The 71,628-nt window shown below is 46.2% G+C and overlaps 3 protein-coding genes across 3 annotated transcripts; 1 reads left to right on the top strand and 2 right to left on the bottom strand.

Moving 5' to 3' along the window:
* Positions 1 to 32,826: 32,826 nt before the first annotated feature.
* Positions 32,827 to 49,773, bottom strand: RNF187 (ring finger protein 187). Its single transcript, XM_069540524.1, has 5 exons — positions 49,674 to 49,773; positions 35,606 to 36,306; positions 34,152 to 34,244; positions 33,744 to 33,965; positions 32,827 to 33,153 (listed from the first exon to the last, which is right to left on the bottom strand). Exons 1-5 carry the CDS (start codon positions 49,771 to 49,773, stop codon positions 33,151 to 33,153), a joined length of 1,119 nt encoding a protein of 372 aa, XP_069396625.1. The 3' UTR covers positions 32,827 to 33,150.
* Positions 49,774 to 66,513: 16,740 nt separating this feature from the next.
* H2BC26 (H2B clustered histone 26) lies at positions 66,514 to 66,944 on the bottom strand. Its single transcript, XM_060006743.2, has one exon. The coding sequence runs from the start codon at positions 66,934 to 66,936 to the stop codon at positions 66,556 to 66,558; it is 381 nt and encodes a 126-aa protein (XP_059862726.1). The 5' UTR covers positions 66,937 to 66,944; the 3' UTR covers positions 66,514 to 66,555.
* A 272-nt stretch (positions 66,945 to 67,216) lies between these two features.
* H2AC25 (H2A clustered histone 25) lies at positions 67,217 to 68,348 on the top strand. The gene has a single exon (XM_060006742.1). The coding sequence runs from the start codon at positions 67,250 to 67,252 to the stop codon at positions 67,640 to 67,642; it is 393 nt and encodes a 130-aa protein (XP_059862725.1). The 5' UTR covers positions 67,217 to 67,249; the 3' UTR covers positions 67,643 to 68,348.
* Positions 68,349 to 71,628: the final 3,280 nt, after the last annotated feature.

Below are 71,628 nucleotides of genomic sequence, written 5' to 3'. Positions count from 1 at the left end.
AGCAGCTATATTTGTAATAGCCTAACACTTGGAAACCACCCAAATGTCTGTCCACAGGTGAATGGATAAACAAATCTTGGTATCCACAATAGCAGTAAAAGGCAGTAAACTTCTGATAAACACTGCAACATGGATGAATCTTGGAACAATCATCTGAGTAAAAGAAAGCCAACTAAAACTTGTATGCACAGAAGGATTTTATTTATAAAGAAATTTAGAAAGTGCAAACTAATCAATATGGGGGGAAAAGGCAGATCAGTTTTTCCTTAGGGAGGCCTGGAGATTGGGGGCGGGGGTGACATTGTGGTTTCTAATAAATATATATTCAGTCTTCATCCTCATTCCTTACACAGAGCTCCTGAAATCCTTGCAATTGTCGTAATGAGGGCCATAAAGGTGTATTTTGTTGCTCACAACAAGTACCTGCCAACCCCACACTTGAGTTTATGTTAATGAGGTGACTTTTGGAAAACCCCTTAAGGATGGGGGCTGGTTGCCAGAGGAACCAACCCATGATTAGACAGTTGGAACTCTCAGTCCCACCGCCTGATTTCCAGAGAGAGACTGGAGGGTGAATCAATCACCAAAGGCCTGTGACTTAATCAACCATACTTATGTAATAAAGCCTCCATAAAAACCCAAAAGTACTGGGTTTGAAGAGCTTCCAGGTCAGTGAAAGTGTGGAGATTTGAGGAGAGTGGCAGGCGTAGAGAGGGCATGGGAGCTCCATGCCTCTTCCCACAAACCATGCCCTATGCATCTCTTCCATCTGGCTGTTCCTGAGTTACATCCTTTAACAATAAACTAGTAATCTACTAAGTAAAATGTTTCTCTGAGTTCTGTGAGCCACTCTAGCAAATTAATCAAACCCAAGGAGGGAGTCATGGGAACCTCTGATCTACAGCCCACTGGTGAGAAGCACAGGTGACAATCTAGACTTGCAATTGGCACCTGAAGTTAGGGGGCAGTCTTTTAAGACTGAGCCCTTAACCTGTGAGGCTACCTCCAAGTAGATAGTGTAGGAATTGAGTTAATTGCTTGGTGGTTTTGGAAAACACACACATCGTAGGGGGTCTAAAGGGAGGGATAATGAAGGGGCAAGAAGAAACTTGAGAATGGTAAATACCTTCAGTATCTTAATTGTGGTGACAGTTTCACAGGTATATATGTATGTTGTCAGAAAGTGTATTTCAAATGTGCAGTTTACTGTAGTCAGTCACACCTCAATAAAATGGTGACAACAGTAGTGAAAGCCCACATAACATATGAAAGGAGGTGAGTATGTGTACTGAGGCTCGGTGGAGGAGCCAGCTCACTGGAAGCGGGGAATAGAGAAAGCTTCAAATCAGACCTGGGATTCTCCAGCTTCTTGCTCTTGAGCTTGGGCAACTCAGGCAGTCTCCTTATGCCTCCATTTCTCCATGCATGAAGCATGCATGAAAATGAAGACTCACATCTTCTGGGTCAGCTGTGAGCATGAGGCAGACAGAGCAGGAAAGATGCTGGTTATCAGGCCTCTGACAAATGTTTGAAACAATTAATAGTGGAGGGATGGTGATGGCAAACACAAAACCTGCCTTTGACAGTTTTGTATATTATACTCACATGTTCAACCCACCTACTCTGCTCTCAGGTAAGAACTATTATGACTGCTGTGTCAGTCAGTTCAGGCTGCATAACAAATACCACAGACTGGGCAGTTTAAACAACAGACATATATTCTCTCACAGTCCTGGAGACTAGAAGTCTAAAGTCAAGGTGTAGGCAGGGCTGGCGTCTCCTGAGGCCTCTCTCCTTGGCCTGTAGATGATCATCTCCTCTCTATGTCTTCATATGGTCAAACTTGTGTGTGTCTGTGTCCTAATCTCCTCTTCTTATAAGGACATCAGTCATATAAGATTAAGGCCCACCCCAATGACCTTATTTCAACTTAATCACCTCTTAAAGACCCTGTCTCCAAATAGAGGCACACTCTGAGGTCCTGGGGGTTGGAACTCCGACATATGAATTTGAGGGGTCACAATTTAGTCAATAACAACAGCCATGTTGTAGACAAGCAAACTCATGTCCAGACCTGTTGTAACTTGCAGGAGGCTTTGCAGAAAGTGACCAACAGGCTAGAATTTGACTTTTGGGCAGATGCTGATAGGGTGCTTGAGATGACCATGGCAGGGGCCATTCCTGGCCCCAGGTGGATAGCTGGGCATTCTCCCCCTCCTGGTAGTGTAGGGATTTGAGTCAAAAAGGGGAGAATGGCCGACCTCCCCCAATGGAAGGAGTCAGGGAGGGGGTTTGGGTGGGTAAGCAGAGGCCAAAAGAAGTAAGTCCAGCTGGGCACTCCCCAGCAAATCAGGTGCCAGGGTGAAGGGTCCCACTTAAGCACCCAGACACTTCTCCAGGTTTGCACCTCCTCCTTTTCACCCCTGGGAACCCAGTTACCTGCATCTGGCATGGGACCCCCCCAGGTGGGTCCTGCTGATAAAAAGAAACAATTGCAGCCAGTGGAGAGGCAGGGGTTGTGGTACACTTCCTTGAATTCAGCAACAACTGAGATCTACAGCATCCATCGCCACTCAGGCAGAATGTGGATGAAGACAGGGACAGGCCTTTGTAAATATATACATCACTTCTTTATCCATCCACCCACTGCCAGACACTTATGTGGTCTCCATGTCTTGGCTATTGTAAATAAGGCTGTTATGAACATGGGGATACAAATCTCTCTCCAACATAGTGTTTTCATTTCCTTAGAATATATTCTTAGAAGTGGAATTTCTGGATGACATGGCAGTTCTATTTTTAATATTTTGAGGAACCTCTATACTGGTTTCCATACTAGCTGCACTAATTTATAACCCCACCAACAGTACACATGGGTTCCCTTTTCTTCACACCCTCACTAGCATTTGTTATCTCTTGTCTTTCTATGGTAGTTATTCTAACAGGTGTGAGAGGATTCCTCATTGTGGTTTTGATTTGTATTTCTCTGATGATTAGCAATGCTGTATATCTTTTCATATACCTGTAGGCCATTTTTATGTCTTTGGAAAAACGTCTACTCAGTTCCTTCACCCACTTTTTTTTTTTTTTTTTTTCAGTACGTGGTCCTCTCACTGTTGTGGCCTCTCCCGTTGCGGAGCACAGGTTCTGGACGCGCAGGTTCAGTGGCCATGGCTCACGGGCCCAGCCGCTCCACGGCATGTGGGATCCTCCCGGACCGGGGCACGAACCGGCGTCCCCTGCATCGGCAGGCGGACTCTCAACCACTGCGCTACCAGGGAAGCCCGCTATTGAGCTGTTTCATCAGCCTTTAAAAAGAAGGAAATCCTGCCATTTGTGACAATATGGATGGACCTGGAGGACATTATGCTAAGTGAAATAAGCCAAACACGGAAGGACAAATACTCCATGATCCTTCTTATATGAGGCATATAAAAGAGTCAAACATATATCAGTAAACAATATAATGATGGCTATGAGGTGATGGGGGACAGGGAAATGGGGAGTTGCTCTTCAATAGCTATAAAGTTTCAGTTACACAAGATGAGTAATTCCAGAAATCTGCTGTCCAACATAGTGCCTGCCATTAACAGTACAAACAATATACTTAACTGTGCACCTTAAAATCTATTAAGAGTGTAGAGCTCATGTTATTTGTTCTTACCACAATTTTAAACACACACACACAACAAAGGGACAGAAGGAAACTTTTGGTTGTGATGGACATGTCTATTACCTTGACTGTGGGGATGGCTTCAGGGATGTAGGCATATGTCCAAACTCACCAAATTGTATACATTAATTATGTGCTGTTTTTGTATATCAATTTTACCTCAGTAAAGCTAAGGGGTGGAATGTATTTGACCACAGGATCCTTTCTTCATGTAATACCTAATAAATATCTCCAGAACCTGGTTTTCTGAGAATCTTCCCATGGGAAACGTGGCCTCATCCAACAAAGAGGCATTTTAGTTTCTTGAACAGTGAAATGAAGGACAGTGCTTGAAGTACATACATCTTGGCAGAATTACTAAAATCTAGTGCAGTCAGCTGAAAATGGAGAGTCAGATTTGGTGGTGATGTCCATGACCGGAAAAAAAGGAAGGATGAGGAGGTCTACTGGGGACATTTTGATTATGAAGGTCAATGGAACAGCCTCTAAGGTCAACTGCCTTACTAACGAACTGTGTGATGCTGGACAAGTGACGGAACCTCTCTGAGCCTTAGCAGCCTCATCCATAAAAAGGGAAGAAAAATTAGAAATTACTTATTGGGAAGTTGTAGAATCCAATAAGATAAGCTGAGTAAAACTGTGCATGAAACATAATAAGAATTCAATCACTATAAATTATTATGACTTTATGATTACCCAAGGGGGGACATCCCCAACTATTGGGTATATAAATCTGATACTCAGGGGAAATGTGAGTTAAAATTGTGCAAATCATAAGGATGTGGCTTCTCTTTTCTCATGCCCTGTGTGTCTATCCATGACCATCATATGGCAACGGTGTCCCCCTCATTCCAAATTCCAGTATGGCTCCCATCCCCATGAAATAACCCAACATATATGCCTGGGCAGGGAACTCTATTTCTTTGAGGCCCATGACATTCTGTTTTTCTGCTTTCCATTTTCAGCTCCTTATTACTCTCAACTGCTGGCCTTCTCCACATCCTTTTCATGCATTATCTATTTTGCCACCTGGTTTACACTTTTCTTAACCTATGGATTCTTCTATGCAATTTCATTCTATCCATTGTTTACTTTGTTCAATCATTTCTTCATCATCTGATATGTTTTTACTTTTGGAGTACATGATAGGTTCCTTCACCAAGCCCAACATGCCTCAAATCAATTGCATCATTTTGTATCTTCTATTTGGGGTCATCACCATCAACCCAGTCACTCAAGCTAAAAAGGTTGAAGTCACTCTTGCCACATTTCTGTCCTTCATTCATTTACAACATCAAGTAAACAACCAACCACACTCACTTTATCTCCAAAGTATATGGGTATATATAAATATTAAATGCACAACTATAAAGCAATACAGACACATGCAAACATACTGTTTAAATGTATAAATTACATATTCAAATTCTCCTTCCTCTGTCACTACCCCAGTTCAAGTCCTATCTTTTCTCAACTGAACTTCTTAAAGTCTCCCTGATCACCTCCCTGACCCTGGCTTTATCCCCTTCAAATCCACCTTCCACAGAATCTAAAACACAAATCTGAGACATAACTTCCTCACTGACATAACTCAATCACATCTCATTGACCACAAAGGAGTTAAGGTCCCTGGCCCTGGCCCTAAGAACCTTCCTTGCAGCCCTGGGCACATCCCCAGCCACTTCCTTCATCACAATTCAGGGCTGCAGGGCTCTCAATTCCATGGATAAATGAACTTGAGGAGAAAAAAAGTAAACTTTTCAAGTTCACTAACCTGTAATAACATCTAGCATTTCTTTGGTTACGGTTGTCAGCAACAAACTGCAATAAGGTTAGCAATACCTGTGACTTTGTCACCCACAGAAACCATAGACATTTTCATACATGATTTAAAATATAGTTCCTACTGGTATCTAAAAATATCATTCACACATATTTCTGCTGCAAATCATGGTGATAGGCCTGAAATTCACTGCACATGACAGTCTTTCTGTCTTTGGGGGCACATGCAACACAGCAGGCCAGCCATGGGCAGAGCTGTGCCCACCAGATGTGAAGTTCCATGTTCTCAATTGCATGGCAAGTCTATGCTTTCTGATGTCCCCTTTCTACAAAGTTCTTTGTCCACATATTTGAAAACAGAGTTTTGTAAATACTTGGAAACACCTCAGGACTCTGAAAAGTTATTTCTGTCTTGATGGCATCAACATTGCGCCATGAACCTGCCATGCTTTTCCTTATCACACAGTACTGATGATGTTGATGGAGTCAGAGATGAACTCTTCGATCTCAGGACTGAATTCTTACTGCTACTGGTTCAACATTTGTAACCATCAAATCAAAATATGAACATGATGGATAGCCAACATGACATGAGCATGGATTGTCAAAATGACCTTCCCACACACAGCTTAATGTTCTTCTTCAAACTAAGCAGCAACTGTTTTCACAATCTTTTAAAATATGAATTTTAAATTGCCTACATATTAAATGTATCACCTTGCTGTTTAATGAGTTAACCAAAAGCCCATAAATTATCATATTACAAAAGCTTTGAGAATGTATTGCTGGTGAGAATGTATCCCACCAGCAATACCAGCAATCTCACTGGTTTCTCTTAAAATATCATGTATTTTATTTTAGGCACTTAAATGCCTTTAAGCACTTTAGGCACTTTTTTGGAAAGGGGTCTATGGGCTTCATCTCAATGCCAAAGGGTCCATCAGGCAGATGGATGGGAGCCCGCACGACTCCACCTGGTAGCCATAATCTCCCACCTTTGCTCACCTGGTTCTCTCTAGAACGGGGACTTTCTATTGCAGAGAGGGTTCCTGGACCCTCTTCCCCACCTGGAACAGAGCACTACTTCTCTGTCCCCATGATATCCTGTCACATACCCCGTGCTGCTGCACATAAAACAATGTGTTCTAATAATCACTTTGTCAACCTTGTCCTTTATTTTGGGACAGCCTTGGGGGCTGGGACAACCTGTTCTTTCTTCTTCATCTTTGAACATTCAACACCCAGACCAAGCCTGTCATATTGTAGGTGCTGGGTGTTTGAGGACAAAAGGGTGCTCTGTTCCAACAGAGATACAGAGCAAAGAACACCACAGCTTCCTGGAAGTGTATGAAGTACTAACAGTAACAGAAGGACACCCAAGTCTGATTGGGGCAGTGAAGGAAGGCCTGACTGAGTCAGAGATTTTGAGCTAAAACTGGGGGAATTGTCTTAGTCCATTCAGGCTGCTGTAATAAAAAACTACGGCCTGCATATAGCTTATAAACAACAGACATTCATTTTTCATTTCTCACAGTTCTGGAGGCTGGAAGTTCAGCATGGTTGGGTTCTGGTGAGGACTCTCATCTGAGATGCAGATAGTTGACTTTTCACTGTGTCTTCACATGGTGGAAGCTACAAGGGATCTCTCTGGAGCCTTTTTTATAATGGCACTAATCCCATTCATAAGGACTCTGCCCTCATGATCTAGTCATCTCTCAAAGATCCCGCTCCTAACATCATCACCTTGTGGGTTAAGGTTTGAACATATGTGTTTTGGGGAGACACAAACATTCAGACCACAGCAGGGATGGTTAGTAATATATCATTCTGACAAGCAAAGTTGGGCCATCCATGTAAAAAAGGCAGCATGTGAATCAGGTGTGGGGCCATGAAAGGGAGGCACGCACATCCCAAATGTGGCCAGAGATCAAACCAGTTGGACAGCCTCAGAGACAGGCTGTAAAGAAAGGACAGGGGACACTGTATGCCAAAGGAAACAACTTCATTCCATAAGACTTGCATTTTTGAAAATCCCTTCTCGGCTGTGTGGATTAATTGGATGAGGGCTAAATCAAGGACAGGAAATTCAAAAGGATATTACATTAACGCAGCAGGATCAAAAGCTCCCCAAATGAGATGGGGAACTTTGGGAGATGGCACTCGGATACAGATCCAGCCACAAGTCCTCCCACTGCCTGAGTATCCACCCAGAGGGATGCTGAGCCAAGAGAGAGTGAAGGGGCAGTTGCCACACATTGAACAGCTGTGCTTTAGGAAACTGTATCTTTTTTTTGTTTTTATTTTTAGCTGTGTTGGGTCTACGTTGCTGTGCGCGGACTTTCTCTAGTTGCCGCGAGCAGGGGCTACTCTTCGTGGCAGTGCACAGGCTTCTCATTGTCGTGGCTTTTCTTGTTGCGGAGCACGGGCTCTAGGTGCACAGGCTTCAGTAGCTGTGGCATGCGGGCTCAGTAGTTGTGGTGCACAGGCTTAGTTGCTCCGCGGCATGTGGGATCTTCCCAGGCCAGGGATCGAACCCGTGTCCCCTGCATTGGCAGGCGGATTCTTAACCATTGCACCACCAGGGAAACCAGAAACTGTATCTTTATAGCATGTGTGATGGTTAATTTTAGTTGTTAACTTGTCTGGGCCATGGTGCTCAGATATTTGGTCCAATATCATTTTGGATGTTTCTGTGAAGGTGCTTTTAGATGAGATTAACAATCGAATCAATAGACTTTGAGTAAAGCAGATTACTCTCCCCAGTGCAAGTGGGACTTGTCCAATCAGTTGAAGTCCTGAATAGAATATAAAGGCTGACTTTCTCCAAGCAAGGGAGAATTCTCCAGCAGACTGTCTTCAGAATCCATGCACAGTGTCAGCTCTTCCTGATTCTACAACACAAGGCCTTTGGACTCAAACTGCAACTCTTTCCTGAGTCTCCAACTGGCAAGCCTTCTTCTTCAGACTTTGGACTCACCAAGCTTCCATAATCTCACGAACAACTTCCTTAAAATAAATCTCATATAGATGTAGATGTAGGTGTAGGTGTAGAAGTCTACAACTACACATGTCCTATTGGTTCTATTTCTCTGGAGAAACCTCATGTGGCACACATTCTCCAAAGAGAAAGAAGCAACACTTCCACTCACTCATTCTATAAAATGAACACAGAAGAAGACAACTGATTAGACACAGTAAATGACATAGGACATAGCCAAGAATGAGCAAGGGCTCTGTGTGGTGACAACTATTAATAACCCCTGCTCTGTGGATGATGACCTGCAGAACTAAGACGACTTCTCCATTTTCACAGCTCTTTATCTTCTGTAAAGAGTTTTGTAGACGGTGAAACAGGAGTATCAAAATAAGGCTTGCTCCCCATGGGCATGGATCCCTAGCTGGGGGTCCTGGGGCATGATGGTAACATGCTTGGCAGGGTTGGTGCACAGGCCAGTGTCAGAGGAGGCCCTCAGGTCAGACCCACAGACCCCTGTCACGTGCCTGAGGGATCAAGAATCTTTCTCTAGGTCAGACCCGTAAGCAGGAAGATGGGAGACCCAGCTTGGATCAGTGGTCCGTGCAAGCAAGTGATCTGTGTGAGGCCGACCTGAGGGGATCTTCTGACACTGGCCTGAGTGCCAAGTATATGACCTGTATGTCTGACCTCGTGAAAAGTTCTTGTTTTGAATCTCTACAGTCAGGGATAGCCCAACCTGAGTTGTCTCTTTTGAGGAAACCAAACTTTAGTCAGGATCCTCTGAGGCCTGTTCTCAACTAGACCATGTCCCTGGCCTTCCAGTCCATTTTTAGCAAGAATTCAGCTAACCCAGTTTATCAATAATCCCCCTACCTTTGATCCCTAACCAAGGTCCTCTTAGTAATTTTCCATTGTCTACCTCACCCCACCCACCTGTTGGCTGTAAACCCCCACTTATATTCAGTGCCAGGTTCAATCCCTCTCACCTACTACAATAGTCTTAAATTAAGTTTTCCTTGCCTGTTTAACTAATTCAGTGCAAGTTTTCTTTTACCTTTTTACAACACATCTAAAATTGTCTTTCAGCTCCCTATCTGGGATACAAACATCCCAAGAAGATGAGACTTTTCTTTACCAGCACACGCATGATTGCCAATGCTAGATGCATCTTCATAGTTAAAACTGACACATTTTCTCATGTTTAACTGACACTGGTTAGGACTGTCACTATTGCTTTTGACCCAAAGGAGGAAAACAAACCCAGATGGTCTGACTGGGAGAAAGGCAGACAAACATTGTAATTGGCACTCGGATACAGATCCAGCCACAAGTCGTCCCATTGCCTGAGTATTCACCCAGTGCAGACTAGGAAGATTGCCTGAAGCCAGACTGCACGGGAGTCGCTTATAAGTTTTGTGGCTTGGGATAAATCTTTAATCTCTTACGTGCTTTAGATTCCTTATCTGTAAGAGTTATAATCAGCAATCGTGTGTTCTGTAGAGTTGTTGAGAGGGTGAAATGAGCTCATCTAAGTGACAAGGTTGAAAGAGCACCCGATACTTTGAATTGCCAATGTGCAATTCTTCTCTTGGTGGAATGGGTGAGTATCTGGGACCTAAGACAGACAGGGAAGACCTTTCTAACTTGTGGAACCACCTAATGATGAAAGGGCTGATTTGTGAGGACGTGAGCTCCTTGCCCCAGGCAGCATTCTACCAAGAAGATTTCTTGTCAACTTCTTCAGGAGGCTGTGGAAGGAAGATCAAAACGGAGTATCACTAAGACAGCTCTCTAAAATAGAGCCAGGAATCCACTGAGGAAGTATGACTTATGCACATCTCAACCTGGATAGAATCTGATCTTTTGACCACTTATTGTCCTAACAAAGGCGTCCAGAACATCTACCAGAAACTCAAGACACTCCTCAGACCTTTACCCTAAAATAACTCATGATTCCTTAGGGACAAATACATCCTGACTTTTGCTCTTGTCAAGCAACTTTAACCATCTGTGGCTTTTGTCCTTATAAGCCCCTGACTTTCTCTTCCCCAGAACAGTCTTTTGGTTTTACCAAATCTGTGTCTCCCAAATTGCAATTCTCAAGACCCTAAATAAGCCTTTTTTTTCTTCTTCTTCTTCAACAAGATAGAAGATGTTTATGGTGTCTTTCTATGTCTCAGCCACTTTTGTGGAAGTCAATCATTGCAGGCAAGCTTTGAACGAGGTAATGACATTTGGCTCTCCCTTTCTTAAAAACGAAGAGCTCGCCACAGCTGAAAAAAAAAAAGACAAAAAAAAAAAAAACGTGTTGGCCTTCATTGGGCCAGGTGCGCCTATAAAGAAGCCAGGATGTGTCACTTGCTGACCTCGTCCCCAAAATTCATCCTCTGGCTGAGCTTTAGAAATTAATCAGTTAATAAAATATGTCTAACTGAAAGAAGAGTATTACTTTATTTTTAAACTGAAATGTAACGTTAAAATATGAAACTGACTTACGTCATTTTCCTTTCTAACTGTCCGTAACGTTAACCGGGCCACAGTTTCGTTTTTCTAAATCCGGGTATAAATTGTGAATCTAAGAGCAAAAAACATCCTGTGGCATCCTTTCCTCCCGAAAGGACGCCAAATCTAAAGGACGGCATTTGGCGAGGAAATCGGACCTTGAGTTTGTGGTTTTCAATCTGGTCCGATGGCTGCTTATAAAGTAAGGTGATAAGTACGTGGCTTTTAGTATTTCCGCGTTTGGCGTATAGGAGTGTGTAAGTGTTGATCTTGTGGGTTGGTGGTATCTCAGAGGAAACCTGGGTGTTCCTAAGTGGTCGCGCGGTTCGCCACTCTCCAGCGAACATGGTCGGACGTCAGCCCTTGAGTATGAACTGTGGTGGCCGCGTGGCCGACGCGGAGGTTGTGTCCACGTTTGGTCAGTGGGAGCACGTTTTCCTGGCTGCCTGGCCGGCTGCACTGGCCGGAGCGTCTCCCCTAGGGCTTATCCATAGCAGAGCCACCACTGGTCAAACTTCAAGGGGAGAGGAGGAACCCCACGTTGAAGCACCCTGGGTGTGCTTAACGTGATAAGAGTTGCAGCAAAATGTTTTTTGTTTAAAGACAGCACGTTAGGGTTTGGAGATTTACGCATGTTTAGTGGCTTATGTTCTGGGAGTTAATTCATTCTCAGTTGAGTAGGTCGCCTTCAGTTCACAACACAAAATAACGTAACTGAACCTAGACTGCGGTTCGTGCTGGCTAATTTGTATTTTCGGTCAAGTCGGGACTACTTTTGCATCTAGGCTTTGTCTGGTAGGGACTAGCGTCCCCTGTGATCCGCACGCGTCGTCTAAGGGGCTTCTGACCCGACGGCGGGCTGCCAGTGTGAATGCGCAGGCCAGGGGAGGGCCGCCGTGGTGAATCCAAACTTGGCTGGATCAATCTAGGATTTTTATAATCTTAATGAGATTTATGAAATTGGAAGTGGGGTTTGAAAATGATATTTATCCACCAAAGGCAGAAGCAGCCTATTCAATCTGTCGATCCGGAAGCTGGGAAATCGAGACTGGGGGTCTTGGGCTGGCTGACTTCACCGTGACAGTCGCTGAAAACTGGAAGCGCCGCCCCAGCTACTGTTCACTGTGGGTGAAGCCAGTGAAAAACAAAACAGTCAGAAGCAGAAGACACAGCCAAGGGCTGTGTTTAGAGCTATTTTTACATTTCACATTAGGAATTTTGCACACAAAATGTCGTCTGGGATAGGTTTTATATATAAGCAGGGGAATTTGGCTTTTTAAAGGTCATATTGAAATCCAGCCTCCTGAAAGGTCTGGTGAAGATTTTGGCGCTGTGTCAATATGTAGTGTCTATGTGAGGGAGGGGATCTGAGGGTGCAAGACTCAGGCAGGGTATGCATATGGTTGGGCATGCATGCAGCAGCTCTATTCTGTGAGAAAGAAAATAGTAAAAGAACCAGTGAGTAACTTACCGTATCAACACTATGACACATTTTGCATTCCAATAACTAGGTGTCTTGGTTTGAATCCGGGAAGTCAAATCACTTGGGCTGACAAATCATTGATGTGCTAGCGAAGAAAAGTCACTAATAGTCAGAACTTATTGTGGACACTGGGGCAATTGTCCCCCAGATACAGGCCGAAAAGAACTCCGGGTGTGGGCTAACCCTGACTCCGTTCAAAATAAACATCTTTGTCTAGGTCAGATGTGTAGGTTCTGCAGAGAGGAAGATGTGAGACCCAGCAGTCAAGGCATGGGATTTATTGGCCCATCAAAGCAAATGCTGTCATTTCTCCTCTAGCTGCCAGCAAGCAGAAGGGGCGGAGAAGCCACCTGCAGGCCAATCTGTGAGCTGGGGGATGGCTGGGCTTGGCTCTGTCTGTATCCAACCATAACCAAGCATGGGAAAGAAAAAGGAGTTACTGTGACATTTCCCTCTGCTGATGCATCTATGCCATCTCTCTGGCCTGGGGTGGTTTCCCTGGTTACAATGAACCCTTCCTAGGAAATCTGGGGGACAGCGACAGTGCGGGGGGGGCATGGTGGTTGTTTTATACTAAGTTTTCTTAACAAACATAGTTGAGGGTACCACCATGCTCCAGGTTAGAAGCCAGGAAGAAATCGTAGGGAAAACAGTAATGCATAACCTTGATGACACTTCAAATGTGAGTTGTGCCGACATTTCTTGGCCACCAGGAATGAAGGTGACCGGAGGGTTTGTGTTACTAGCAAGAGATTCACAGCTGGAGTAGGACTCCCCTGGTGCCTGGAGGGTGGATTCGAGTGGGTTAATATAATTTATGAAGCAAACACTAGGAAATGTGCCCATGCTGTTCTTGACTCCAGGAACATCCTTGCCTTTCCCTTTTATCAACACACAGCTCTTTTTATTCCCCTATGAAATTTTTCCTGACATTTCTAGACATGAGGCAGGAGCCTCTTCTGAACACTGGGAGTTCCACGCTCCACTGGGGACCATGCAACGGAGGAGTAATTGCTTTTAAACTCTTCCTTCTGCTGAGTGACCATTCACACCCTACCCTCCCATTGGACTGTGAGATTAGCGCAACACAAATTGTCATTTATACATCTGTGTTTCTCACCCACCACGCTGAACACCCTGACAGGCAAAGAACAGGAAGTCCCTGCAGTTGTTTGGAGGGAGCCCGGACAGGTACGACCAGAGAGCACTTGGACCTTTCCTGGCCCGTCTCACTCTATGCCCTGTACAGGAATCCAACAAGCCGCCAAGGGTCATGTCAGCACTTCTCTGCTTTTAAAGACTGACAAGTCAATTCATTGAGCAATGCAGGGTATTCCTGGCCATTTAGTTAGTTGGAGTCCTAGTTTGCATGGTTATTCCTTTCTCTAGGCAGGAAATAAAAAACCCTTCTCCAGTTACTTAGAGCAGAGCCCTGGAACAAGTATCTTAATTGATAAAGTTTCTAGCTTCCTACCATTTCTTGATCTCTCAAACACATAGTAGAATACACACCAATTTCTCTACTTTATTGTTCTTGGCATAATCATAATGCAAATTGTACACCCACAGGACAAGAGTTGTAACGTTTTCCTGTGACTGGGTGGCACTGCTAATTTGCTAATGTTAAATTAGCAAAATCAACCGTTAGTCCATGGAAAAGAGACTGTTATGCAAGCAGGGCAAAAAGAAAAGTTGAAATGTGTGTGGAAGTGTAGAGAGGGCATGAAATGGAGGGGTGATAGAGTTGGCAAGCAATGTTCACAAAAGTGGCCCGCTGAAAAAAGAAAGAGGACGCAGCAAATCAGATGAAGACGGCAGTTTTGTTGTCTAAGGCAAGATAAAAATAGCTTGTTCTTATCAATTACTAGGAGGAAATATGGAGCAAGATATTCTGAGAAGCCGGGAATGCTGGCTCTCAACCAAGAAAGTAATTAAATGTAAAAATAAACGTGTGTGTGTGTTAATGATCAGATTGCCTCTGAGGCTGTCAACCCACCCTCTGCTGGTTTTCAGCCCAGTATGCCTTGGGAGAATGCAGGCTGTCTGCAGGCAGGAGCAGCTGACCAGGCAGGAGCCCCTGACAGACAGGAGCAGCTAAGCCAACAGGTGCAAGTTTGGCTTCCAAGCTGCTGCCTCTGATTCCTCTCAAGCTTCAAACCAAGTTACAAAGGACAGTTTGCTCATTTCACAGTTTTGGGAGAATTTTGTTTTCCTTGACACTAAGTATTAACCATGAACTTCTTGACAGTGTGCCAGAAAGTGAGCTATTATTTGGTGTGAATCCCATGTATGCAGGTAGCCTGTCTTTCTCAGCCAGGAAACTAACGAATTTCATGGTTTTCCCTTGTCATATTTCAACCAATTTCATGGTTTTCCCTTGTCATATTTCAACCAATTTCATGGTTTTCCCTTGTCATATTTCAACCAATTTCATGGTTTTCCCTTGTCATATTTCGGCCTTTCACTCTGTCTCCAGTCCCTCCTATAAACAGAAGGTGTGGGGGTTCCAACCTCTAGTGTTCTAGCTGTTGGATGTTTAGCTGCCTCAAGGGAGCCTGGTCTAAATCCTCAACATGCAAAATCATACTCGGATTGTTGCAAAGCAGCTTCACATACAACCCAGTAAAGTTGGTAATATTATCCCCACTTTTACCAAGACCTAGAAATTTGGAGGAGAGGGGAAGGGGGTGGGTGGACCATGGTCAGAGAGAACCCAATCTTGAAGGCCTGTGTTCCAGGCCCTGTGTGTGACCAGAGAAATGAAGCCTGGGTCTCCTACCAAGAACAGCTCTCCTCCACACATATACAGTAGCTCCCTATTTCATCACGGCAGCTAAGAGTTCATCAAATATGAGTACCAAGCTGACCTTGAGTATGTGACTTCAAGGCCCTCCAACCTTCTGGGTCTTCACTTCCTCATCTATAAACTAAGTGGATTTTGTGAATATCACCTTAGGCTGTGACATTTCATTTATTCATTTAAGCCTCTTTGATGTGGCAGGCACCAGGGACAGAGCAGCAAACAAAACATGCCAAAAAATAATAATTTTTTTAAAAGCCCTGCTCTTATCCTCTAGATGCGAACTTCAATAATTGAATTAAGTTTGTTCATAAGTAAACTATCAGGTGGTGTTAAGTGCTGTGAAAATGCACAGAAGGGAAGGAGATGGAAAACAAGGAAGGCAGGAGTTTCAGTGGGAAGGTCATGGAAGGCCATACTGATGGCACCTGGGCACACATCTGAAGGAAGTGACCCCAAAGTCTGCCAGAAGGATCTAGAGCAGAAGAGAACTTGGGATTCCATAGGATCTAAGGCTGGTCCAATAGGAGCTGCTCCTGGTCCCCTGACAAAGCCTCACTTGTCCCCACTGCCTTGTCATCTAATCAGCCTAATTAACCCTTGTTGAATCTTACAGGCTGGCCTGACATTCTTGCTGTCCCTGGCAAATCAGGCAGGCTTCGTGGATGAAGGAACCAAATACCCCAGTGTAAACATAAGTCTCAGACTGGGAGGTCCCCTCACCAGGGCTGTCCCCTCTGCCCGGGCAGGGATGTGCAGTGGAGCCAGGCCTCCAAGGAGGCTGCATATGTGTCTCCCCACCTTCCCTCATCCCCCAACCCTTAGTCTTTCTGTACTTCTTTGCAGGTGTGTAGCACCCACCTCTCAGCTCCCTGGCCACCACTGAATCCCTGGTCCAGGGAATGGGAGGTCTGAAGGTGTAAGTTCATAAGTAAAATATCATAAGTAAAATAAAAGGGTTGAGGGCAGACAGGGCCAGCCGTGCCAGGACAGGGGCAGTCCCAATCCCTGCTTGAAAGCTCATGCCCAGGATGATGGCAAGGTGAGTATGGTGGGTTGTGGGCTCAGGGTCTCAGAGGCCAGGGCCAGGGGTAGGGGGCTGACCTCGCCCTGGGGATCAGGTCCACAGTGGCCAGTGGGCGGAGGGTTCAAGGGGTGGTGTCCTGTGTAGCGAGGGCTGGGTGCAGATGGGTTCCTGTTGAGATCACTGGGGTGAGGTGGGGTAAGGCTCGGGATGAAGGGATGGGGGTCAGTGGCTGGGATGGAAGGTGTCTGGACTGTAGTGAAGACCAGGTAGGCCTTGCGTCTCATGGTGCATGTCAACAGCCAAGGATGATCCTATCAGGCCCTTGTAGAGTAGGGGAAGCAGAGAGCCACCTCCAGGACAAAGGTATTCAGAACTCTTTGCGGACCTCAGGGCTTCTCCATGGAAGCTTGACCAATCACCACTACAATTTCAGCTCAGGATCTGGCCCTCCCTCCCTGGCTAGGCATAACAGGGTCTGGTAGACCTGAGGGCATGAGATGGGAGCCTGGAAGAGGCTCCTGCACCTCTCTCCTTTGGCCAGCCCCCTCCAGGAATGCTCGAAGGACTGGTAGCCAAATGGTAGAGCCCGCATTCAGTCCGGTGTCTGGACTTCTGCTCCAGAATAAGTCTGTCGTGTGGCATCTCTCAGATTCTAAGTCTTGCTGTTTTCTTTTTTTTTAATTGATTGATTAATTGCTTTTAACTTTTTTGTTTCACTTTAACGAGGAAACAATGGAGGCTTTGACAAAGAGTCCTTGAGTCTAGCTTCTTGTCTCCTCACCTTTTCCCAGCTTTCTGAATCCTGAGGCCTTTCAACCTGCTGACATTTCACTCCTTGTGACGGTTAATTTTATCTGTCAATTTGCCATGGTGCCCAGATATTTGGTCAAACACCGGTTTAGATTTGCTATGAAGGTATTTTTTTAATGATATGATTGACATTTAAATCAGTAGACTTTGAGTAAAGCAGATGACTCTCCATAATGTGGGTGGGCCTCATCCAATCAGTTGAAGGCCTTAAGAACAAAGACTAAGGTTCCCCAGGGAAGAGAGAATGCTGCCTCCAGATGGCCTTTGGACTTGGATTCTTCCCTGGGTCTCCAGGCTACTGGTCTACCCTGTAGATTTCAGACTTAACATCCCCACAATCAAACAAGTCATTTCCTTAAAATAACTCTATCTCTCTCTCTCTCTCTACACACACACACACACACACACACACACACACTCACTTGGTCATTTTTTTCTTTTCCAGTCAGGTCCACATCACTCAGCCATCAGAGCAGGGTTTTAAGTCCATTGGGATTTGGAAATTAAAAATCAGTTTACAGCCAAAATATATGTCCAAATGCTTGATTGAGAAATGTATAATCAAAGTGTTAGTCCTCTGTCTCTAGGGGCCCTGGGCAACGTTCCCCCTCCACTCCTGTGGTCTCATGTGACCTATGACAGCCTGGTTAATATTGGTCCCCAGCCCTTGCTTCTGTGTCTGCCCATTGCTCTAATCCTAAACTCCACGAGGCCTGGAGAACCCTTGGCATAGTGACATGCAATAGTCACACAAATAAAATTAAAATGTCTCCCCATCCTAGTCTTGTAGTGCCAGCCTGTGCGTCTTTCACTACAGCCATTAACTTTCAGCCTGGTACAACACTCCAGGATTTTTATGCCAAGTTCATGGGCTTGTCCTGGAGATCCACAAGCAGACTAGACTTTCCCTCAATGGCATTGTTTCTGGGACCTTCCCTCTTCCTTTCTTCCCTGCTGTAAAATAATAAGAAATACATATATTGGGCTTCCCTGGTGGTGCAGCGGTTAAGAATCTGCCTGCCAATGCAGGGGACACGGGTTCGATCCCTGGACCGGGAAGATCCCACATGCCGTGGAGCAACTAAGCCCATGAGCCACAACTACTGAGCCTGCACTCTAGAGCCCACGCACTGCAACTACTGAACCCACTCGCCGCAACTACTGAAGCCCATGCGCCTAGAGCCCATGCTCCACAACAAGAGAAGCCACCACAGTGGGAAGCCCGCGCATCGCAACAAAGAGTAGCCCCCACTCGCCGCAATTAGAGAAAGCCCGCGTGCAACAAAGAAGACCCAATGCAGCCAAAAATAAATAAATAAAATAAATAAATAAATTTATATTAAAAAAAGAAATACGTATATTGATCTTTGCTCCACATTCCTGACCCCTGTAAATAGAGGTGCTAGGAGAATTTTTAGTTCTAACATTTAGTCTTTGACCCAAATTCCTGACACAGAACTCCTAAATCCCTTGGAATTTCCTGGGTGATAGGAGTATCTTTTGTTCTAATGAGGCTACTCTGGGTGGGCTCCTGGATGGGGGCTGGTCACCGAAAGACAAAATCATCATTAGAAACTTGGCACTTTCAGTCTCATGCCCCATTCTCCAGAGAGGGGAGAGGGGCTGAAAATGGAGTTAATGATCTATCATGCCTACATGACAAAGCCGCCATTAAAATCCCAATAGTAGAGGTTGTCAAGCTTCTGGATTGGTGAACACATCCAAGTACCCGGAGGGTGGTACATCCCAACTCTATGGGGATAGAAGCTCCTGCTCTTGGGACCCTTCTGGACCTTGCCCCATGTACCTCTTCATCTGTGTCCTTTATCACATCCTTTATTATATAATAAAAAAGTAAATATAAGTGTTTCCTGAGTTCTATAAGCTGTTCTAGCAAACGTTTGAATGGGAACCTCTGATTTACAGCCAAGACAGACAGACTTGTGGGTAATGAAGGGGCCCTGTTATTTGTGAGTGGCATCTAAAGTGGGAGCAATCTTGTGAGACAATGCGCTTCGTTTGTGTGGTCTGCACCAACTCCAGTTAGTGTCAGAATTGAATTAAATTTTAGGACACCCCTCTGGTGTCACAGAGAATCGCTTGGTGTGGGGAAAACCCTCACATAACTGGTGTCAGACGTGTTGAGTGTGGTAGTCATGGAGAATAAAGAGAGATACACAGGGAATGTTTTTCCCCACTCACCCACCATTCTTTTGCACTCACTTTCTGGAGCTCTGAATCAGTCCTGTGCATCAGAATGCCTAGGGAATGGTTCACCATTTCATGAGCGCTGTGCTCAGGTGATTTGCAATGTCATTGTGCACTTTCCTCTCATTTCATCCTGCTCTGCTTGATGAGTAGCAGTTAGTGAAACCCCCTCTGATCAATTTAGAAATATATACAATATATACATAGATAAATATATATTATAGATGGAATGTTTGTGTGTCCCCAAAAATCTTATGTTGAAATCCTAACCCCCAGTGTGATGGTGTTTGTAGAAGGGACCTTTGGGAGGTGCTAGGTCATGGGGTGGAGCCCTCATGAATGGGATTAGTGCTCTTATTAAAGAGCACCTCACCGAGCTCTGTCACCCCTCCACCACATGAGAACACAGCAAATAGATGGCCATCAATGGAAGTGGCCGCTCTCTAGAACCCAAATCTGCCAGTAAGTTGACACTGGACTCCCAGCCTCCAGAACTGTGAGAAGTAAATGTCTTTTATAAGCTGCATAGTCTATGGTATTTTTGTTATAGCAGTCCAGGTGGACTAAGACAATACATAAATATATATATTTATATATATTTCTCATTTTATATATATGTAGATCAGTATCTCAATTTACTTATATAAATATTTTATAATATTCTCAATATGTATTTTATATGTAAATTATCTCTACATAAATTCTACATATATATAAATTATCTCTCTATATATAAATTCTATGCATATATACATATATAAATTCTCTCTATATATAAATTTTTCCTCTCTCTCTCTAGATATGTATATAAATTCTCTCTATGCACATGTATAAATAAATTCCCTGTATATATATTTAAAAATTCCCTCTCTATATAAATGTTATATATATAATTTCTATATATATGTAAAAATTCTATATATATAAATTCTCTCTATATATATATGTAAATTCTCTATATACATATGTAAATTATATATATATAAATTCTTTCTCTTTATATATATACATATATGTGTGTGTATATATATATATATATATATATATATATATATATATATATATAAAATCTAGTGGGAATTTCAAGAGAAATCTGCCTTGTTCATGGTTAAGTTGAACAGGCTGATGTTCTCGCATCCAAACACACAAGGGGCTCTCTGCTGATGCCCTGAGCTGCACCTGCCCTATTTGTTGCAGGCAGATTAGGCTGGTTTGCTCCACAGAAGGCAGGACACCTAAGGCCAGTTGCCAGCAAGTCCTTAAAGATGGTGAGGGCCTTGAGTGAGCAGCTGCCTAAGGGATTCCTGTGCCCATGGACAGCAGATGTGAGGAACTGTTTCCCAAGCAGACACTGATCTCCTTCCTGTGAGCCAGAAGGAAGCAAATCTCTTGTCACAGAACTCCAAAGCAGGTTTCCATTACTTTATAGGCAGATGGAATCTAGGGTTTCCCAAATGACCTAACAAGCAGATCTAATGGTTTCACGTCAGATATAATGAAAACACCACCTGAGGACACTCAGTGCCTGAGACCAAGTGAAACCTGGATCTCTCCTGATTAGGATGAAACCAGAATGGGGAAAATACCACCACCTGGAGTATGTAGGTGGAACACTGAGCCCTTTGCAGCACACATTCTAAACTCTCAACAACTTTGCATGTAAGCATCAGGGTCTCACTTGTACAGATAAAGAACCCAAGAGAGCCAGGCTTCACGACAGTCTAGCTCTAGAGTCAGAACGCTCGACCTCAAATCTACTTACTTCAGCCCTGAGCACCCACCCACCACTGGCCATGCTGCTCTATGTGATCCCAAAATGCATCCTGGTACTGCTGCAAATGCATAAGTAGTACGAGATGGAGCTCCCAATACCACAGGTGAGATGTTTTCAGGCAACACTTTCCTCATGCAAAACTTATGGCAATTTTTTCCGTTCCATGCATTCTCAATGAGGGCAATATCCCTCCCATGGGGGCAAAAATTGATTCTTGGGGCTGAAATCAGATACACAGTGGTTTGTGGCCCTCCAAAGGCCCAGCGCATAAACAGATACCCAGTGTATCTGTGGTGTGAAAATTTCATGGAGATGGGGACAGTTAGAAAAAACATAATGTCTAAAAAGTCTTAGGAGGGCGAAGATGAAATAAAGACTGAGAAGCACCACCTTATCCTATTACTTCTTTCCCCTGTGAGTCTAAGCTGGAATGCAATGTTTCTCAGAGTGGATTCCAGGGACCTAGGAGCATGCATGAGGCGATTCAGAACCTGGGTCCCACCATAGACCTACAAGATCAGTTCCATGGGAGGGGGCAGGAATCTTCATTTTTAATAAACGCTTATATCAGTCAGCTTGGGCTGCAAAACACATATTAAAGATTGGATGGGTTAAACAACAGGCATTTATTATTTCACAGTCCTGGAGGCTGGAAGTTTGAGATCAAGGTGTGGGAGGGCAGGTTTCTCCTGAGGCCTCTTTCCTTGGCTTGTAGACGGCCATCTTCTCCCTGTGTCCTCAAATAGTTGTCCCTCTGTGTGTGTCTGTGTCTTAGTCTCCTCTTATTATAAGAACAGGAGTCATATTAGATTAGGGCCCACCCATATTACCTCATTTCACCTTAATCACCCTTTAAAGGCCCCATATCCAAATATAGTCATATTCTGAGGTCCTAGGGATTGGGGCTTCAACATGTGGATTTGGGGGGACACAGTCAGCCCATAACAGTTCTCAGACTGCTTCTCATGCCCCTGAAAGTTTAAAATCTGCTCTGAGGGGTGGGGAGAAAGATGCTGCCACCATCTGCCAGGATGAGCATGTGGGGTCACCTGTTCACTCAACAATGTTTATTGACACCCCCCAAAATGTGGAATACAGAGGAATGAATGAATTATGAAAATGAAACCTGGACTGGGGACACCCTCAATGAACCTATGATTTCAAGAACGAGGGCAATCCCAGTAACGTGAGGTGTGTCTCAGAGCCAGGGCTGGAGGTCCCTTTGTCCAGAAAGCTCCCTCAGGGAGGGCACAGCCCTGGTATCTCTGATGGCTGCAGTATTTATGGTGGGGACTGCTATTCATGGTTAATCAGCTTCCTCTATCCAGCCATGGTCCCCACGGTATTGACTAAGGGTATAGTGTCATAAGGCTTGATTTGGGGACAGTGTGCATACAAAGTCAGAGAAGCCAGGGAAGGGCATTTCCGATGGAAGGAACAGAAGAAACAAACATGCAGGACCAGAGTAGCTATGTGTGTCGGCGTTGCCTTGGTCTCCTCATCTGTGAAATGGGGGTGTTAGGTACATATGCCCTCCACAAAAGATGGCCAAGAGGATTGGTGCTAATATACCCTGTTTAGTGGGTTGAATGGTGACTCCCCAAAATGACACATCCATGAGTCTGGGAAGATGACTTTATTTAGAATAAGGGTCTTTGCAGATATAATTAGATGAGGATCTTGAGATGAGATGACCCTGGATTAGGGTGGGCCTCGAATCCAATGACAAGTGTCCTTATAAGAAAAGAGAGGAGACACGTGGAGATGGCCACATGATGACAGAAGCAGAGTTTGGGGTGACTGGGCCACAGCCTGGGAATACTGGGGCCATCAGAAGCTGGAAGAGTCAGGAAGGATCCTCCCCTGCAATCTCTGAGGGAGCACCGTCTCTCTACCTGACATGCCCCCTCCCAATCTCCTTCCTGTCCTGTTGAGCCGCATGTTGCTTCTGGCACATAAGCCAGTAAAACCAACCACAGAATGAGATGAGACTGAGTGTTCTGGACCTCCCGAAGTGTCCCTCCTTGCCCACTCCCCTCATGCAGAATTTCCCAGATATAGGTGACAGCTCATTCGTGGCTTCTCAAATCCATCTAGTGGATAGTGATCAACAGTTTTCTAAACAGAATAGAATAGAAAACAAGATGTTTCAAACACAGAAATGAGATGATGCTACAGGAACTTTTCATGCATGGACTGGACTATAGTAGCTTCTTCCATTTGGGACAGTTCTACAGGGTTGCCCAGCCCCAGAGCTCAGAGGAGATGTGGTGATGCTTCCAGCCTGATCTCCATCCCCACCATGCTGGGCCCACAGTGTCCCTGGGGGAACCACATGCATGGACTTCAGAATCAGCTTCCCAGGGGAAACCCAAGACATGGGTCAAGGAGAAGAATCTTGAAAAGCCAGTTTTGTGGCAAAGTACACTGTGCCACCTTTATTTTACTGAGATAAAATATACATAACATTTACCATTTTAACCATTTTAAGTATACAGCTCAGCGGCATTAAGTACATTTACGGTGTTGTACAACCATCACTCCATCCATCTCCAGAACATTTTCATCTTCCCAAACTGAAACTCTACACCCATTTAAAAATGACTCCCATCCATCCCTGAGCCCCTGCATCTCTCTGTGTCTATGACTTTGACTGCTCTAGGGACCTCATTCATACACGCGGAATCACACAGTATTTGTCCTTTTGTGACTGGCTTATTCAACTCAACATACTGTTCTCAAGGTTCACCTCTAGCATGTGTCAAAATTTCCTTCCTTTCAAAGACGAATGACATTCCACTGTGTGAGAAAGCCTGGGACCCCTCTTAATCCAAACCAAGTCTACTAAGTAATGGCCAGATGCTGTGGGAGACCACTGCTGGTCCCTTAGGTCAGCAAGGGGAACAGGTCTGTCCACGAATGAACTTCACTGCATGCAAAGTTCAGGTACCTCCAAGGGCCGAGTGCTTCTAAAGGATAAACCAAGTGCAAGGCAGGGAACGACCTGGGGACTCTCAATGCCTATCAGCCTGTAGGTCTTTAGGGAGGGGAGGTAGGAGTTCCAGACTGAGGGGAGGCAGGAGAAGTGTGTGCAGCGGACACTCGCAGAGCAGGGAGGACAGCAAGAACCTGGAGCTGGGGATCCCTGAGCAACTGTGGGGAGAGTGAGGGTGTGGTGGAGAAAGTGCTGGGAGGGGGACCCAGAAAGGCCTTTGAAGGTTCTCCTGAAGCATCAGGAGACTGTGGAAGGGCTGGTGGGGAGTGGGATGCTCCATTGGCCCTATGGAGAAAGGAGCATGAGAGCGACGCAGGAGCCTATTCTAGGGGTCCAACGAGAAGGGATGCAGGCCCCAACTGTGTCTATAGGAGGGCAGACTCATAATAGAATTGATGCAGCAGAATTGTTTATGGTTTTTTTTCCTAAAAGAGCACACTAAAGTTGCAAAGAGAAGTGCGACATAATAAGAAATATGTATTGGTCTCTGCCCCTCAGGTTTTGGCACAGAGCTCCTAAAACCCTGAGACCTTCCTGTAATGACAGGGGTAAAGGTGTTAATGAGGTGACTTTTGGAAAGCACCTAGGATAGAGTCCGGTTGCCAGGGGAACCAACCATGCGATTGGAACTTTTAGCTGCACCCTTGACCTAAGGGGAGAGGAGCTAGAGGTTGAATCAATCACCAATGGCCAATGATTTAATCAAATCATGCCTATGTAATGATGCCTTCATAAAAACCCAAAAGAGAGGGCTCAGAGAGCTTCCAGGATAGTGATGTCAATGAAAAAATAGTCAACTTTATTCAAGCCAACCTGAGGATTATAACCCAAGAGACAGTCTCTCAGAAAGCTCTGAGGACAGTTCTTCCCGTTAGCAGTCAAGCACAGTTTCTGAGACAAAAGGTTATATGTCAAATGACATATTAACAGTTTACACAGTCCAGATCTGCAGGTACAAAGCAAGTAGTGGCTCATCATGACCCCTTACGAGATTAAGAAGGAATGTTATCTCCTAAGAAGGTCTGGTTAATGCAGGTGCACAATACACACTAAATGGGATGGAGGAGGCCCAAAGGGGCAGAGAACAAATTTTATGTTCAAATTTCTCTTGTCTTCCACAAAGTACGAATTTTATTTCATCAGTGAACACATCCACATGCCATACCAGGAAGTAGGTGCACCCCAAATTCTATGGGGACAGAAGTTCCTGCACTTGGGACATTCCCAGAGTTCAGAACAGCCTAGTGTTTCCTAGAGCCAGGATTATTCGCAAACCTAAGAGATTCCCGGGGAAATGACTTGTGTTTAGGCAGGCATGCAAAGTTGACACAGGGCAGACAGCTCAGGTTGAAGAAGGCAATAAGTTGAGGCCTGAAATCTCCCCGTTAAGAAGAATACAGCTGAGCAGAATGAGCATCACTGTCTGAGACCCTCAGGATCATACTGGGAAGCTCTGTCCGGTGCTCTCCCTTCTGCGTGATTCGCGCTCCTCAGAGCATCTCCAGGAAAGAAAGAGTTATTGAGTTCCAACCTTCCCATGTCTCTCAGTCTTGAGAGGGGAGTGGGGTGTGACTGCTTCTTTTGGGGTGATGAAAATGTTTTGGAACTAGATTGAGGTGGTGGTTGCACAACATCGTGAATGTGCTAAATGCCACTGAATTGTTCACTTTTAAACGGCTCACTTTACGTTACGGGAATTAGGCCTCACACACACACACACACACAAACATTACTGCAATCCAGTACTCCAGAGATCAGCTTGGGGACATTTACAGGATGACCAATTTGCCACGAATCTTCATGTCTTTGGTTTTTAAAAAAGCCCCCTTTTGCACAGGCTGGTGAGTTGCCTTGTGTCCCTAGATTTCTTAGCTAGGAAAGAGGCTAGCAACAGGCACCTACAGACTTCTCAGGCTCTGTCGAAATTCAGAATCAGCCAACACACATCCCAAGTGAGGGGAAGATTCTGGAAGAGCTCAGACACTTGTGTGACCAGGGACTGGAAATCAGCAGAACAGAGGAAGGTTGCCTGGATGGCAGTTTCTGCATCCTAGTAGAAACAATTGTGGCCCTTCTGCACAAAAGACCATCTTGTTAGCTCACACATTTTCTGGCCTTACCTTTCTCTCCCCTTAATTTGCCTCCCTCGTCCCAACAGGGCACACGGACTCCACAGGCAGTACTGGGCCAAGACTCCAGGAGACTGGGTTAGGTCTCACCTCTGAGGTCATTTGTGCCATACTTCCTTCAGGCCATGGCCGCTTTGAAGGGCCAGCTCTACCTAGTTAGGGTTCTTAGTTGTATAATTTACAACGTGATGGGGAAAAGAAGGCAAGTGAGTGAAAGAAGGAAAGGTTTTCCTTAGACCTGAGTATTTTATGCTGAGTTTGATGAAGAGTAGATAGTTGTGGGTAAATATGACAGGTAAGGAAGATGAGGTAAGTGTAGTGAACTGCAGGAAACTTAGCAAGGCCTGTTTGTTCAGATTCTTGTCAAGAGTCCCTTTGTCTTTGGAGATAAGGATGCTCCTTTCCTCTGGGTATTGGGAGGATCTCAAGTGAGGATTTATGGCCTGTGGGAGAAGGGTGAGGTGGGGGGAGGTCAGAGTGACCTTCCTTCTTCTGCCATCTTCTCAGACTCCTCAGCTTAAGATATTCAATATGCCAAGGTGCCATGTTCAGCTGTAGTGTGTCCTGAACCCCATCACAAGCTAACAGAAAGTTTTGTGTCCTAGATGGGGTCATTAAAAGAAGCATTGGCGGTAAAGGTCTGTGTGAAGCAGTAGGAGGGTGGAGCCCACACTGAGCCAAGCTCTTTCCCAGGGGTGACTTCTGCCCAGGTGCTCGGTGCCTGCTGCAGACCAGAGGGCCCTGGGCCACAGAATGTATCCCTCAGACGGGTCCCCCGGGAAACCTGTTCCATACCCCTGATACAACATATCCATGTGTGCCTCCGACCCCACACAGCGTTCTCGCAGAGGACTAAGGCACAAAACGTGCTTCCATGGCCCAGGTCCAAAGTGCCTGCTGTGGCCAATGGTGATAGGCACCTTTGCTACTTAAGGGCCAGAGCCATTGCCAGCTCGTGCACCAACCTTGACTCTCAGACTTCAGTTGCGCAGAGGCAAGAAAGGATAAGGGCAGAAGAAAGAGGAAACGATATATCATAGCTCTTCTCCTGGCTACGTGAGTAGCTCTGAAAAGAGCCTTTGGTGTTGCAGCAGGACGGCCTAGATACTGGGCAAGACACCATCCTGCTCAATGGGCTCGTGGCCTAGCAGCTTGTTGAGCTCCTGGCCGCTGCGGATGGCCAACAGCAGGCGGCGCGCACCTCCCTGCTTTGACAACCAGACTTCTCTGAGTGAAGCGCCGGCCGGTAGCTTTTATACTCGGGGAGTACGCTGCCGCATGCTGCGACCACCAATAGGATAAAGGCGCTCTGCAGTTTCGCAGCCCCACTGGCTCCTCTGCTACCAGCCCTGTGGCTTGTCCAATCAGAGGAGACCTGAAAAGTCGCTTCATTTGCATGCGGGCCGGGAGCCAGGGCGCAGAACGCAGTGTTGTGCTTTGTGCGCTCGTGTACGAGCTTCGTTGCCGACTGTACTGTCTACGGGGGCCCGAGGGCTGCCCGGTTGCCTCTGCCGGCTGGAAGGCAGGGGAATGGGCATTTTGGCTAGGCCGCACTCCTCAGATCCCTATTCACGCTCCGGTTTCCTCCGATGCTGGTGGCCCCTACGGGACAGGGGGAGCGCGAGACGCCCCGCCGGGCTGCGGCCGAGAGTAGCTTTCCAGGAGCCGCAGAAACACCGAACCCACGACAGGCTGGTCTTGCCCAAGAATGTCGCCTTACTGGTGGGCGCCAGACCCCGGGAGGTGGCGGAACGCGTGGATGGCCAGATTGCAGAGGCGCGGTCAGCCCTGAGCTCAGCCTAGCTCCGGGTCAAGGTGCTGGGGAAGCCCCCGCAGACCTGCTAGCTCTCCAGAGGCAGACGAGTGGTGTCCAGTAGCCTAAGCGTGAGGATGAAATCTTTACAATTAACGAAGAAAGGAGTCTGTGGCAAAAGCAACCAGGAGAGGTTGCTCGTGCGGAGGAAGAGACACCATTCTGGGTCACTGAACGAAATCAGTGGTTGATACAAGATGTGGGATTGAGAAATTTTACAAAAGGAGAGTCTTCTACTGACAAATAGCAGACGTGAGGAGTCTTTGTATCTATGACCGATGGGTTCGGTTTTCTGTTGACTTCTTTTCAAATCTGCCTACTCTTTGTTTTTCACAGAACAACCCGAGCAACCTCTCGTGGCTGCCTTTTCCGCAGACTCCTTTCTTCCTTAATTGTTACTGTGGCCTGTGAAAGTTTAATTCTGACTGATTGACTTACTCGATCATTTGTTGTATTGATGACAATGTTTAATGCACATTTTTTCATTTCTAAATAGTTTTACAAATACTTGAAGACTTGTTTGTCTAGTAGAAGTGGCACATCCTTCTTAAGGAACGAAGGTTTAATTAACCCCTACAGTCCAAAAGGTTATCTTTAAAAAAAAAAGCCTTAAGGATTTTTGTCTCATTTAAATTATCCGTCTCCAAATTGACTAAGATTCAATTAGGAAATGAAGCACCTCAACTTTGTACCACCTGACTTGAAGAGGAGTCGGGGTGCCTCTGCGGCACCCCCAGAGTGCTTCCCTCTGTCCAGCATGATACCTGTGGGAACCTCACTTTCTGAGTAAGTTCAGCTGTTACCTAGTTTGTGGCATTTCATCCCCTCGCAGGCACCAGCCTTCCCTTCAGAAAACACTAGGTGTGCACTGAGGCCATTTTTGAACATGGTGAAAACAGTTGACTCCACTCCTCCCACACCCGAGGGAGAATGAAGCACAGAGGTCCAGGGCAGAGGGCTTCGAAGCTGCCATCACTGGAGCTCGATAAACAAGTAAAAAGAAATGAAGACACTCCAAGGTGGGAGGGCACAGCCTCCGGAAGTCTCAAAATGAGAATCTGGAGGAAGGTCCCCTGAAATTTGAATGAGGTGGATGGCCAGACACCCACTGAGTCTGTAAGATCGAACCAATGTTGCTTGCACATTAAAATAAGGAAAGTATTCTTTGTTCATATATAGGGGCCTCCAACTTTTTCCAGTATGCATACCACCTTAACGTTCCCAAACTTCTAAGGCTCCTTTCACACACACCAGACACCCAGATTTGATAGGGAGCTAGTTACAGAACTAGCTAGCTACTACAGAAATGCCAAAGTGACCTGAAGTACCCTGGAATCTAACTTCCTTCCCTAACGTCAAGTCCTGAGTTAGGGTGGTCTCAGGATGACCAAAGAATCTCCCCTTCCCATTTTCCACCCCACAGTGCTGTGTGTCACCTTGGTTCTTTACCTTTTGTTTGTTGCTATTCCCCACTCCAACAGGATTCCCCACTCCGGTAGGAAACTACCCTAATGGGTTCCATTTATAAGTTTGAAGCATTCTTCCATGAAGTGTTCTATGTGCACACGTTTAGGTAAACAGTGCTGTTTTATACTTCACTTTGTTTGCAGCATGGTGCCACAGCTCTGTGCCCTAAGCTCCACTATGTCTCTATGTGCCAAGCTCCTCTGTATCTCTGGGCTTCAGCATACTCTATAGCCTCCATCCCCTGTTTGACCTTCCACCTCCCCCGTTGAGGGGCACTGGCTCGTCTTCCCCACCCCCAAGACAATGGTGCTGAGGATGCCTGAGGGTGCATCCCCCTGTGGGCCTGGAGAGGACTAAGGAACACCTGTGAGTGGGTCACTGGGTCCAGGGTCACCATGCCCTCAATCTGATGACACCTGGCAGCAGTGCTGCAGAACGCAGCAGCAGTGCACGGGACAAATGGTGGCAGCTTTCCCATCTCCAGCAGCCCAACAGCGTGAGTCATTACTTTTATGGACATGTGATTGCTCCAAAAACTAAGGAGTTTGAGCATCTCCTCCTGGGTTTCTGAGCCCTCTGGTTCCTCTTACGCACTTGCTTGTCCACACCTCTGCCGTGTTATTTTACTCCAGTCACTTTGGGCTCTTCACAATTTGCAGGAGCTCCTTGCAGTTTCGGTACGAACCACATTGGTCTGGGCACTGCAGACATCTTCTACTGCTCTGCCTATCTGTGTTGACTCTGGCCATGGGACACTTGGTTGAGTAGAGGAGGCATTTTTATAAGCCCAACCATCTCACCTGAGAAAACCATTCCCAACACCAGATAGTCCTCAGCCTGTCAGCTGGTGGCAGAAAAGTAATGGCAGCATTCTCATCAAACCGCTGTGGGTGTAGTTCTTGTGTTCCTTGACCCCCCCCCCCAACCCCGTCCCCCATGGCAGGGCGGCGCTAGGGGGACATCCTACCAACACGGCAAGAGAACGGGCATCAATCCATAGGTCTGCACAGAGCTCAGCCTCAGGACTGGCCATAGCCATGAGGTCTGTCCCACCCTCCCCAGCAGGTCATACCCTGGGAAAATGCTACATCTGCATCAAGGACATTGTCAGCAGACCAGTTTCCCTGGAGTTCTCTGCACCTCTTGGACATGAAAATCAGGTTGGGGCACCCGTGTGCCCATGTCATGTTGGCAGAAACAGTTCTACTGCACTGCTCCCCATGCTGGTATCCCCCATATCCACCTTTCTGCTACCTCAGTAACAGGGACCTGGGTCACCTCGAGCTTCTTGATGCTGCAGACAAGATTCAGTAGCCGTCCTGTGCACATTACCCCATGGAACCATGCTGGCACGCCTTTGGCACGCCAACCCAGGGCTGGAAATGCCATGTCATATGGTAGCACACAATGTACTGTCTAGTCAACTACTGGAAGTGACCTCTGAGCCCTCCCTGATAGAAGGATCTGTGTGCCTGGGGCCATGGGATACATTGGTGTCTGGAAGAGGAACATTATTCCACAGAGCACAAGGGCCCACAATAGAGAGGCCACTGTGACCAGTCAGCAGGGAACAGAGAGTGGGAGCTGACTTCAGTGAGGAAATGGCAGGGATCGGTACAGCCCAGCAGGCAACACAGAACTTTCACCACTGGACATTCAGAGGAGCTGCTAAGTGAGAAGGCAAATCTTACTGGAATCAAAGGCCATCCATGCTGGAGACATTCCTGGCCTGCTGGACACAGGCCGGCAGCTCCTTCCTGTGTCCCCACTGCATCTCAAACTAGAGCCAGGGAGGGGGCCAGAGGTACACCTAGTGTTACCCCTGATCTGAGGAGTCAGGATTATTTATGAGCGTTACTTGGCCAAGGTCCTACAGCTTGCCAAGAGGATGACCCCTTAACTCTCCCATACACAACCAGACAGCTTTTCCCACCCCTCTGCTCGTCATTCTTATGTAGAGAGTATGTGAGAGAAAGGGAGAGACAGCTCATGCGCTGAGAATTCTACCCACATACCGTCAGAAAGCAAGCAACTCCATGCTGGTATCAGAACCTCCCATCTCTCCCCAGCACTGGGCACCCAGGGGGGTACCACATTTCTGGCCTGCACCCCAGCCCCGTCTAGCACATCAGTCTCCAGGCAGCCAACTGAGAGCAGAATGGACAGGCCTCCCAGCAGCTCTCTGCAGAGGAGGAAAGCGGGTAGCTGGATCTCCAGCTGTGGGAAACTGGGGCAGCTCCCCAATTTCACTCAGCAGAAGCAGGAGGTGGAGGGCTCATCAGGGAGAAGTCCAACCCACAGACCCCTGACACGGGGCAGTGCAGACACAGCACCTCCTCAGAGACCAGCCAGGGCATGGAGAGAAGATAGATGGGAGGAGGGACGCCAAGCAAACCGGTTGAAGCGAGCCCTCTTTAGTGGGCTCTGTAAGCGCCGGCTACCAGCCAGGCAGGCCGCCCCCAAGCTCACAGAAACACAAGAGGCCAGCAGCACCAAAGGCCAGTGACTCCCATCTTGAGAGGCTTCGTCCAGAAACGGGCCATCGATCATAACGCTGCACTTTTGGGAATGACTCACAGCCCCAACCACCATCCTTAACACCTGTCTGTGTCAATTCTTGGACCCCTTGACCTTGTCACTTTGCGCTGCTGCAGTTTTCTTTTGGAGGAATCTACACAATGACACTACTACTAAGAGGTTTTGCTAAATTCGTCCAGCAGAGGAAATATGAAGAGAAGCCAGAGGTACGGGGAAATGAAACACCAAGGCGAGGCCTGGGGATGGCCTGAGCCTGGGACTGCTCCTCCTGCCCCAGGAAAAGTCCTGGGTCAGTGAGGGACAGGCAGGTGCACAGGGCAGATAGAGGGTGATGCTAAGGCAGGCTCCGGGGAAAACCACTGGCATCCAAGGGATGGAAAATGGAGAAGAGAAATGAGAGCCGGCTGAGTAGACACCCTCGGAGGCAGAGCAGGGACAGAGCCTGGAGGATATGGCCAGCAAGGGTCTGCACTGCCCCTGACACACAGACTCCATGAGGACCTCAAGGTTCTCATGTTTCTGTGGATAGACCTCAAGCTGTAGGTGTAGGTTTGTGCAACATACGCTGTTGGAGGACCGCAAGCAGAGGTGACAGGTCTGATCTGCCCGCCCTCCCCACCCAGGCACCCTGAACACTCCTTTCCCTTGACACTCACCCCAAATTTAACCTTAACTGCTATGCCCAATGCATGGGTGGGGGTCTGTGGGCCTGGGTGTGCATGTCTGGTGGAGCAGCCCCGTTACAGGCTACATTTAAATGGGGCAGGTGTCAGGTCTGGACAGCCCAGGCCTCCTGGAGATGACGACCACAGCTCATGGAGACCCCGGCAAATCTGACAAGACTTGGGGCAGCGAAAAGAACTTTATGGAGTTGGGATACACTTAGGTTAACTTACCCCCAATACAGATCTCTACAGTGAAATGTTTATAGCCTAGAAACATGAACACCTAGAGGAAAAGGGAACACAAACACTCTTCTGAGGAGCACTGTCTTCAGCAACTCAAGGTGGGCACTTAGAGTTCGCAGCCCACATCTACACCTAGGAGAAGACACTCAGGGTTGGGGTGTCTTGAAGGATGACAGGGGGGTCCAGAAGGAGGCGGATGGAGGAGCTGCTTCAGGCCAGGGATGGAACGAGCTTCCTCTGCCCGGTGCCTGGGCAAGCAGCACATCACTGCATGGGAAGAGAGAGAAGGAGTGAGGGAGCTTCTATCCTGGAAGCCAGGTGACCGGAGAACCCAGCCCCACCAGACCCACACGTCTCCTCACCCACAGTCACCACCCACTTGGAGCTGATTAACCAGTATTGCCAGAAGTGAAATGACACCTCTCAGCTCAGAGGAGGTAAGACAGAGGCTGCTGGCTCCCGGCTCAGACTCAGGGTTGCAAAGAGCCCAGAATCTCCAGATTTAGGCAAAGCCTCAGGGCACAGTGTAAAGGACATTCAGGATGAGGGCATGGCAACCACCATCCTCGCCAGGATCCCTGCCTCTCCTGACCTCAGAGCCATCTCCTACGTGTAGAGCCCCAGGACAGGGCAGGGGCCCAGTGCTTCAATATCGGGATGCAAGTCCCCCCTCTCTGCAAATGTTTCTTCCCACATGGAAGCTGGAGTGTCTCCTGGATTACTCATTCCTGAAATTCAGCCCCAAATGGAAGCCAGGCAGCGGTCTAAAGGCTTCTCTCTTGGTAAGCTACCACCTTGCTAATTCTTGAATCTGTGCCCGCTCTGCACTCCCCTGGCCACCAGGACAGGGTGCCCACCTGGAGCAGCATACTGAGGCCCAGGTTGCGGTGCCTCCTCTCCAGCTCCGACACAGCCTGCAGCAGGGACCTGAACCTCTCCGCTGGGTCCTCATCCTCGTCGTCCAGGGACCCTTCCTCTTTCTCTGCTTCCTGCAGGAAGCGCCCCTCCTCCTCAGCAAAGAAGGCCCGAAGCTTCTTGTAGTCAGTCAGGGCCTTCTTCCTCCGGTCCATCACATGTCCCTACAGGATGGGTGGGTGGCAGGGAGGGATACCCGTGTCCTCGGGCTACCCCGAGACACCGCCCCCCACCGCCCCACAACCGACCACCTCAAGGGAGGAGAGTCCCCTGACCGCCCTGCCAAATAGGGTCAGGGGTACACAGCCACGTTTCCTTGTTCACATGGACTCCAACCCCACCCCACTTGCCTTCCACACAGCAGCGGCGGACTCAGCCTGGCCATGCAGGTCCCGAGCATCGTTCAGATCTTTCCTCATGATCTCCACAGATCCCTTGTTCTCCTGGAAAGAGATGCTGGTTATGGGGTGTGTGGCCACTTCTGAAGGTCTGGGGCCCACCTAAGCCCAGTCCAGAGGGACACTGCACCACCAGAATCCCCTGACGGTCCAGAGGCCTCAGTTCATGGTCTTGGCCCACCAGACACCTCAAAACCCTGCAGGCACCAGAGAGAGTGGTCTTAGTGACCCACTATGCTCTCTCCAGTCTGAGAGAAATATTTGTGCTAAGAATCCAACAGGGTAACTGTACACAAGACCATCCATTGGGGTCCCTAGTGTTACTGTCCCCAGCGTAGGGATGGAGGGTGGTCTCTTTGGGGTGAGGATGGCCACACCCAGGGCCTGCCCAGCTCCATGCACTGACTGGATAGGTGGGGTCCTTCACCAGGAGGAAAGAACACCACCAGTCCCCTGGCCACATGCTCTAGCCCCAAGCAAGCCCCTGGATGCTACACTCCACTGTTTACCCAGGAGACCCCAGGACCCAACCCCTGACACATGTACCCTCAAACGTGCTACTCTCTCCCCTCTGGTGGGCAGAGACCACACTGTTTCCACTCCAGGGGCCTGGCTGTCTTTATTCTCTAAGAAATAAAGTTGAGCCCACCACACACACAGCGGGTCCCTGGGATCCCCAGACCCCAGCTGTGACCAGACTCTCCGATGGCAGGTTCCGACCCAGAATCAAGTGCCACATGTAACGGATGAAAGCACAGTGGAAAAGGTTCCAGAACAAAGTAGGTTAAGGGACTCGAGAGAAGACGGAATGGGAGGGGGGCGCACAGGACTCCAGAGGGGCCGATAGCCTCAGGCCCCGTCCCCTAAGAGGGGACTTTGCTCGTCGGGGCAGGGCTACCATAGCGTGACGTCACGCCAGGGGCAGGGCAGTAACACAAAAGGGGCAAGGCATGGGGGCGGGGCCCACAGCAGGACTGTCTGCCCCTGCGGGGTGGGGCAGGCCAGTACAACACTGAGAAGGCGGCAGGGGCATCCTGGGGGGAAGCGGGGGACGATGGGGAGAAAGGGCACTGTCCAGGGATGGGGAAAGGGGGACTGGATACCTGCCGAAGTTAGGGTAGTGGAGAGGAAGCAACTTCTGGGGGTAGGGAATGGGGGAACAAGGCACCGTCCAGGGATGGGAGAAAGGGTTCTGCGCACCGTACAGAGGAAGGAAGCAAAAGGGACAGGGCAACAACTGGGGTATTGGGGGGGGGGGTGTCAGAGCACCGTCCAAAAGATGGAGATTGGGGCCCAGGGCGCCATCCGGATAATACGGAGGGGGAACAGGGCGCAGTCTGGGGATGGGAAGGGGGACAGGGCACCCTCCGGGGAAGGGCAGCGCATGGGACGCCGCCCGCGCGCACCTTGCCGCGCAGCGCCTTCCTCCAGCGGGGCTCCCACTCGGGCGGCTCGGGCCCCGCGGCCATGCGGCAAGCGGCGCACAGCGGGCCCCCGTCGGCTCGGCACAGCAGCTGCAGCGCCGCCTCAGAGGCCGGGCCGTCGCGCGCGGGCGCCGCGGCAGCCTCCTCGAGCGCCAGCAGGCGGCGGCTGAGCGGCGGGCGGCCGGGCTCCACAGCGCGCTGCCAGCAGTCGTCGGCGCACTCGGGACACGGGAAGGGCCCGTCCTCCTCCGCCCAGAATCGCACCACGCACGCCCGGCAGAAGCGATGGCCGCAGTCGGCGCGCACCGGCTCGCGAGGCGCGCGCTGGCACAGGGCGCAGGCGGCCTCGGCTGGGCCCGCGGGAAGCGCCAGGGCAGCGGCGGCGGGGCCCTCGAGGAGGGCGCAGACAGGGACGCGGACCGGGGAGCACAGGTGGCTGGGCTGGCGAGGCCGGAGACACGGGGGAAAGCCGGGGACCGGGACGCAGGAAAAGCGCGGCCGGAGAGCCGGGGACGGGGATGTGCGGACGGGGATGGAGAGCAGGGACGAAGGACAAGAATGGCGACTGGGATAGTTGGGCGCCCGGCGCAGGGTCCTGGCAGGCGTGTGCTCCACGCAGGGTCCTGGCAGTGGTGTACTCCAGTCTCCCGGGTCCTGACAGGCCGCTACACTCCGCCTGGGTCCTGGCAGCGATGTACACTCTCCCCGCCCCCCCGCCCCGCCCAGCTAACAGTGACGCGCTTCAGCCTCCCGCCCGCGGGCCGACCCACGTCCTTGCACGCTGAAATCTTACAGGGATTGTCACTTCTCCCATAAGTGACTCGTGTGCGAAAGGGAAACAGTTTTATTTGAAAAGTCCATTTTAAACGTCTTTTTTGTAAGCTGCTAGGACCTGAGCTGCAAGCGCCTCCTCCGGGCGCAACGCCCACGCGGGGTGGGGACTGGGCTGGAATACGGCCTGCGTGGGACGCTTCCTGGGCACCCTCCCACGTGAAATCGTTCTGTGTGCACCGAACCGCGTGTGCCTTCCCCGCGTGCGTGGGTCCGGCGTGGACTCTCAGAGGAACACGTCTTGTGAGGGCCACCCCACGTGGGTGGCCAACGTCCTACCTGGAGCCCAGGCTTTAGGTCCCCAGTTCGCCCCTGAGCCTCAGGCACGGGGAATCCAGCGGCGAGGAAACTCATTGATTCAGAGTGAAGACTTGTGATAAGACCCAGGGCTACCAGTCTCCAGGTCCATACCAGGAAATTCGTTAGCATTTCTTTAAAGACAAAAAAGGTTTAGGGAAGGAGCGGTCTGGTGGTTTGTTTTTGGTTTTTTGTTGTTTTAACCAAGCACTTGGTTTTAAAAAAATGCAATTTTTAATTTTTTAGAAGTGAATCTGGGGCTTCCCTGGTGGCGCAGTGGTTGAGAGTCCTCCTGCCGATGCAGGGGACACGGGTTCGTGCCCCGCCGCGAAGATCCCACAAGCCGCGGAGCGGCTAGGCCCGTGAGCCATGGCCGCTGAGCCTGCGCGTCCGTAGCCTGTGCTCCGCAACGGGAGAGGCCACAACAGTGAGAGGCCCGCGTACCGCAAAAAAAAGAAAAAAAAAAAAGTGAATCTGTTATTCCGCATAAGTGCAAAATCTTTCTAGGTATTGCTCTTTGGTTTTGTGGGGACTTTTTTTGTTTTTTTTTAAATCTGATGTTGACTTAACAAAAAACACGTAAAAGTTAAGTTTTATTCAGGCACCTTACTGAGGCCTGTAGCCAGGAAATAGCTGTTGACTGAAGAAAATGCACAACCTAAACGTTGAGGGTTATATTTTATTTGGCAGACTTTCTAAGGACCTCAGCCAGGAAGAGAGCCTCTCAGGAGCCAGGTATTATAGGAGTTTTGGCAACAAAAACCAGGTTTGGAACAACAAAAGATTACTGTTGAAGAAAACCGGGGGCTTCCCTGGTGGCGCACTGGTTGAGAGTCCGCCTGCCGATGTAGGGGACAGGGGTTCATGCCCCAGTCCGGGAAGATCCCACATGACGCGGAGCGGCCGGGCCGTGAGCCATGGCCGCTGAGCCTGCGCGTCCGGAGCCTGTGCTCCGCAACGGGAGAGGCCACAGCAGTGAGAGGCCCGCGTATCGCAAAACAAACAAACAAACAAAAAAACCCAGACATCTTAAATTAATGAATTTAGTGCTTTTTTTTTTAATGTATGGGAAGATACAATAGTCTGGGCTTATTGGAATCATTCCTTTGATAGGGACCTTAACCATCTAGGGCCAGTACCCTGTTTTTCTCCTTTCTGAATCCCCTCAGGGTGCATAGTTGGGGTGGCTGTGGTGCCACAACATCCTTTGTTTACTAATAAGGCAAGCTGGTCGTCTTTATCCACACAGCCTCTCCTTACCTCTGAAGGGACTGGTCCAAAGAGGTAGTGGAGGAGCCAGTATATATTAGAATTGTTTTGGCTGGGAAATACTTGTAGTCAAGCATACATTTTGATAAAAGATTACTGCTAATCACAAGGAACAGATATCTCAAGTTACTGATTTTAGTGCTTTTCTATCTATGGGAAGATGCAAGAATATGGGGTCATTGAAAGTATTCCTTAGATATGCATTTTAACTGTCTGGGGGCCTGGTAAATCCAAAGTGCAGAATGTTTCATCATTTTTTCCCCCATCTTGAATTCCCCTCAGGGCACACTGTCAGTGGGCGACTGTAGTGGGTTGCAACTTACCTCTTTCTATAACAGGGTGATGAGTGACACTCTATTCTCTTTGTTTACACTGGCATAGACTTGAAAATGCACTAAATGAGCGGTTGGAAGTGTGACTGGAAAACAGGTTAGTTCTGTGGAGCAGTTGTTAGAAGGAGGAAAGCACTTCAGGCCGAGCCTAGCTGATTTGTTGGGTAGACTAGGAACACAGTGGAGAGAAAAGTGGGGGAAAAGAAAAAGAAAATCAATGAGCAAAGGCCATGATAATTCAGTGAGTGTGAAAAATAATCAGGCACAACCATTAAAGGCAAATAACCAAACTAGGAAGATGTCAGCCACAAATATACAAAGAGTTCATACAATTTGGAACTGAAAAGTACAACGGAAAAATACCCCCTGCCCCATGGAATTTGTCAGCTCACAGAGAAAATGCAAATGCTGAATAGACATGAGAAAAAATACACACTCTAACCAGTTACCAAGAAATAGAAACATAAAGTGAGACCTTTTTTTTTCACTATTAAGTTGGGAGACCCTGTTACTAAACCAAACCTGGGTCCATTCATCCATGTCGCAGCAAAGCCAATCAGTCTGCTGACACTGAGTTGTGGTGAAGGAAAGTATGCAGGGTGCCAAGCAAGGAGAATGGGCAGCTCATGCTCAAAAAGCCCAAACTCCCCAGTGGATTTTAGGGAAAGGTTTTTAAAGGCAGCATTTGGGGTAAGCAGCTGGGGGACTTTCTTCTGACTGGCTGGTGATGAGATAACAAGGGGATATTTCAGAAATCCTAAACATCTGGTTCCAACACTGGTTCCAACCAGTCTTGGGTCTACCTGCTTGTCAGCATGTAGTCACCATCCTCCACCTGGGTGGGGGTCTTAGTTTCTGCAGAACAACTCAAGAATTTGCATCAGATTATTATTATGTCCCTTGAGGAGGAAATAGGACTCTGTTTTATTGCTGAACTATTTTTCAAGCTCTCTTGCTTAATGCTTTTCCTTTGTTTCTGCATTCCATCACTTCCCTAATTAGAGCCTGAGTCTGCTCCTCCAAACTCAGGGAAGGCCTAGGACACTAATGCCTTTTTCTACAAACAAGGAATGGGGGATATGGAGGGGATTTTGTACCTGGGAAGTCCCTCCTGCTGGGTTTCAACCAAAAAAACCCTGATTTTGCAGATATTGCTTCTGGGAGACAATGTAGCAGTATGTGTTAAGGATCTTCAGATTTTTCATAACCTTTGGAATTCCTTTTCTCAAAATATGTTCTATAAAAATAACCCAAAAGTGGAAATAAATCGTCATTTGGTTTGGTCTGGAGAAGTGTTTGTCATATCACTATTTGGGAGGGGGGGAAGCTTAAAGTCCAATAATAGGGGAATGACTCAGCAAATTATAGCAGCCATCAATTTGAAGATGTATGCATGAAAGATTTTTGGAAATGAGGAATGACAAACATTGTTAGAACCCATCCATGACCTGCTCCCAACTCCAATGTGTGGATTTTTCCCCACAACAGGCAATTCTCTGTGTTTACAATTTAACTTAATTTTGACACTCCTGGAGATAGCATCAAACCCCACAGGTTAAGGGCTCAGTGATACAAGACTGCCCCCCTGCAACTTCAGTTGCCACTCACAAATCCAAGCATCACCTGTGATACTATAGTATCACAAATGTCTATAGACCAGAGGGTCTCATCACAGTATCACACTATCCTTCGTTAAGACCAGCAGAATCAAAATTGTGTTGTGCAGAATTCCCATTTTCCAAGACAGACTCAAACTGGCATTTTCCCTCCAGCTTCCTTTGTACCCTCCAGGAGAGAGACAAGGAATGGGAGAAGAGAGGGCAAAAGAAGAGATGTGCATTCTCTCCCTCATCTGCTTCTTGAACCATCCAGAGAACTGAAGACTCCCACTTTCAGGTCAGAGGCAGAATAAGAGTGGGTGATGGTCTGAATTATTGCTCAGAATAACATTTCATAAATACCACCGATACAGTAGGACACTTGGTAGGCTCTGAGCATCTTGATGCTGACATCAAAGACATCAAAGAACTAAATAAGGGACTTCCCTGGTGGCGCAGTGGTTAAGAATCTACCTGCCAATGCAGCGGACATGGGTTCAATCCCTGGTCTGGGAAGATCCCACATGCCATGGAGCAACTAAGGCTGAGCGCCACAACTACTGGGCCTGTGCTGTAGAGCCCACGAGCCACAACTACAGAGCCCCTGTGCCACAACTACTGAAGCCCACGGACCTAGAGCCCGTGCTCTGCAACGAAGAGTAGCCCCTGCCTGCCGCAACTAGAGAAAGCCTGCATGCAGCAATGAAGACCCAACGCAGCTGAAAATAAATAAATAAATTAATTAATTAATTTTAAAAACCCCAAAGCTTTATTTTAAAAAAAGAACTAAATAAGAGAATGCCTCACCATGAAAGGGCAGAATTCCCGGTTTTGCTGGTTCTGAACCATATTCCATATTTCTCAATATTGTATTTTAAATAGGTTAGTATAAAGTTTTGAGATTAAATTAGTAACAATGAAAAAATCTGAATATTTTCTATAAGTGTGACAAAGTAGTTTTTTTTTTAAGGTAACAAAAAAATAGACCACTAGAAGAGAAATAAAGGATTCTAAGGGTAGCAGAATATACTACCCCAAAATGTGTCACTTTGGCATAAAGATTATTTTGAGCTGGAGGCAAATGAGGATCAACAGTTGCAGAAAGATGCCTTCCCAGAGTTTCCTTAACTGACTAAAAGCAGAAACTTCTGAAAAATGAAAACCGCCATAAGTGCCCTCTCGGGGAAGTCTTCTGGCTGTGAAGATGATGGAAAGTCAGGGCCAAGATGGACCTGCACTAATGACACTTGTCTTCCATTGGTTTCCCCCCAAATATTTACCTTCCCATAGCTTGACACCCCTGGAAGCCTAAAACCCTTTTCCTTTCTCTTGTCACTTCTCTACAGGTTTATTTGTTAAGATGCTGTATAAGCCCAAGTTCTAACCTGAGATTTCTTCCGTGTGATGTGCACCATATGCATTAATAAACTATTTTTCTCTTGTTGATCCAATGGGTTGTTTGTTTGTTTGTTTGTTTTTGTCAGTCTAATTATGGGGTCTCAGCCAATGAAACTAAGATGAGAAGAGGGAAAAGTTTTTCTCTCCTTAAGTTTTCATTAAAGGAAGTTGTAATCGCACATCAACCTAATGATTTGATGTGTGTTTTATTGCATTTCGAGTTACCCTATTTTAAGTTCTGTTTTCACAAACCAAACAAAAGGGGATGGTAAAGAGATCTTCAACTACGGGTGTAGGAGAAATGATTGAAGAGCTGAGGGTGTTGAGGTTAAGAAGATACAACTCTGGAAATTTCATGTCTGGCATGTGGAAAAAGAATAGAAAGCAATTTTTATTTCTCAGAAAAGACAGAAATAGGACTAAGAAATACAACTTACTAGGAGGCAAATTTGAAGTCGTTATGTTTATGATATTGTGATGTATAATAAGAAATATATATTTGGCCTTCCTCCCTATTCCTAGCACAGAGCTCCTAAAACCCTGGGAATTTCCTAAGTGATGAGAATCATAAAGTTGTCCTGATATTCAAAACGAACCTCTGTCAGTGACATCACGGTTTGTGTTAATGAGGTAACTTTTGGAAAGTTCTTGAGGATGGGAGCAGGTTGCCAGGGGAACCAATCTAGTAAGAGAGGGTTGGAAGTTTTAGTCCCACCCTCCATAAAAACCCAGAAGGATGGGGTTTGGAGAGCTTCCAGGTCGATGAACACCTGGAGATTTGGAGAGGGTGGCATGCCCAGAGAGGGCATGGAAGCTCTGTGCCCTTTCCCCATACCTTGCCCTGTGCATCTCTTGTACCTGGCTGTTCCCAAGTTATATCCTTTTATGATAAACTGGTGATTAGTAAGTAACATGTTTCTCAGAGTTCTGTGAACTGCTCTAGCAAAGTAATCAAACCCAAGGAGGAAGACAAGGAAACTTCTGATCTATAGTGGGGTCAGTCAGAAGCACAGGTGACAACCTGAACTTTCAATTGGAGTCTGAATTGGGGACAGGCTTGTAGAACTGAGCCCTTAACCTGTGAGACTTGATGCTATCTCCAGTTAGGTAGTGACAGAATTGAGTTAACTGCCTGTGAGAAAAACACAAACATCAGAATTGATGTCAGATTTGGAATGATATTCCTCCAAATTTTCCATGTTCTAATGAAAAAAAAAAATCACAGAGTGTTAAAGCTGAGATTGGTGTTCAGGATGGTTCAGTCCATCCCATGTCTGACCTAAAGAGGCTGAAAGCCACACACGTCAGGGTGGTACCTCCACAAAACTACCAGACTGCCTTAAATAAGGACTCTTTCATATTTTCATTTGTATTTTTCTGCTTCAAAGAAAATTATTGTCTCATTTTAGAACTGAAGAGGGAAAAAAATCAGGATGGGGTATTTGTTGGTTTCCAACAAATTAAACGTATTGAAAGGAAAAAGGTGAGTGGCAAATATAAATTGCAATTATGGTATTATCTGTGAGAATAGTTTTCCAGACTTTTCTAGATTTTCATAATAATATGCTTGAAAACTTGTTTCTAAACATGTATTTATTCCTGATACATTTAAAGCTGTATCCACTCTTAAGTACAGCTAAGCTCTATCACATATATTCTTTTAGGTGGTATTTCTTTTTATTAGGATCTAAATATTTTTAATTCCCCATATGATCTCTTTTTTAACCCAGATATTATCTAGCTATATATTACTTAGTTTCCAAATATACAGAATTTGTAACTACAATTTGGTTAATAATTTATACTTTACTACACTACAGATGTAGAACACAAGAGTTTGGAATTTAATGAGCTCTCCTCTATGACTGAATGGATGGGTTATTTTTGCAAATGGTCCCTGTGTGCTCAAAAGGAAAGTGGGTCCTCTGCTTGCTGGTTATAGTTCCAAAATCTTGAGGTTATTAATTGTGTTATTGAGCTCTTCAATATCACTGCTTGGTGGGCTTCCCTGAGGGCGCAGTGGTTAAAAATCCACCTGCCAATGCAGGGGACACGGGTTTGAGCCCTGGTCCAGGAAGATCCCACATACTGCAGAGCAACTAGACCCATACGCCACAACTACTGAGCCTGCACTCTAGAGCCCGCGAGCCACAACTACTGAGCCCGTGTGCCTAGAGCCCATGCTCTGCAACAAGAGAAGCCACCGCAATGAGAAGCCCACGCATCACAACAAAGATCAGCCCCTACCTGCTGCAACTAGAGAAAGCCCGCGTGCAGCAACGAATACCCAACACAGCCAAAAAGTAAATTAATTAATTAAAAAATATATATCACTGCTTAGTTTGTATTTGATTTCTCAGTGTCTGTGTGTGATAGGTGTTAAAAATCTGTGACAATGGTGATTTACCCATTTCCACATGGATTGCAATTAGCTGGTATTTTGAAGTGATATGAAGTGCATTTATGCTTAAGATGATTATGTTGACTTGATCTAGTGTTCACTGTATCAGAATGTAATGTCCATCTTTGTCATTTATGATCATTTTTACCTCAAATTATACTTTTTTTAGATCCTAAGATATAAACATGGTAGAAAATGAGAAATATCAGAAATACCTAGAAATCATTTATACTGAAATTACTACATCAAAATGCGTGGGACCCAAATAAGCCATACTTAAAGGAAAGGTTTCTTTAAGCTCATTTATGGGGGTGGAGGCTGGGGAGAGGAACTAACCATTTGTTAGGGATCGAATTGAGTCCAGCAAAAAGATGAAAAGAAGTGTTGAAGTCTGTTAACCTGAAACAAATAGACTGTCAGTATCTCTCCAGCAAAGATGAGTTTATTCGGGATCAGCAGAGAATTGCAACTTGGGGTCTGCAACCATGGTGAGCCTCATGCAAATCCCCACATGGCAAGGGAAGGAGAACACTTTTATAGAGAGGAAAAGAAAGTTGGGAGGGCCACAGTAAACAAAGAGTTCTTGTCTTCATTGGCTGAGTCCTTGCCAGAAAAGAGGAGCATTCTTTCTTCTTCCTATTGGGCTCTGCTGTCATTGCAGCACATGAGAGCTCCCTCTTCTGGTCTCCAAACTCTATTTAGGAAACCCAGCAGGAGTCTGCGGGGCCTTCCCAGAGACAGACACCAGCTGACCCCTGTGTCCCCTGCCTCTTGTTTGTAAAAAAGCTTTAGCTTCCTAGGCCTCCCCCGACTCTCAAAGAACAAATTTAATCAGAGAAATGAGAAAATGCAGAAACAAAGGAAAACAGTTAAGCAAGACAAAATAATAGTTTAGCCATAAAACAAAGTCAAGAACCTTTAGTTCCTCCCCAAGTCCAGGTTGTCATCTATGCTTCCGAGCCACCGACTATAGATCAGAGGTTTTCATAACCTCCTCCTTGGGTTCCATTAATTTGCTAGAGTGGCTCACAGAATACAGAGAAACATTTTACCTACTACATCACTGGTTTATCATAAAAGCATATAACATGGGAACAGCCAGGTGGAAGAGATGAATAGGGCAAGATATGGGGAAAGAGTACGGAGCTTTCATGCCCTCTCTGAGCAAACCACTCTCTCCAAATCTCTAGGTGTTCACTGACCTGGAAGCTCTCCAAACCCCATCCTTTTGAGTTTTTATGGAGGCTTCATTACATAGTCATGATTGATTAAATCATTGGCCATTGATAATGGATTCAACCTCTAGCCCCTCTCCCCTCCTGGGAGGTCAGGGTGGGACTGAAACTTCCAACCCCATCTCACTAGGTTGGTTCCCCTGGCAACCTGCGCCCATCCTCAAGGACTTTCCAAAAGTCACCTCATTAACACAGTCTGGTGTCATTGACAGAGGTTTATTTTGAATATCAAGATACCTTTATGATTCTCATCACTTAGGAAATTCCAAGGGTTTTAGGAGCTCTGAGCTATGAATAGGGAGAAAGACCAAATATATATTTCTTATTATACATAACAATACCACACCTTCAAAATATTTCCAGTACTTCATTAAACTTTTGTAAAAAGTGCACTGGAAAGCAGGTAAGCAAGGAAAATGGGCATAACAGGGAAGATATTTGGGAATATATGTAAATAAACAAGAGATGATCATTACACAGACCAATGATGGTAATGAGCCTTGAGCTGTGAAGTATGATTAGTAACTTATTGTACAAATAGCAAAATATAAATAATAGTTGAATATTGTACTATACACTTAAAATCTTTTGAGAGGGTAATTTCATGTGTTTTTTACCAAAATAAAATAAATAAATAAAATTTGGAATTTCTTCCTGGATTTTTTAAAATCTCAATTCCATTGTCCAAGCCTGTTCTTGCTTAACTAAAATAACTCAAATGAATGACTACTCCCTTATCTCACGGGGTTCTCAAATCTAGGATGAAAAAAAATGGGCCAGTTTGCATCAGCTCAAGTAAATACCAGTGTAATACTTTAATAAAATGGCACAAGTAAATTTTCTAGGAAGTGAAATCTATTTCATCTTGATGCGTCAGGACCAAAAGTGACAGAAACTAATTTGAACCATAGAATTGAAAATGCAGGAGGTACCTTCCTTGGCTCCTCATCTCGGTCCACTAGGGTTGCTATCATACTATAGACTGGGTGGATTAAAAGCAACAGACACTTATTTCTCATAATTCTGGAGGCTGGGAGTTCAGCGTCAAGGTGCTGGAAAATTTGGGTTCTGGAGAGAGCCCACTTTCTGATTCATTGATTGATGACTTTTCACTGTGTCCTCAGATAACAGAAGGGGCAGGGGAGCGCTCTTTTATAAGGGCACTAATCCCATTCCTGAGGGCACCACCCTCACGACCTAATTACCTCCCAAAGGCCCCACCTCCTAACACCATCACCCTGGGATTTCAACATGAAGTTTGGCGGGGAGTGCTATTCACACCACAGCACTCCTGAAAGGGTGTTGTGCCATCCAGCTCTCATCCAGCAGAGCTCTAATGGCCGAATGTCTTCAGGATATATGCCACGTCTTCTCTCCAAGCTCTTCCTTCTGGTGGAGTCCCCAGGCAGGTGTCTCCTATTGGCAGCCTTCAGCTTCTACTACAATCAATCTGAGCCTAGCAAACTGTGCTATTGTGATCTATAATAAGAAATATATATTTGGTCTTCCTCCTTCTCCTGGTACAGAGCTCCTGAAACCACTGGAATTTCCTATAATAAAAGCAATAAAGGTGTCATTTGTTCTGTTAATGAGGTGACTTTTGGAAAGGCCCTAAGGATGGGAGCTGGTTGCCAGGGGAACCAATCATGTAATCAAGGGATTGGCACTTGCAGTACCACCCCCTGACCTCCAGGGAGTGAAGAGGGGCTGGAGATTGAATCAGCTGCCAATGTCCAATAATTTAATCAATTATGCCTATGTAATGGAGGCTCCAAAACAGCCAGAAGGACTGGTTCCAGGGAGCTTCTGGGTTGGTAGAAATTTGGGGAGAGTGGCACAAGCAGAGAGGGCATGGAAGCTGGAGCCCTTTCCCCGGGGCCTTGCCCTGTGCATCTCTTCCACCTGGCTGTTCCTGAGTTACGTCCTCTAATAATAAACCAGTAATCTAGGAAGTGAAATGCTTCTCTGCGTTCTGTGAGCTGCTCTAGCAAATTAATCAAACCCAAGGAGGGGGTCATGGGAACCTCTGATTCGGTGGGACAGAAGCACAGAAGACAACTGGACTTGTCACTGGCATCTGAAGAGTGTGTGGTGGGGGGCAGTCTTGTCGGACTGAACCCTTAATCTGTGGGATCTGATGCTATCTCCAGGTAGATGGTGTCAGAATTTAGTTGAATTGTAAGACACCCAGCTGGTGTTGCAGAATTGCTTGGTGGTATGGAGAACCAATCCCACCCCACGTTGGAATTGGAGTCAGAATCCTTTTGTAAACAAGAGTTCCTCTCTTCCAAATGCCTCAACCAACGCTTAGAGTTGGTGTCATGCTGGTCACTGAGATTGTCGCCATGACCAGGGAAAGGGTCTGAGTGATCAAACCTCCTGTTCAGGGCTGGGACCAGCACCAGCCAGAGAAAGGCAGTAAATTCTGGGCAAGCCCGACCACATGGAGCCACATATTAGCCAGGAGGCCAAGGGAAGAAAGAGAGGAGATGAGTAAGAGAACACAGGAAGGCCTACAAAGTCACCTGCTAGGCTGTGGAGTTGACGGGCTTGGAGATGACCTCACCACTCCAGGAGATAACCCAGGTGAGGAGAGACCACTATCCATGCCCAGGAGCCAGGACCAGAGCCCATATCACTGCCAGGATGCTCCTGGAGAACATGCTAGCTGCAACCTCCACCCTCCAGGAGAAGGGAATAACTTTTGTAAAATTAATGATTAAACTTACAGATAGCAAATGTTGTTTCTTTTAATGCTCCAGTATTAAAAACAAACTTTGGACAATGTTTTAACTTTTTCAACTCAAAAATCATGTCAAAACTAATGACTCAATTTAATGTTTTAATTGCAAATATAGTGCTAACTTTTTTAGATATTTTAGTCAAAACTTTTAAATAATTCAATGTCCTAAAAATTCCAAATATCCCAATGATATTTCTAAGCTTAAAGCAATATTAAGAATATTTCTAGGGGCTTGAGTCACTATATACAACTCATATAAAGTTATTCCATCATCCCAACCTAAGCAAATAGGAGTTTCTTTCCCAGGGCTCTGAAGGGAATGAACGATAGGGCACTGTTTCCTAGAGATCAGAAACAATTCACCAAGGAGCACCATGCCTTTCATATGTGAACTCACCAATCCAGAGCCCACACCCTAAGCATCTCCTCTCACATTCATGGGCAGGCCACTGTCCACCTGCCCTCATCACCCCAGGGCAGGTACCACACAACTAGGGACAGGCCCTATGCCCCGAGCCAGCTGAAATTACTCAAACCAGGCAATCCTGAGTCTGCTTGCCCTACCTTATCTTGCCTTTCCTGTAGAAAAAACAAGGGTCTTTCTCAAGATTTCCCCTCGCTCCCCCTGCTTCCTAGCAGACCCTGCTGTTTCTCAGTGTGGCCTGGCCCTGTGAGGTGTGTTGTGCCCCTCCTCTTGGGAACTGTGAGTATAACAGCTATCTTTTCAATGGCAGTCATGTCTTGATCTGTTGGCCTCACCATACCTGAATAACAACAGTAATAAGTTTTTTAATTGGCTGTATTTTAAAAGTGAGACAAAGCCAAGAGCAAGAGGCAGCAGTGGGAGACAAGTTCCTAATTATGGGTGGGCGTCAGTGGCTGTGTGCAGAGCCAGGGCTTACACAGAAGGGGAATGTGACCAGGTTCCGTAATATCCCCATGCTCAGATGCCGGGTTGCAAGGGAGGCTAAGAGTAAGTTTATCTGTCATTTTTCCAGGAGCAACAGCACCCAGCCCCTTTCTAGAATCTGAGGAAGTTGCAATAAGCATTAAAACTGCTTACTTCTAAGGCAAAACCAATTCTTGGTTGTGGAGAAACAAAGCCATGCAAATAAAGTGAATATCAATCTACAGGGGAAAGGTTGAGTTCAATAGAATGTATGCTGGGCAGCCAGGAGTTATGCAGTCACGGAAAAGATTCAGAGCTTTCCCAGAAAATCTGAAGGGAGGCCTTACGAAAGACTAGGTAAATCTATGCATATCAAAATCACATATTGTGAAACAATTACACAAAAACAATACCTGCATAACTAATAAAGAAGAATTCATGGAAAGTTGTTACTCTACATGGGGAAGGGAAGTGGAATGAGAAGCAGGGGGACAGGCAGGTGGTAGCATATGCCCTTTGATAAACCCATGCAGGTGTGGGTACCTGGAATAGGAGTTTAAAATAGCCAACCAAAGGCACCACCCAACACAGCCACTGGACACTGTACTCCCAGCCTGCCTGGAAAATCATTTTTCGAGCCCATTCCACATTGGAAAATATTACAGGAGGTTATTGCTTCTCTAGAAAAGAGAGCCTGCGCTTAGGTATGAGGACTTATTTGGTGTTCCAGCATAGGACTCTGGGAAGGATGCTGTACACAGAATCTAAGGCTGCAGACAACACCAAAAGAAGATGAGCCTGGGGTCTCGGGTCCTGACTCGAAGGAGTCTCTAAGGGAGACCTGGTGGTGAGCTCATTACCATAACCAGGCCTGTGATTGAAGAGTTCCAAACTCGAACCCATCATCCCCGCTCCGCTCCCCACCCCCCAGCTCTTCCCCTCCTAAAGTGTGGGAAAAGTTCCGTCCCTCCCAAAATTCTGGACAGTCCCCCTCCCCGCCAAGACAGCGAAAGAAAAGCCAAGGGCACTCGGAAAACCCCCACAAGTCACTTGATACCGCGCGCGGGTGGCCTCAGAACAGCCAGTCGCTTTGCTAGCGTCTCCATTTCACGCCCAAGGACCCGGATGCGGCGCGCTCGATGAGGGTCCTTGGGCATGACCCGGACGCGACGGGCGGGAATGGTGCACAGGAGGGTGACCGCAGAGCCCCCACCCACCCAGGCCGTCCTGGCGCTGGGATCCTGCGCGACGGGGCTTCCCAGACACAGAAAGAGTAGCGCGCGGGATACAGGGACGCGCGGACACAGGATTTCAAGGGTGCTAGATAGAGGAGCTCAAGGGCGTACGAGTGCCGCAGTGCCGGGACGTAAAGGGATGGCAAGCGGCACACACCGTGCAAAGACACAGATGGGAGGGAGGGTTGTGGAGGTGGAGGGGAACCTTCCCTGAAGAACCCGCTCCCGCCTACACTCTGGGGACTGCCCGCGCAGGATCAGAAAGAGCGGCAGCCTCCGGTATTTACCCGAAAGGGCTCATCTGGATTGGTTCAAACTCAATCTTGCCCGCCCCTCACGACAAACCTATTGGCTAAGGCGCCTCCTCGAGCTTTCCAAGGCTTTCTATTATTCCACCACCTCTGCTGCGTCCTTCAATTTGGCGTGTGAGTTTGCAATTTCCTGTATTTTATGCACATTTGTGCCTTAATGTTTTCACCCATGTCTTTGGATATTATCGTGATTTCCTGACGCGCTCGTAACACAGAAATGCTCCTGCTTTGGGGCGGGGGCTGGAGGGGTCGGGGGGGGGGAGGGGCTGGACAAAACCACCCAGACAAGCCCTGGGATGTCCCCTGTGTGTGTCACGGGTGAGGCCATCTGCCCACCCATCCCCCAGTCACCTTCCGTCACCTTCCCTTCGCCCCCACCCCGTCCATCTCCCAGGACCCTCCCTACACCCCTCATCGCGCAGCTTTCCTTTCTGTAAAACCCACCATTCCCATCCCTCCTCCTGCCCAGCTCCTGGCCTCCTCCGGACACCTCTCCCCACAGCCCCCAATGCCCCGCTCCACAGTCCTTCTCCCCCACCCCCTAGCTCTCCCTTCCCAGGTCCAGACTAGGTCTCCTGAAAATACCAGAAATATAAAATATAGCAATAAAAAATTATTGTCATAAAATCTCGTCTGTGTTTTCTGTATTTTCTTAATACTGCTGGAAGTTGCTAGATTCACTTTCAACACCCCTTAAGATCTTTTAATTAATGTAGTTAGATAGGAAGTAAGAGATAAACACTGTGTATGCATGGGGAGGGGTGACATTTCCCTGGAAGAACAAACAATTAGAGCCGCCCATGCACCGGTGCAGCTTCGAGCTGGCAGTGGGGAGGGGCTTGGGTGCCTGTGCCCACTGACCCCAGCCTTGCCTCTGACGCCTTCTGCGTCCCCACGGTCTATCCGGGTGTGACTGTCGCAGCTAAGAAGCCGATGGGCGAGCGTGCCCTGCCTCTGTGTGTCTGTGTGTCTGCGTGGGCGCTGAGATGGAAATGACATAGTCCGCAAGCTGTGCGTCCATTGCTGCTTCTCAGATCTCGTTTCGCGGTCCTATCTCACTTCTGCAGTTGTGGTCGCCTGTCCTTCATTCACACCTGGCTCTGGGATTAGATTGCAGCCCTACCCTTTTCTAATTTGCTGAAATAAAATGAGCAAAGAAGTCATTTGGTCAACACGGGTGTTTGGAAAAGACCACTCAGTTATCTTGCGCAGGATGCGGGCCAGCATCTGCCTAGCTTGCGTCCTGCGCATGCGCGCGGCCGGAAGGGCCCTGGATGCCAGCGCATCGGAGGGCAAGGCCTTGGAGACTGGGATCCCCAGCCCTTTGCCACACAGGGCATCCCTCGGTGGTGGCAGGAGGATGGCTTTTGTCCTCAGGGTGTCCGCTGGAAGCTGTGCTGAGGGACAAAGGCTGCCTAAACCGTCTTTTCCTTCTTTTCAATCTTGCATTCTGTGAGGTTTACTTTTTCTCTGCAGAGCTCCACGGCACGCCCTGTAATTTCAACTACTCACTTTCCTGCAGCGCTCAACCCTAAAGAATTAAAACTCTTCTTCAATAAGCCTCCGTGTTGTCTTTTCTGTACCTGCGGGGTGCTGTCTCCAGGCAGATCCCTCCCTCCCTCCCAGCAGGCTCTGTGTATAGCAAGTGTTACAATTCCGATATGGAAAGAATCAGCATTCTATTGGGGGGGGGGGAAACATATGTGTTTGCCATTGCAATGTTTCAGTTATATGAAATGCTTGTTTGTGAGAATTTTAAAGTGATTTGACTTCTTGGCTGAATGAGGAGAGAGCTTACTGCACAATCCCCTAGGAGGAAAGAATGGCTTCATTCGTGCATCACAAAAATCGAAGATGATAAAACGTGCTCATTTCACGCATGAAGTAGGAAACAGATGGGCCCCTGGGCCAAAGGGCTGGTGTTTTTCAAATGGAGCAAAACTGAAGTTTTGTCCTCAGCCAGACGAGAACGAAGCCCGTTTCCCTTCCTCCGTTAAGATGGAGGGAATGAACTAGCAGTGGGGAATTTGTTGCAGCAAAAATAGAAATGAGACTTTTCTGATAAACAAGGAAAGTAAGGAAACAATGAACAGGCTGGGAAACAACAGACACAGGTCTGAAAGAGTTAAGCAATCTTGGTTATTCTTCAGCTGTTACTACTAAAAAACACTTGTAGCTAGTCGTGTCCTTCACAAACCTGAGTACTCTCTGACTCCATAAGAATTCCCCTTTGCACCTGGCATTTCTTCTCCTCCTACACTCCCTTGTAGCACTCTTCATTTCAGAAAGAAGGTCACGGGCCGATAACTTCAGAGACACCAGACCCGGTTGCTGCTTGACACCTGACGCCAGCTTTGGCCATGAATTTGCAGAAGAAAAGGAATGCAAGACCTTCATTACTTTGAGCCTTACTTTGAGCCTTCATTACACCTACCCCAGACCATAAGGCCCAGGCTATATAACCTTTCCCTATTCCGCAGGGAGGGGGGCACAGTTCTTGAGGCGCTAGCTTGCTGTGTTATCCTCTTTGCCAGCCAAAGATTAAAGCCATTTTTCTCATTCCTCCAAAACTCTGTCTCCATATTTTTTGGGCATCAGTGCACAGAGAGCCAAGATTTTGGCATCATGCATGCAACAATTTATTCAATGTATATATGGAATCTAGGCACTGTACTCTAGAAATGATAACAAGGGGAAAAAAGTTGTTTATTTTGGGGTTTTTAAAAATCATCCAAACCCCTTTTTAAATTACTCTTCCAGGCTATTATGCCCAAGCACTGTCTGTCCCTGAGTGTTAAGCTGGAGATCCTGTTTCTTTGCTTTTCTTTCTTTTTCTGTTCTTTCTTTGCCTTCCTCTCCCCTCACCACCACCACTCCTTCCCTCTCTTTTCTTCCTTCAGTCACTTTTCACCCTTCTTTCCTTCCTTCCTTCCTTCCTTTCTTTTCTCTTTCTTTCTTTCTTTCTCTTTCTTTCTTTCTCTCTTTCTTTCTTTCTCTCTTTCTTTCTTTCCTTATTTCTGGAAAACCTCAAGCATGCACTATAGTATTCCATCTGTCAATATAAAATGTTGCCCTTGATCCAGAGGACTGTCCCTTTTCCATTCGGGCTGCTATGATAGAATACCATAGACTGGGGGAACTTAAACAACAGACTTTTAGTTCTCATAGTTCTGAAAGCTGGGAATAGAGAGATCAGGGTGCCAGTGTGGGTGGTTTCTGGTGAGGGCCATCTTCTACATTACAGAAGGAGGGGTGGGGGAGGAGGAAGGGGAGGGGGAGACGAAGAGGCAGAAGGAGAAGGAAAACAGGAGGAGGAGAATGGGAGGTGGAGGATGAGGGGAAGAAAGCTCTTTCCTGTCTCTTTCATAACGGCACCAATCCCATTCATGGGGGCTCTACTCTCATTCAACAAACGAATTCGGGGGGAACACAAACTTTCACGCCATGAGATTCTGGTTCTGATTTCCTGGCATTAACCACCCTCTATGTGGGAGGATAGCGGTTTCCAAACCTTAGGACCTACATGGAAAGACAACTTCTTACCCAAACCCCTTCCAAGGAATGCTCATTTCCTATCCCACACCAAGTTTTCTTCCAAGCCTTCCTATGCCGCAAGGAAGCCGAGAAACCTCACCAGGACCCAGTGCAAGGACCAGTTTTCCAGGGGCTGGCAGCAACCAGACGAGGGGAGGGGACTGTGGGTTGTACAAACTGCTGCATGGCCTGCAGGCCAAGGGCCATCCAGAGACAGCTTCATGGTCCAGTGACCTGGGCTGACACTAGAGCAGCCCTGAGAAGCACTCTGTGCTTGGTTCAGTGCTCTGTTGTGTCCATCTTGAAATTCTTAATAGCTTTTCACAAGGCACCCACATTTTCATTTTCCTCTGGGCCCTGGAAATCATGTTGCTGGTTCCGCAAAATACCCAAATCATATCCTACTCAAACCTCAAGTCACAGATTTTCTATGCCAGATGCCTGGGATAAATACTTTTGCTACTGAAGGGCTTCCGGACATACCACCCCAAAATATGCCACATTTGGCGTATTGATTATTTTGGGCTGAAGTCACTTGAAAAACAGCAAATGCTGGCAAAAACTTTCTCTGAACTCCCCTTATCTGCCTAAAAACAGTTTCTTCAAAATGAATTCAACTGCCATTAATTCCCTCCTGAGAGTTTCATCAGCAGAGGAAGATTGATTCATCACAGGAGAGGAGACTAAAAGTCAATGCCACACCCAGACAGACTTTGTCACAAACTATCTCCTGTCTAGTCTCCTAAAGGCCTAGTCACCTTTCCTAATATCATTTATTCTCCTCTAAGATGACTACTTCTCCCCTTTTCCTATTAAGATGGTATATAAGGTCTCAAACCTCATCGCTTTTGGGGGTATTCACTTTTTTCCCCTGCAATGCCCCCATGCACATAATATGTAAAAATGAATAAATTTGTATAACTTTTCTCCTGTTACTCTGCCTGTTGTCAGTTTACTTCATAGACCCATCTATTGAACCCAAGAGGGTGGAAGGAAAGTCTTTTCTCCATACATAACACGTTACAAACGTGTTAACAGCTTCAATAACTACCACCAATGAGCCTTAACTGAGTTTTAAGAATAAAAGGCAGCTTGCAGTCAGAGAAGTCTGTGCCAACTAGATCTACAGGCGAAAGGAAAGAGATTTTTGTTTTGAGTGTATCTCCTGTGCAAGATCAAGCTTCAGACCTCTTCTAATGGTGCTGGGGGTCAGGGTGGGACCAATCATTTATATACATTGGTCATTAAGTCTCTGGTATAAAAAAATAATGGTTACAAAAACAGTTTGAATAAATGATCCAGAAGCACACAGTTGTTACTAAGGTGCCTTGTATTCAAAGACTATTTTTAAAAAATTGATTTGGAGATTGTGGAATTGAGTAAAATTTCATCTGCAGTACTTTCAGCTTTCTACTGCAGTAGAAATGTTAAGATATCTGACTGGTGTTTTTCCCTAGAAACTTACATTTAAACACAGAGCAATGCATCTTGATTTTGATAATATTTTTTCCCTACACATCACATCCCTCTTCAAAATGAAATTCAATATCCAAAACCAAAAATATCTAGGTGTGGTCAGTGCAGAGCTTGGTACCACTGGCCTGACTTCCAGGGCCAGGTTCCCACCTCATCAGCTGTTTCACTTGAGACGTATTTTTTTCTGCCTTTTTGTCACCCATCTGCAAAATGAAGTTATAGTATATACGTGGAAGGGATGTTATGAGCACTAAATTGAACTAAGTATTCATTAAGTTGTTACCTAGATCATAATGAAACGTTTGTTAAATCAACTATATATTTTTAAGGTAAACAGATAAAATAGTTAATACTGAGTATACCCAAAGCAGCCCAGGGGACACACAATCTCAACATGTCCAATGGACCTCAGAGGACACATTTGCAAGCAGGGGGCACTGCCTCGGCTCACGCGGCTTATTCATTCAACAAACACTTATTCATTCAACAAACACTGATTGTATCTCTGCTATGTGCCAAGTTCTATGTTCCACCTTGGAGATTTAGAAGTGAAAGACACATCTCTTGCCCTGGCGATTACAGCTTAGTCCATGTTCTAGTGGGCAAGAGAAAGACTTATGCTCCATAGTTATGTGATGGAGCTGTCCATGGCTCAGAGGGAGCTCAGCTGAGGCAGCCCCGGCTGCGGCTGGGTCTCTTCTGAGAAGGAAAGGATGAAATGGAGTCAGGAGGACTTGAGCACTAAATATATGCCCACACCTCGCCATCTGCCTGACACACATTCATTCACAGCAATCCTATTAGGTAGGCATTGACATCCTCACTTTATAGATGAGGAAGTAGAGGGGCAGAGAGGTGAATTATTAGCCCCAGGTAGGGAGCTAAGCACAGGCTATCTAAAGAGTGGCCCCCTGGCATCTCTCCTCCACTTTCTTCACACCCAAACCTTCTAAGGCAAATAGGATCCTATTTGGGCTTCTTCAAACTTATGCTTGTGTAGGTATCTTGAAAGCACCTCGCTAACTTCTCTGAACGCAGTGAGCCACTTTGTCTTTTGTGGGTGCCATTAAGTTTCCTAGCCTGTTTGGATAATGCTCTGGATGGAAAAAAAAAAAAAGTTGCCAGGTAAATGAACTCCACAACCGTGCTTCAAAAACTACGATGTGCATAGGAATCTGTTTAAAATGCAGATTCGGACTCAATACATTTGGGGTGGGGCCCAAGCATCTGCATTTCTAATGGGCTCCCCAGGTATTCCTGTGCTGAAACAAGTGAGAAATGTGAATTCATACTTGTGTATACAGGAATTAATTTAATAAGGAGTAAACTTGGGGACTGGTGACTTCAGTTAAAAACAAGACAGGCAGAAAAAACAAAAAAAAATTAAAAAACAAAAAAAAAATAAAAACAAGACAGGCCCCAAATGGAGTCTCTTTTTTTTTTTTTTTTTTTTTGCGGTACACGGGCCCTCTCCCGTTGCGGAGCACAGGCTCCGGACGCGCAGGCTCAGTGGCCATGGCTCACGGGCCCAGCCGCTCCGCGGCATGTGGGATCTACCCGGACCGGGGCACGAACCCGTGTCCCCTGCATCGGCAGGCGGACTCTCAACTACTGCGCCACCAGGGAAACCCTGGAGTCTCTTATGCTCAGCTCCCCATCACCAAACCAAGCCTTGACTTATTTCCTAGAAAGAACATCTTAAACGGGTCAGTAGGAATCGCCTGATCAGCACTAGTTAGGTAATCGGCCCCATAGACCCCTGCCATCCCCTTCAGGGAAGTAACCTTGGAGTAACACCTGCTTTTTTGCCTAGTGTATTTTCCTTGTTCCTGCTCCCTCTGGCTATAAAAGTCTTTCATTTTGTACAGCCCCTCTGAGCTCCTTTCTATTAGCTAGACTGGATGCTGCCCAATTCTAATCGATTTTTGCTCAAACTCTTTAAATTTTTAATATACCTCAGTTTATCCTTTAACGGTTCCACAACCTACGTTCTAATGGGTAAGTAGAGAACAATAATAGTATCTTACCCTTGGAGTTATTAGGAGACCACATGAGAGCATACATATCAAACACTTAGCATATAGCTGTCACTTCAAACGGGTTTGTCTAGTCAGTATTAACAATAACAACAATATGAAGGACTAGTGTTTCCTAGTCCTCGTTCATTTCCTCCCTCCAGTTAAAAATCTGCCCTGTTGCTTCCAATATAAGTACCTTAGTATACCTTAGTATGTTTTCAGTACTATTTTCTGTACTTCCGAAAGAACCGTTCGCATTTACTCTTGAATTCTGAAAGGAATTATCTCCTTGGCCACTGGGGGGGGGGGGGGGGGGGCGGGGGCGGGGATGATAGGAAATAAATGATTGGAATGGCACTTGGAAGCTGCCATACCCCTCTGCTGAATAAGCACAAGCTTCCCGTCCCTAGCTATTTGGCTAAGGAAGAAATGTCCCCTTGCGTTTGTCTCCCATCCAGAAAAAATAGAGACACGGGATTAAAACGGGTTTTTATTACCTTCTTCATTTTTTTGCCCAGCTCCAGACCGGCAATTAAACAAAGACCCCTCTCCCGTTACAACAAAGGGATTGAACAAAAATGCTCAACCTGACTCCATGAACACAGCAGACGCGCCTTCGGATTGGTTGGGCTATTGTCCAATAGGAAAGAAGAGCCGGCATCTGCTGTTTACATACATTCTTTGTGGACCAGGCAGAGAGGGGCGGGCCGTCCAATCCGATTCTAGAGATTTGGAGCCTTCATTTGAATATGAGGAAAATAAATAGTGATGTCCGCCGCTTCACTTGTGCCAGAGGCGCAGCCCAAGGAGAGCTCCTAGAAGGCAGTTAGGGAGGCTTAGCACGGCCACAAGGAGAGCTAGTCCATCTACGCCTATAAGGTGCTGTAGCAGGTGCTTCTCAACACAGATATCTCTTCTAAGACAATGGGTATCATGAACTCGTGGATCAAGGACACTTTACAGCTCACGCTTCAGCGAGGCCTGCTGCCTGGCGCGCTACAAGCGCTCTTGTAGGTCCAGGGAGGCTCAGAGAGTTGCACACCTGCTGCAGCCCCATGAGCAGTGTGCCGTGCCAGAAAGTACCAAGACTGTCAAATACACCAGCTCCAAGTGAGGTGGGCCACTGTGCTCCAGAAAGCAAAGGCTCTTTTCACCGCCGCCTCCGTGCTTAGAAAAAGAGCGTGCCACCTGTTGTGGTCGTGAAGTGCTGTTCAGTTGGGATTATGGGAGAGATGGAGTGCGCTCCTGAACTAAAGCTAAGCTTCTTTTCTTAATGGCATATTCACCAAAAAGAGACCTGCTGTGTTAGTCTAGGCCCCAGCCAGAAGCCTGAGAGGGTATAGCCCTGACGCTTGAGCCGTTGAACCCAGTCCAGGCCTTTCTGTCTGCGTGTGGCGAGAGACCTGCGAGTGAGGGGCACGGATCACCTTCAAGAAGGCTTAATGCCAACCTCTTCCTCTACCCATACCCCCTCGTGGGTCAGGCCGGGGTGTGCTGGACATGACACTGGGTGAGGCTCTGGGTGTTGTAACAGACTAGGCAGCGACTTTTGGGGCCGTCCTTCCCGCGTTTACAAGGCAAAGCATCATGAGCTTTTGCTCAAAACATTTAAGCAGCATTGAGTTTGAGCAGCTCCTTATAAGCACTAACGCTATTCCTGTTTGAAATAGCAAAACAGCAGGAGGACAGGTACTGGTCTAGACCCTCATACTCAGCTATAATCCTTCAAACTAGATTGGTATTCTTTTATCCGAAAAAAAGTGTATACTTTTTTTTTTTTTTTTAAGTGTATACTTTTTTAACATATGCCTCATAAACGGTTTAAGAGCTTTTTTCTCCTCAGTCTTACTGAGGTATAATTGACATACAGCATTGTACAAGTTTAAGGAACTGGAAGTTTGTACCTTTTGACTGCCTTCATCCAATTCCCCATCCCCTCCCCACCCCTGCCTCTGGTAACCACAAATCTGATGTTTTTCTATGAGCTTGTTTGCTTGTTTTTGAAGTGTAATTGACCTACAGCACTATGTTAATTCCTGGTACACAACATAGTGATTCCATATTTCTAAACATTTGAAAATGATCACCATGATAATCTAGTTGTCATCTGTCAGTATACAAACATATTATATAATTATTGACTGACTATATTCCCTATGCTGTACATTTCATATCTGTGACTCATTTATTTTGTAAGTAAGAGCTTGTACCTCTCAATCTCCCTCACCTATTTCTCTCCTCCTCCAACCCTCCTTCCCCCCGGAAACCACCCGTTTGTTCTCTGTATCTATGACTCCGTTTCTATTTGGTTATGTTTGTTCATTTGGTTTGTTTTCTACATACCACATATAAGTGAAATACAGTATTTGTCTTTTCTCTGTCTGACTTATTTCACTTAGCATTATACCCTCTAGGTCCATCCATGTTGCTGCAAATGGTAAGGTTTCATTCTTCTTTATGGCTAATACTGCATTGTATATATAAACCACATCTTGTTTATCCATTCATCCACTGATGAACACTTAGGTTGCCTCCATATCATGGCTGTTGTAAATAAGGCTGAAATGAAAATCAGGGTGTTTTTGAATTTATGTTTTTGTTTTATTTGGTTAAATACTCAGAAGTGGAATTTCTGTATTACATGGCAGTTCTATTGATATTTTAAATGTTTTTGAGGAAACTCCATTCTGTTTTCCGTAGTGGCTGCACCAATTTATATTCCTACCAAGAGTGTACGAGGGTTCCCTGTTCTCCACAGCCTCATCAACACTTGTTATTTGTTGTCTTTTTGATAATAGCAATTCTGACAGCTTGAGGTGATATCTCATTGTCGTTTCAGTTTGCATATCCCTGATGATCAGTGATGTTGAGCATCTTTTCATGTGCCTGTTGGCCATCTTTATGTCTTCTTTGGAAAAACATCTATTCAGGGCCTCTGCCCATTTTTTTTTTTCCTTTTTAATTTATTTTGTTGAAGTATAGTTGATTTACAATATTGTGTTAATTTCTGCTGTACAGCAAAGTTATACATATATATATACATTCTTTTTCATATTCTTTTCCATTATGGGTTTATCACAAGATATTGAATATAGTTCCCTGTGCTCTACAGTAAGACCTTGCTTTTTTAAAAATTACTTAGTTTATTTCATTTTTGGCTGCATTGGGTCTTTGTTGCTGCACATGGGCTTTCTCTAGTTGTGGCGAGCGGGGGCTACTCTTCATTGCGGTGCATGAGCTTCTCATTGCGGTGGCTTCTCTTGTTGCAAAGCACAGGCTCTAGGCGTGCGGGCTTCAGTAGCTGTGGCTTACGGGCTCTAGAGCCCTCTGCCCATTTTTTAACTGGGTTGTTGGGGGTGGAGGTTATGTTGAGTTGTATGAGTTTTTTGTATACTTTGGATATTAATCCATTGCAGATATATTGTTTACAAACATCTTCTCCCATTCAGTAGGCAGTCTTTTCATTTTGTTGATAGTTTCCTTCACTGTTCAAAAGCTTTTTAGTTTGATGTAGTCCCATTTGTTTATTTTTGCTTTTGTTGCCCTTGCCTGAGGAGACATATTCAAAAAAATACTGCTAAGACTGATGTCAAAGAGTGTACTACCTATGTTTTCTTCTAGATGTTTTACGGTGTCAGGTCTTAATCCATTTAAGTCTTTAATCCATTTTGAATTTATTTTAGTCTATTTTAGTCTATTTTAGTCTTTATTTTAGTCTATTTTAGTCTATTTTTAGTGAGATATCTTTTCCCCAATGTATATTCTTGCCTCCTTTGTCATAGATTAATTGCCCATATAAATGTGGGTTCATTTCTGGGCTCTCTATTCATTCAGTTCCATTGACCTATGTGCCTGCTTTTGTGCCAGTACCATGCTGTTTTGATTACTGTAGCTTTGTACCATAAACTGAAGTCAGGGACTATGATACCTCCAGCTTTGTTTTTTTTTTTCAACAGGGCTTTGGATTCTCTGGGTCTTTTGACTTTCTATACAAATTTTAGAATTATTTATTCTAGTCCTATGAAAAAAATGCCATTGGTAATTTGATAGGGATTGCATTGAACCTGTAGATTGCCTTGGATAGTTTGGTCATTTTAACAATATTAATTCTTCCAATCTGTGAACACAGTATATCTTTCCATATGTTTGTGTCATCTTCAATTTCTTTCATCAGTGTTTTATAGTTTTCCAAGTACAGATCTTTTACCTCTTTGGTTAGATTTATTCCAGGTATTTTATTCTTTTTGAGGCAATTGTGAATGGGAGTCTTTTCTTTTTCTGCCAGTTTGTTGTTAGTGTATAGAAATGCAACAGATATCTATATATTAATTTTGTGTCCTGCAACTTTACTGAATTCGTTGATGAGTTCAAGTATTTTTTTTAGTGGTGTCTTAATGATTTTCTATGTATAGTATCATGTCATCTGCAAACAGTGACATTTTTACTCCTTCCTTTGTAATTTGGACTCCTTTCATTTGTTTTTCTTATCTGATTGCTGTCACTAGGACTTCCAATACTATGTTGAATAAAAAAGGTGAGAGTGGTCATCCTTTTCTTGTTCCTGATCTTAGAAGAAATGCTTTCAGCTTTTCACTGCTGAGTATGATGTTTGTTAGCTGTGAGCTTGTGGCCTTTATTCTGTTGAGGTATGTTCCCTCTATACCTACACTTTATTGGGAGTTTTTATCATAAGTGGATGCTGCATCTATTGAGATGATCATATGATTTTAATTCTTCAGTTTGTTAATATGGTGTATCACATTGATCTGTAGATATTGAACCAACCTTTCATTTCTGGGATAAATCCCACTTGATCATAGTGTATGATCTTTTTAATGTCTTGTTGAATTCAGTTTGTTAATATTTTGTTGGGAATTTTTGCATCTATGTTCATAAGTGATATTGGCCTGTAATTTTCTTTTGTTGTGATATCTTTGGTTTTAGTGTCAGGGTGTTGCTGGTCTCAGAATGAGTTCAGAAGCATTTCTTACTCTGTAATTTTTTGGGATAGTTTGAAAAGGATAGGTGCTAACTCTTCTCTAAATGTTTGGTAGAATTCACCTGTGAAAATGTCTGGTCCTGGGCTTTTGTTTGTTGGGAGGCTTTGTTTGTTTTTTTACTTATCCAGTTTCAATCCTGGTGATTGGTCTATTCATATTTTCTATTTCTTCCTGACTCAGTCTTGGAAGATTGTATATTTCTAGAAATTCATCCATTTCTTCTAGGTTTTTCATTTTATTGGTGTATACTTGTTCACAGTAATCTTTTATGATCCTTTGTAATTCTGTGATGTCTGTTGTAACTTCTCCTTTATGCTCCTTTTAAGAAGCTTTTCAATAAAACAAACGGAGCACTTTTAAAAAAAATTGTTAACCATATGCAAAATACATGACACATTTAATAACAACTAAGGTATGCAAGGCCTTACTGGGCCCATGCTGTTCTCACTCTAAAAAATATCTCATAGTGCCGGTGACTCCCAAACCATGAAGAACACCTTCAGAGAACAGCTCAGTCTCCAAGAGCCAAAATGCTATGTGAGATTTGGATTCACAGCTGTGTTCCCTCAGGTGGACAATGGCCGTCTGACTCCTCCCTCAGGAACTCACACACATCATTTCCAGGGCCTGCCACTCATTAATCAATATTTAACCTCCTATACAGTAAATACTGTTTTGCATTTGTAATTTCTTATTAAAATGACAGTTTTTCCCCTCCAAAATACTTTCTTTACTCCATAATAATTAACAAATTTGACTTGAGATTTCTGATATGAAAAAGGAGTCTCCTTGATACATTTCAGATTGCATACCTGCAAAATTCCTCCAGTTCCTTCCAGGTCCTTAGTTTAAGCATTTACCTTGGTTATTTCAGATCCAGAGAATGATTCCATTGTGCTGAGTTCTAGTTCTCCTTGCCTCTATGTACTCTCAAGTACTTGGTTAACTGCCCTAGTTTAACTTTCAACTTAACAGAACGTGTATTTCTTTGTTGTAACAATATGATAGACATGGTTTCTGTATACAATTTCTGTCAGTTTTTTCAATCATAAAATCTCAATAGCAGGGACTCTGTATCACCTTGCCTCTTCCTTAACAGATTCCCCTCCTAGGAGAGGGCTAAATCGAGCCCAGTCTGCACCTGAGGCTGTGTGTACAACCTCCACTGGACAGTTCAGCAAATAGAGGCAGCCTTTTTTTTAACTTCAAGCTAATTCTGTGTGCCAAAGAAGTCAACAGAACTGAGAAATTAATTGATATTTTGCATTATTCGCAGAAAAATTTATTTTTTAAAGAATTGTATTTGCAAATTATTGTAAAATCTTCATTTTGCTTCTTTTATTTTTGGTACTAAGCAGTGCTTTTGCCTACTGCTAGCACTATATATCACATTCTCTGCTGGAGACAATTTTCACTTTTTAGACCTATGGTTTAAGCTCATTAAGGTAAAGAATCACGTGAATCTGCGAGACTACTTTCATGTGACTAGAAGTTTTCATTAAGATACTGACTCCCAAGCTACTTTGGTAGGAGGCTGAGGGCTTGGACCCAGTCAGCAGGTCCCCATTTCAAAGTGGAGGACTGAATTTTGCAGTTTTTAATATGAATCAGATATCTACTGAGAAAATTAAAGGTGTGGACTTGTTGATGACAGATCGCTGTTTAACTTTTTTTTAATAGATTTATTTTACTTATCTATTTACTTATTTATTCTTTGGCTGTGTTGGGTCTTCGCTGCTGCATGCAGGCTCCCTTCTGTTGTGGTGAGCGGGGTGCCACTCCTCGCTGAGGTGCACGGGCCTCTAACCCTGCAGTGTCCTCTCCAGTTGTGGAGCGCGGGCTCCAGGCGCGGGCTCCAGCAGCTGTCACGTGGGCTTCAGTAGTTGTGGTTCATGGGCTCTAGAGCACAGGCTCAGTAGTTGTGGTGCCCGGGCTGAGTTGCTCCACGGCATGTGGGATCCTCCCGGACCAGGGCCCGAACCCTTGTCCCTGGCACTGGCAGGCGGATTCCCAACCACTGCGTCACCAGGGAAGCCCCACTGTTTAATTTCTGTATTACAACTAGGAAGGCAAAGAAATGAGTTAAACTGCTCTGACAAAATTCCCATGTTGAGATATTTATTTTTTTTAATACTGTTTCAGAGCTCGTATCTATAAAAGAGAACAAAGGAAAAGAAATGATGCTGCACACTGCTATCATTGTAACCATAATAATACTATATATGCCCATGGATACACAAACTAATTGAGGCAGAAAGGAAAGGAGGGAGAGGCAGGGAGGGCGGGACCACTATCCATCTCTTTAAATGAGGCAGGTGTCACTTAAGTTTTATTTTCGGTTTTACATATACCTATCAAAACTTATTTATGTTTAAACAATTGTGTACTGTCCAGATGATTTTTAAACACTGACTTCTGGTCACCTACAAGTATTTTAAAATTTCAATATCCTTTTTTGTAGAGAAAGGAGATAGACAAAACAGTGTAAAAAATATATATCTTGGGCTTCCCTGGTGGCGCAGTGGTTGAGAGTCCGCCTGCCGATGCAGGGGACATGGGTTCGTGCCCCGGTCCGGGAGGATCCTCCATGCCGCGGAGCGGCTAGGCCCGTGAGCCATGGCCGCTGGGCCTGCGCGTCCGGAGCCTGTGCTGCACAGCGGGAGAGACCACAGCAGTGAGGGGCCCGTGTACCGCAAAAAGAAAAAAAAAAAAAAAAAAAAAAAAAAAATATATATATATATATATATATATATATATCTTACATTAGGATGAAATTCTGAGGCAGAAGTTGAATGAAGATATGAGTTCAAGGTGAAAAAATTATCTAAAATCGTTCAGTGTTAACAAGTAATTTAATAGTGTATTTTATGAGTTGCTATGGTTATGGTATCGAATTGCTGTTTCAATAGATACCTTTAAAAGATTGATGTGAGACCATTTTGTTTTGTAAAACGTCCTTCCTTGGGATTTGCATCCTTGCAACTATTTGAACTAGCCATAAAATGTTTTGGACGCCAACTTTAAAATGTGTGACGTTTTAGAAATTCTTTTAGAGTGGACCCACGTAGGAAAAGGAATGGGGCGGGCGGGGTGGCGGGGGTGGCGATGGGCTTCCAGCAGCCGTGGCTGAAGACACTCAGTGGGGGTGGCGACGTTTCCTCCCCAGCTCCGCCCGCCCAGCCGGACCAGGCATGCAACCCGCTTCCTTTGGACATCTCCAAAGGAGATGATTTCACAAAAAACATGATTATTAGCCTTTAACTGAACGTCTGTTCCTTGCCTGAGATGATGACACGACTTTTCAATCTAATTCTCAAAACGGCTCAAGGAAGTGATTATTTGAAATCTCCTTCTTACAGATGAGAAAAAACAAGGCAAGAAAAAAGGTAGGCGATGTCTTCTTCAGAGTGAAGACTCTTCATGCCAAAGCGCTTTCCCTTGAACTAAGATGACACTTTCCAAATGAATGCCATGAAATCAGAGAATAGGGAAAGTTCTGCGTCACTAGTGCGTCACAGAAAATAACGTGGCTTAAGTGGGAAAACTACATTTGCTTCGAAAAACGTTATTTTTCCTCTTAAATTGCCCTCCTCCCCACTCCCCTACCCCCCTTAAAGCTACCTGCAGCAGGGGTCGGCTTTTTACATCCGGCTCCTGTGCAAGGAGCGCTCCGTTCCACCACGCTTCCGTTTTTCTTTCGGTTGTCAAACATCCTGCGGTTGAAGGATGCAGACATGCAAACATCCTCCCGGAAAGGTTCATTGCCTTAGGATAAAGGTGTCTGGTTTAGGCAGGGATGCAGCGCCAGGCGCCACCGCCAGAGCTGCGCGACAACCCCCAGGGCCTCACCAACTGCGTCCTTCGGGTTCACCCATCGGGGACACGGAGGTGGAGAGACTGGCACGAGGTCCCACTGGGGGCAGGTGACCTGCGTTCCTTACCCACAGGCTCACACCACACGAACACAAAAAACTAGACATGGAGTCCATGCCCGCAAGCCCCGGGAATGGCACTCTCCACACACTAAGGACACTTGAGTTCAGGGTTCCTACTTTGTTTAGTGAAGCGTCAATAACCTTGAGCGAAGGCGAGGGTGGACACCCAGTTTCTGATTGCCTCCCACATTGTTATTTTGGGTCGCCATTCCATACCCGATCTCCGTAAAAAGCAGATATTCTCCCATTCCGCTCCCATACACACGCGCGCACAGCGGGGAGAACGAGAACGTCCTCCCAGTAACCAAAGAACCGCTAAGGAGCACACATCGGATGCGTTTACATAACCCTTCACGTGTTCGAAACCCTTTCTCGATCTTGTGGGTGGCTCTGAAAAGAGCCTTTGGGTTCCCGGGAACCGGGGCGTGCCTCACTTGGAGCTGGTATACTTCGTGACGGCTTTGGTACCTTCGGACACGGCGTGTTTGGCTAGCTCACCGGGCAACAGCAGGCGCACGGCCGTCTGCACCTCCCGGGACGTGATGGTAGACCGCTTGTTGTAATGCGCCAAACGAGAGGCCTCGCTAGCAATACGCTCGAAGATGTCGTTGACGAACGAGTTCATAATACCCATAGCCTTGGAAGAAATACCGGTGTCCGGGTGCACCTGCTTTAACACCTTGTACACGTAGATGGAATAACTCTCCTTCCGACTGCGCTTTCGCTTTTTGCCATCCTTTTTCTGCGCCTTCGTGACGGCCTTCTTAGAACCCTTCTTGGGTGCCGGAGCTGATTTGGACGGATCAGGCATTACGGCAGATCTTTCCAAACAGAAAAACCGACACACCTCCAGCAACTCAACTTATACGTCCTGTATTCAAATGAGGAATCAAGAGCTTCTAGTTTCTGATAGGATCAAGCGTAGCGCAACGTCATCACTGGAAAAGGCGCATGCAAATTAGGGGATGGAGGCTTCCTTTTCTGATTGGCCACTATCGCTACCCAATTGGGAGGCTCCGGCTCCACTACCTCAAGACCATATATAAGGACTCCCTGAGTATTACGGCTTCGTTGCCTGGGGTTCTGTTTCTCGGCTTTCTTCTTTCCCCGCGCCTGATTGGGAGATGTCCGGCCGAGGCAAACAGGGAGGCAAGGCGCGCGCGAAAGCGAAGTCGCGCTCGTCGCGCGCGGGCCTGCAGTTTCCTGTCGGCCGAGTGCACCGGCTGCTCCGGAAAGGTAACTACTCTGAGCGTGTGGGTGCTGGTGCGCCTGTGTATCTAGCAGCCGTGCTGGAGTACCTGACGGCTGAGATCCTGGAGCTGGCGGGTAACGCGGCGCGCGACAACAAGAAGACTCGCATTATCCCGCGCCACCTGCAGTTGGCTATCCGCAACGACGAAGAGCTCAACAAGCTGTTGGGCCGCGTGACCATCGCGCAGGGCGGCGTCCTGCCCAACATCCAGGCCGTGTTGCTGCCCAAGAAGACGGAGAGCCACCACAAGGCCAAGGGCAAGTGAGGCCGCGGAGGCGGGCCGGAAACGGCTGTGCGCCCCGGGGGCCCCGTGACACCAAAGGCTCTTTTCAGAGCCACCCATATCTTCTAGAAAAGAGCCGCACTGGTCGAGGGCTGTGTCCTTTTGAGCGCGTTCCTGTGCGAACCTGCGCAAGGCAGGGCTTGCGGGAAACCGACCCCGAGGCATGATTTGGGTGCGCCTAGGCGCACAGTGGGCTCAGTGTTCATTTTGTGCGGGGAATGGCGTCTGACACGCGGCCGTTTTGAGTTTTGCCACCATCAAATTCATGGGGTTTCAATCCCACTCATCCTGAAGGTGTTTTTGTTATTACTGGTGACAAGCTACTTTGGTTCCGGAAAGTGTCATCACTCTGAGATTTAGACACCAAATACGTAGCTGTTTTATCCCAGGGAAAATCTGGTAGATTGATCTGGTATTGAAAGTGTTTAACCTTGAAAGAAACTTTACCACTTGAGGTTCTGATAGGTAAACATGATTTCCATTTTAAAATGTATGAGTGCATGACTTAGTTTTTTAGAGAACATGCGATCAGAATTGTATAACGTACTGGGAATTCTAAGGTCTTGGGAAGGGTTTGTCAGCATTTGAAAATGTCAAATTATATTTCGAAAGTAGGTGTAAGTTTTTAAAGGAAATCTCATGGTAAATAGAATAATTATTTAAAAGAATTTCAATCGTTAAATTTGGGTTGGTCAAACGTTAATCAGAGATCCCCTTAAACTGATCGCTAAAGTCAATAAAATAATTTGTACCTTGAGTTTGATGAGGAAAATTACGTTTGTGAATGTAGTAAATTTAAAGTGAACATTGTTAGGACCAGATTAAGTAATATATATGTGGATATTTCAGAAGATGACTTCCTGAATTCCACATTCTGTTATAAATAGGGGTTGTAGTGTCCCAGAGATGCTCCTGCAAAGTCAACTGAGAAATGAGAATGTTAATGGCACCTACTTCATGGGGTGAAGGGATTAAATGAGTTCATCTATACTAATCCCCTTGTTTAAAAATCTCTAGCACAGTATAAGAGCTCAGTAAATGTCTATTCCTGCTGTCATTATCCTTAGTGATTCCATTCATTTTTTTATTTTAACAATAAATACAGGCCAGTAAAATAATTTAGGAATATTATACAATAGATAGTTATCTTACTAAAATTAGATGTACTCAAACCAGGGCTCCCTAGACACTATCTGGAGCTAACCACATATCTGCTAGTCTTTAGAAAATATCCTAGCACTATAAGACTATTCGCACCAAAAATTGATAGGAACTATCAGTGTGGATGGAAAAAACACCAGACTCCCCTGCAGTGTAGGTAGAGATAGCAGGACCCACATTACCCAGTGGGACCCATTTTAGTGAAACAAATTGCAAGGAATTATGGAAGAGATTATAGAGCCTTCTGGAGAGGTATACATTATGTTTCCAGTGACAGCCTTCAATTCTAGCTTAAATTTGATTTTTGCGTTGATATTCATGTAGGTCATTGTATATCTTCAACCCCTTCCGCGGTATTTAAGAAAGAAAAGTTTCTCAGGAGCAGGGAGCTTGGGTTTTCCAAGTATCATCATGGAGCTCCAGATTTTCAATTCCTAAACTGGAGTGTTAAGATGGAGGCATGAGGACCTCCCTGGCGGCACAGTGGTTAAGAATCCACCTGCCAATGCAGGGGACACGGGTTCAAGCCCAGGTCCGGGAAGATCCCACATGCCGCGGGACAACTAAGCCTGTGCGCTACAGCTACTGAGCCTGCCTGCACACCGCAATGAAGAGCAGCCCCTGCTCACTGCAACTAGAGAAAGCCCGGGAGCAGCAAGGAAGACCCAATGCAGCCAATAAATTAATTAATTAATTTTTAAAAGCGTGAGGTGGGAGGTGCTCTAAGGGGTAGTCAGTCCTTTTGTCACTTGTAAGGCTGAGCTAATACAGCCACAGGGCCTATTTAATTTTCAGTTAATTAAAATTAAGTGCAAAGGTGCAGTTTCTCAGCCACCCTAGCCACACATGGCTAGTGGCTACCACATTGGACAAAACAGATATAGAAGGTCTCCATCATTACAGAAAGTTCTGTTGGGTAGCTCCGGTCTAAGATCTGATCATCTCTCAGGGTTATCAGGTTCAGAAACATAAAGTATGCAGAGCTGCCTGCCTTGGTAGAGAAAGCTCATCAGACTCATGCTTAAAGAAGAAAGCACCACATGGCCCAGCAATGCCACCCCCAGATACACACAAGGACTCAGATACCCATGCACCCGTGTCACATTCAGAGCAGCATTATTTGTAACACCCCAAAGGTGGAAATAGCCCAAATTTCCATAACAGATGAATGGATAAACAAAAACGTGGTCTATCCATATAGTGGAATACTGTTCAGCCCTAAAAAAGGAATGGCACATCCAACACGGATGAGCCTCAAAAAACACTGTGCTAACTTAAAGAAGCCAGACACAAAAAGTCCCATATTGCGTGACCCCATTTATAGGAAACATCCGTAACGGGCAAATCCACAGAGACAGAAAGTAGATAGTGGTTGCCAGTGGCTGGGGGGTAGAGGGGGGACTACAGAGTGTTCACTTTTGGGGTGATGAAAATGTTTCAGAGCTAGAAAGAGGTGATTGTGAATGTACTAAATGCCACTGAATTGCTCACTTTAGAATGGTTTCTGCTTATGTGAATTTCACCTTGATTTAAAAAGAAATGTGAAACTAATACATGGATATGCACTAAAAAGAAGAGGAGACTGGGTGTCTCCATCGATTCTATCCAGTAGGTGGAGTGTGGGATGGACAGGGGCTGGCCTGGCTGCACGGTAGCATCCCTTAGGGACCATGTGGGAAGAGGGGCATGGTGTCCCTTTGGGTGGCCACAGCCTTTCCGTCTGCCTGCCTCGATGGAACTTCAAGCCCTTTCTCCAGCCCACTGCCACATGTCACACATTCCCTTCACCAGAATTATCTTGGTCATTCTCCCCATGTCCCTATGAAAGATGAAGAAAGGAGGTGGGAGATCCCAGAGGAAGAATGCAGCCTGGGAAGCCTCAGAAACATCCATGCCCACTGCAGATAAAGTGTCCTTAGTTTCTGGAATTCTCAGCTTAGCCTGGCCCAAGTCAAAGAGCCCACCGCACCTCTCTCCTGGGCGTGGCCTGCACCCAGCCCCTGCTGCACATCTAGTCTCTCCTCCCTACTGTATCAGCTCCCATATGTTCACCAACATATTCAAGAATCTCCCAAGTGAAAAAGCAAATGGACTCCTCCCCCCTCTCCGAGTTTCTGTGCACCCCCAGACCCTGGATTAGAATTTGGAGAACTGGGTCACCCAGCTCCCAGTGCCGTCGGATCTGGGCTGAACTGAGCTCTTCTCCCCCTGTGTCACCCTGTTACATGGCTGCCCCAGCCCTGGTCATCAGGATCTGCCTAGTGCCCCCCCACTCCCCTACCCCCAGCCAGGGTTTTGTTTCCACGCATTGCTCACAAAACTTCATGAAGGCTTTGATTTTCTCCAATGCATGCCCAGCAAAAGCTCTAAAACTTCATCCTTTTCTCTGCCCATTCCCCTCCCTCCCACCTCCTGGTCAGCTCAGTTCTACTGCCTCCTGCACAGGTCTCTGGGGACACCAGGTCCTGGCGCTTCTCACCTCCCTCTCAACTTTGGACCCAGCAGCCCCTCCTGTGAGCATTGCCCTTGGGCCTCCAGGCCACCTCTGTCTCCCGCTGCCTTGTCTTCAGCTCACTCCCAGTCACCTGCAGCCCTCTTTGGGTCATGTCCTTCCTGTTCTCTCCTACAGGATGGCAGATCAACCCCAAATGTCCTAGAGGGCCTGTAGGTCAGCAGTTTGAGCTGGACCCCCAAGAAAGCTGGTAGTGAACATGCTGAAGGCTGGCTCATAGGCATTTGGGGCTAGCTGGGGGGGTCAGTTGGTCGATCAGTCATGGGTCATTGTGGGGGGAGGGTCCCTGGGAAGG

Source organism: Delphinus delphis, chromosome 3 (genome assembly GCF_949987515.2).
Source record: "Delphinus delphis chromosome 3, mDelDel1.2, whole genome shotgun sequence".
In the NCBI taxonomy this organism is placed as follows: domain Eukaryota; kingdom Metazoa; phylum Chordata; class Mammalia; order Artiodactyla; family Delphinidae; genus Delphinus; species Delphinus delphis.
This window is presented reverse-complemented; position numbering and strand designations above follow the sequence as displayed.

Coding starts and splice junctions, on each gene's coding strand:
- RNF187 (XM_069540524.1), bottom strand. CDS start 49,773: ATGCCCAAGGACCCTCATCGAGCGCGCCGCATCCGGGTCCTTGGGCGT. Junction 36,307..49,673: donor TCTGAGGCCACCCGCGCGCG/GTATCAAGTGAC, acceptor CATCGCTGCCAG/GACCCAGGCGGAGTGTAGCG. Junction 33,966..34,151: donor CCGCCGCTGCTGTGTGGAAG/GCAAGTGGGGTG, acceptor CCCATCCTGTAG/GGACATGTGATGGACCGGAG.
- H2BC26 (XM_060006743.2), bottom strand. CDS start 66,936: ATGCCTGATCCGTCCAAATCAGCTCCGGCACCCAAGAAGGGTTCTAAG.
- H2AC25 (XM_060006742.1), top strand. CDS start 67,250: ATGTCCGGCCGAGGCAAACAGGGAGGCAAGGCGCGCGCGAAAGCGAAG.